This window comes from Sus scrofa, chromosome 18 (genome assembly GCF_054392235.1).
Source record: "Sus scrofa isolate SSC_HxYL_T2T_F1_AM1 chromosome 18, Sscrofa_HxYL_maternal_Yorkshire_Landrace_v2.0, whole genome shotgun sequence".
In the NCBI taxonomy this organism is placed as follows: domain Eukaryota; kingdom Metazoa; phylum Chordata; class Mammalia; order Artiodactyla; family Suidae; genus Sus; species Sus scrofa.
In genome coordinates this window covers 8,286,940-8,359,028 of record NC_139400.1, presented here as the reverse complement: position 1 = coordinate 8,359,028, position 72,089 = coordinate 8,286,940, and positions in this window count along the sequence as shown.

Below are 72,089 nucleotides of genomic sequence, written 5' to 3'. Positions count from 1 at the left end.
TGGATTTTGATTGAACGCAGTGCACTCCATGCATCGTGGCCCAATGGATCTTGATTGAACGCATTTTATTCCATGCAGTGAGGCCCAATGAAACCCAATTGAATGCAGTGGATTCCATGCAGCATGGTGCAATGGATGTCTATTGAATGCAGTGGTTTCCCTGCAATGTGGCACAATGGATCCCGATTGACTGCAGTGGATTCCATGCAGTGTCATTGAATGAAGTGGATTCCATGCAGCATGGTGCAATGCATCCCGATTGATGCAGTGGATTCCATGCAGTGTCATTGAATGCAGTGGATTCCATGCAGCATGGTAAAATGCATCCCGATTGAACGCAGTGCATTCCATGCAGCGGGGTTAAATGGATCCCGATTGAATGCAGTGGATTCCATACAGCGTGGCCCAATGGATCTCGATTGAATGCAGTGGATTCCATGCAGTGTGGTGCAGTGGATTCTGATTGATTGCAGTGAATTCCATGCATCGTGGCACAATGTATCCCACTTGAATGCAGTGGATTCCATGCAGCATGGCCCAATGGATCTCGATTGAATGCAGTGGATTCCATGCAGCGTGTTTGAATGCAGTGTATTCCATGCAGCGTGAAGAAATGGAACCCTATTGAATGCAGTGGATTCCATGCAGCATGATTGAATGCAGTGGATTCCAGGCAGCGAGGCCCAATGAATCCCGATTGAATGCAGTGGATATTATCCAGCATGGCCCAAAGCATCCCGATTGAATGCAGTGGATTCCATGCAGCGTGTTTGAATGCAGTGGATTCCATGCAGCATGGCCCAGTGGTTCCCGATTGAAAGCAGTGGTTGCAATGAAGCATGATTGAATGCAGTGGATTCCATGAAGTGTGGCCCTATGGTACCCGATTGAATGCACTGGTTGCAATGAAGCATGATTGAATGCAGTGGATTCCATGCAGCATGGAGAAATTGAACCCTATTAAATGCAGGGGATTTTATGCAGCATGATTGAATGCAGTGGATTCAATGCAGCATGATTGAATGCAGTAGATTCCATGCAGTGAGGCCCAATGCATCCCGATTAAATGCAGTGGATTTTATGCAGTAAGGCCCAAAGTATCCCAATTGAATGCAGTGGTTCCATGCGGCATCACTGAATGCAGTGGATTCGATGCAGCATGGTAAAATGCATCCCGATTGAACCCAGTGTATTCCATGCAGCGTGGCTTAATGGATCCCGATTGAATGCAGTGGATTCCATGCAGTGTGGTGCAATGGATTTTGATTGAACGCAGTGGATTCCATGCATCGTTGCACAATGGATCCCAATTGAATGCAGTGAATTCCATGCAGCGTGATTGAATGCAGTACATTCCATGCAGCATGGTAAATTGCATCCCGGTTGAATGCAGTGGATTCCATCCAGTTTGATTGAATGCAGTTGATTCCATGGAGCGTGGCCCAATGCATCCCGATTAAATGCAGTGGATTTTATGCAGTATGGCCCAAAGCATCCCGATTGAAGTTAGTGCATTCCATGCAGCATCACTGAATGCAGTGGATTCCATGCAGCATGGTAAAATGCATCCCGATTGATGCAGTGGATTCCATGCATTATGATTGAATGCAGTGAAAACCACGGAGCATGGTAAAATGCATCCCGATTGAACGCAGTGCATTCCATGCAGCGGGGTTAAATGGATCCCGATTGAATGCAGTGGATTCCATGCAGCGTGGCCCAATGGATCCCAATTGAATGCAGTGGATTCCATGCAGCGTGTTTGAATGCAGTGTATGCCATGCAGCGTGAAGAAATGGAACCCTATTGAATGCAGTGGATTTTATGCAGCATGATTGAATGCAGTGGATTCCATGCAGCATGATTGAATGCAGTGGATTCCAGGCAGCGAGGCCCAAAGAATCCCGATTGAATGCAGTGGATATTATCCAGCATGGCCCAAAGCATCCCGATTGAATGCAGTGGATTCCATGCAGCGTGTTTGAATGCAGTGGATTCCATGCAGCATGGCCCTATGGTTCCCGATTGAATGCAGTGGTTGCAATGAAGCATGATTGAATGCAGTGGATTCCATGAAGCGTGGCCCTATGGTACCCGATTGAATGCACTGGTTGCAAGGAAGCATGATTGAATGCAGTGGATTCCATGCAGCATGGAGAAATTGAACCCTATTAAATGCAGGGGATTTTATGCAGCATGATAGAATGCAGTGGATTCCATGCAGCATGATTGAATGCAGTAGATTCCATGCAGTGAGGCCCAATGCATCCCGATTAAATGCAGTGGATTTTATGCAGCGAGGCCCAAAGCATCCCGATTGAATGAAGTGGATTCCATGCAGCGTCACTGAATGCAGTGGATTCGATGCAGCATGGTTAAATGCATCCCGATTGAACGCAGTGTATTCCATGCAGCGTGGCTAAATGGATCCCGATTGAATGCAGTGGATTCGATGCAGCGTGGCCCAATGGATCTCGAGAGAATGCAGTGGATTCCATGCAGTGTGGTGCAATGGATTTTGATCGAACGCAGTGGATTCCATGCATCGTGGCACAATGTATCCCAATTGAATGCAGTGGATTCCATGCAGCATGGCCCAATGGATCTCGATTGAATGCAGTGGATTCCATGCAGTGTGTTTGAATGCAGTGTATTCCATGCAGCGTGAAGAAATGGAACCCTATTGAATGCAGTGGATTCCATGCAGCATGATTCAATGCAGTGGATTCCAGGCAGCGAGGCCCAATGAATCCCGATTGAATGCAGTGGATATTATCCAGCATGGCCCAAAGCATCCCGATTGAATGCAGTGGATTCCATGCAGCGTGTTTGAATGCAGTGGATTCCATGCAGCATGGCCCAGTGGTTCCCGATTGAAAGCAGTGGTTGCAATGAAGCATGATTGAATGCAGTGGATTCCATGAAGTGTGGCCCTATGGTACCCGATTGAATGCACTGGTTGCAATGAAGCATGATTGAATGCAGTGGATTCCATGCAGCATGGAGAAATTGAACCCTATTAAATGCAGGGGATTTTATGCAGCATGATTGAATGCAGTGGATTCAATGCAGCATGATTCAATGCAGTGGATTCCAGGCAGCGAGGCCCAATGAATCCCGATTGAATGCAGTGGATATTATCCAGCATGGCCCAAAGCATCCCGATTGAATGCAGTGGATTCCATGCAGCGTGTTTGAATGCAGTGGATTCCATGCAGCATGGCCCAGTGGTTCCCGATTGAATGCAGTGGTTGCAATGAAGCATGATTGCATGCAGTGGATTCCATGAAGTGTGGCCAAATGCATCCCGATTAAATGCAGTGGATTTTATGCAGCGAGGCCCAAAGCATCCCGATTGAATGCAGTGGATTCCATGCAGCGTCACTGAATGCAGTGGATTACATGCAGCATGGTAAAATGCATCCCGAGTGATGCAGTGGATTCCATGCAGTGTCATTGAATGCAGTGGATTCCATGCAGCATGGTAAAATGCATCCCGATTGATGCAGTGGATTCCATGCAGTGTCATTGAATGCAGTGGATTCCAGGCAGCATGGTAAAATGCATCCCGATTGAATGCAGTGTATTCCATACAGCGGGGTTAAATGGATCCCGATTGAATGCAGTGGATTCCATGCAGTGTGGCCCAATGGATCTCGATTGAATGCAGTGGATTCCATGCAGTGTGATGCAGTGTATTCTGATTGATGGCAGTGAATTCCATGCATCGTGGCACAATGGATCCCAATTGAATGCAGTGGATTCCATGCAGCGTGTTTGAATGCAGTGTATGCCATGCAGCGTGAAGAAATGGAACCCTATGGAATGCAGTGGATTCCATGCAGCATGATTGAATGCAGTGGATTCCAGGCAGCGAGGCCCAATGAATCCCGATTGAATGCAGTGGATATTATCCAGCATGGCCCAAAGCATCCCGATTGAATGCAGTGGATTCCATGCAGCGTGTTTGAATGCAGTGGATTCCATGCAGCATGGCCCAATGGTTCCCTATTGAATGCAGTGGTTGCAATGAAGCATGATTGAATGCAGTGGATTCCATGAAGCCTGGCCCTATGGTACCCGATTGAATGCACTGGTTGCAATGAAGCATGATTGAATGCAGTGGATTCCATGCAGCATGGAGAAATTGAACCCTATTAAATGCAGGGGATTTTATGCAGCATGATTGAATGCAGTGGATTCCATGCAGCGTCACTGAATGCAGTGGATTCGATGCAGCATGGTAAAATGCATCCCGATTGAACGCAGTGTATTCCATGCAGCGTGGCTTAATGGATCCCGATTGAATGCAGTGGATTCCATGCAGCGTGGCCCAATGGACCTCGAGAGAATGCAGTGGATTCCATGCAGTGTGGTGCAATGGATTTTGATTGAACGCAGTGCACTCCATGCATCGTGGCCCAATGGATCTTGATTGAACGCATTTTATTCCATGCAGTGAGGCCCAATGAAACCCAATTGAATGCAGTGGATTCCATGCAGCATGGTGCAATGGATGTCTATTGAATGCAGTGGTTTCCCTGCAATGTGGCACAATGGATCCCGATTGACTGCAGTGGATTCCATGCAGTGTCATTGAATGAAGTGGATTCCATGCAGCATGGTGCAATGCATCCCGATTGATGCAGTGGATTCCATGCAGTGTCATTGAATGCAGTGGATTCCATGCAGCATGGTAAAATGCATCCCGATTGAACGCAGTGCATTCCATGCAGCGGGGTTAAATGGATCCCGATTGAATGCAGTGGATTCCATGCAGCGTGGCCCAATGGATCTCGATTGAATGCAGTGGATTCCATGCAGTGTGGTGCAGTGGATTCTGATTGATTGCAGTGAATTCCATGCATCGTGGCACAATGTATCCCACTTGAATGCAGTGGATTCCATGCAGCATGGCCCAATGGATCTCGATTGAATGCAGTGGATTCCATGCAGCGTGTTTGAATGCAGTGTATTCCATGCAGCGTGAAGAAATGGAACCCTATTGAATGCAGTGGATTCCATGCAGCATGATTGAATGCAGTGGATTCCAGGCAGCGAGGCCCAATGAATCCCGATTGAATGCAGTGGATATTATCCAGCATGGCCCAAAGCATCCCGATTGAATGCAGTGGATTCCATGCAGCGTGTTTGAATGCAGTGGATTCCATGCAGCATGGCCCAGTGGTTCCCGATTGAAAGCAGTGGTTGCAATGAAGCATGATTGAATGCAGTGGATTCCATGAAGTGTGGCCCTATGGTACCCGATTGAATGCACTGGTTGCAATGAAGCATGATTGAATGCAGTGGATTCCATGCAGCATGGAGAAATTGAACCCTATTAAATGCAGGGGATTTTATGCAGCATGATTGAATGCAGTGGATTCAATGCAGCATGATTGAATGCAGTAGATTCCATGCAGTGAGGCCCAATGCATCCCGATTAAATGCAGTGGATTTTATGCAGTAAGGCCCAAAGTATCCCAATTGAATGCAGTGGTTCCATGCGGCATCACTGAATGCAGTGGATTCGATGCAGCATGGTAAAATGCATCCCGATTGAACCCAGTGTATTCCATGCAGCGTGGCTTAATGGATCCCGATTGAATGCAGTGGATTCCATGCAGTGTGGTGCAATGGATTTTGATTGAACGCAGTGGATTCCATGCATCGTTGCACAATGGATCCCAATTGAATGCAGTGAATTCCATGCAGCGTGATTGAATGCAGTACATTCCATGCAGCATGGTAAATTGCATCCCGGTTGAATGCAGTGGATTCCATCCAGTTTGATTGAATGCAGTTGATTCCATGGAGCGTGGCCCAATGCATCCCGATTAAATGCAGTGGATTTTATGCAGTATGGCCCAAAGCATCCCGATTGAAGTTAGTGCATTCCATGCAGCATCACTGAATGCAGTGGATTCCATGCAGCATGGTAAAATGCATCCCGATTGATGCAGTGGATTCCATGCATTATGATTGAATGCAGTGAAAACCACGGAGCATGGTAAAATGCATCCCGATTGAACGCAGTGCATTCCATGCAGCGGGGTTAAATGGATCCCGATTGAATGCAGTGGATTCCATGCAGCGTGGCCCAATGGATCCCAATTGAATGCAGTGGATTCCATGCAGCGTGTTTGAATGCAGTGTATGCCATGCAGCGTGAAGAAATGGAACCCTATTGAATGCAGTGGATTTTATGCAGCATGATTGAATGCAGTGGATTCCATGCAGCATGATTGAATGCAGTGGATTCCAGGCAGCGAGGCCCAAAGAATCCCGATTGAATGCAGTGGATATTATCCAGCATGGCCCAAAGCATCCCGATTGAATGCAGTGGATTCCATGCAGCGTGTTTGAATGCAGTGGATTCCATGCAGCATGGCCCTATGGTTCCCGATTGAATGCAGTGGTTGCAATGAAGCATGATTGAATGCAGTGGATTCCATGAAGCGTGGCCCTATGGTACCCGATTGAATGCACTGGTTGCAAGGAAGCATGATTGAATGCAGTGGATTCCATGCAGCATGGAGAAATTGAACCCTATTAAATGCAGGGGATTTTATGCAGCATGATAGAATGCAGTGGATTCCATGCAGCATGATTGAATGCAGTAGATTCCATGCAGTGAGGCCCAATGCATCCCGATTAAATGCAGTGGATTTTATGCAGCGAGGCCCAAAGCATCCCGATTGAATGAAGTGGATTCCATGCAGCGTCACTGAATGCAGTGGATTCGATGCAGCATGGTTAAATGCATCCCGATTGAACGCAGTGTATTCCATGCAGCGTGGCTAAATGGATCCCGATTGAATGCAGTGGATTCGATGCAGCGTGGCCCAATGGATCTCGAGAGAATGCAGTGGATTCCATGCAGTGTGGTGCAATGGATTTTGATCGAACGCAGTGGATTCCATGCATCGTTGCAAAATGGATCCCAATTGAATGCAGTGAATTCCATGCAGCGTGATTGAATGCAGTACATTCCATGCAGCATGGTAAAATGCATCCCGATTAAATGCAGTGGATTCCATCCAGCTTGATTGAATGCAGTTGATTCCATGGAGCGTGGCCCAATGCATCCCGATTGAATGCAGTGGATTCCATGCAGCGTCACTGAATGCAGTTGAGTCGATGCAGCATGGTTAAATGCATCCCGATTGAACGAAGACTATTCCATGCAGCGTGGCTAAATGGATCCCGATTGAATGCAGTGGATTCGATGCAGCATGGCTAAATGGATCCCGAGTGAATGCAGTGGATTCCATGCGGTGTCATTGAATGCAGTGGATTCCATGCAGCATGGTAAAATGCATCCCGATTGATGCAGTGTATTCCATGCAGCGGGGTTAAATGGATCCCGATTGAATGCAGTGGATTCCATGCAGCGTGGCCCAATGGATCTCGATTGAATGCAGTGGATTCCATGCAGCGTGTTTGAATGCAGTGTATGCCATGCAGCGTGAAGAAATGGAACCCTATTGAATGCAGTGGGTTTTATGCAGCATGATTGAATGCAGTGGATTCCAGGCAGCGAGGCCCAATGAATCCCGATTGAATGCAGTGGATATTATCCAGCATGGCCCAAAGCATCCCGATTGAATGCAGTGGATTCCATGCAGCGTGTTTGAATGCAGTGGATTCCATGCAGCATGGCCCAATGGTTCCCGATTGAATGCAGTGGTTGCAATGAAGCATGATTGAATGCAGTGGATTCCATGAAGCATGGCCCTATGGTACCCGATTGAATGCACTGGTTGCAATGAAGCATGATTGAATGCAGTGGATTCCATGCAGCATGGAGAAATTGAACCATATTAAATGCAGGGGATTTTATGCAGCATGATAGAATGCAGTGGCTTCCATGCAGCATGATTGAATGAAGTAGATTCCATGCAGTGAGGCCCAATGCATCCCGATTAAATGAGGTGGATTTTATGCAGCGACGCCCAAAGTATCCCGATTGAATGCAGTGGTTCCATGCGGCATCACTGAATGCAGTGGATTCGATGCAGCATGGTAAAATGCATCCCGATTGAACCCAGTGTATTCCATGCAGCGTGGCTTAATGGATACCGATTGAATGCAGTGGATTCCATGCAGTGTGGTGCAATGGATTTTGATTGAACGCAGTGGATTCCATGCATTTTGGCGCAATGGATCCCAATTGAATGCAGTGAATTCCATGCAGCGTGATTGAATGCAGTACATTCCATGCAGCATGGTAAAATGCATCCCGGTTAAATGCAGTGGATTCCATCCAGCTTGATTGAATGCAGTTGATTCCATGGAGCGTGGCCCAATGCATCCCGATTAAATGCAGTGGATTTTATGCAGCATGGCCCAAAGCATCCCGATTGAAGGTAGTGCATTCCATGCAGCATCACTGAATGCAGTGGATTCCATGCAGCATGGTAAAATGCATCCCGATTGAACGCAGTGTATTCCATGAAGCATGGCTAAATGGATCCCGATTGAACGCAGTGGATTCCATGCAGCGTGGCCCAATGGATCTCGATTGAACGCAGTGTATTCCATGCAGTGAGGCCCAATGAATCCCAATTGAATGCAGTGGATTCCATGCAGCATGGCGCAATGGATGTCGATTGAATGCAGTGGTTTCCCTGCAATGTGGCACAATGGATCCCGATTGACTGCAGTGGATTCCATGCAGCGTCACTGAATGCAGTGGATTCCATGAAGCATGGTAAAATCCATCCCGATTGATGCAGTGGATTCCATGCATTATGATTGAATGCAGTGAAGACCACGGAGCATGGTAAAATGCACCCCGATTGAACGCAGTGCATTCCATGCAGCGGGGATAAATGAATCCCGGTTGAATGCAGTGGATTCCATGCAGCGTGGCCCAATGGATCTCGATTGAATGCAGTGGATTCCATGCAGCGTGTTTGAATGCAGTGTATGCCATGCAGCGTGAAGAAATGGAACCCTATTGAATGCAGTGGATTTTATGCAGCATGATTGAATGCAGTGGATTCCATGCAGCATGATTGAATGCAGTGGATTCCAGGCAGCGAGGCCCAATGAATCCCGATTGAATGCAGTGGATATTATCCAGCATGGCCCAAAGCATCCCGATTGAATGCAGTGGATTTCATGCAGCGTGGTTGAATGCAGTGGATTCCATGCAGCATGGCCCAATGGTTCCCGATTGAATGCAGGGGTTGCAATGAAGCATGATTGAATGCAGTGGATTCCATGAAGCGTGGCCCTATGGTACCCGATTGAATGCACTGGTTGCAATGAAGCATGATTGAATGCAGTGGATTCCATGCAGCATGGAGAAATTGAACCCTATTAAATGCAGGGGATTTTATGCAGCATGATTGAATGCAGTGGATTCCATGCAGCATGATTGAATGCAGAAGATTCCATGCAGTGAGGCCCAATGCATCCCGATTAAATGCAGTGGATTATATGCAGTGAGGCCCAAAGCATCCCGATTGAATGCAGTGGATTCAATGCAGCGTCACTGAATGCAGTGAATTCCATGCAGCATGGTAAAATGCATCCAGATTAATGCAGTGGATTCCATGCAGTGTCATTGAATGCAGTGGATTCCATGCAGCATGATAAAATGCATCCCGATTGATGCAGTGGATTCCATGCAGCGGGGTTAAATGGATCCCGATTGAATGCAGTGGATTCCATGCAGCGTGGCCCAATGGATCTCGATTGAATGCAGTGGATTCCATGCAGCGTGTTTGAATGCAGTGTATGCCATGCAGCGTGAAGAAATGGAACCCTATTGAATGCAGTGGATTTTATGCAGCATGATTGAATGCAGTGGATTCCATGCAGCATGATTGAATGCAGTGGATTCCAGGCAGCGAGGCCCAAAGAATCCCGATTGAATGCAGTGGATATTATCCAGCATGGCCCAAAGCATCCCGATTGAATGCAGTGGATTCCATGCAGCGTGTTTGAATGCAGTGGATTCCATGCAGCATGGCCCAATGGTTCCCGATTGAATGCAGTGGTTGCAATGAAGCATGATTGAATGCAGTGGATTCCATGAAGCGTGGCCCTATGGTACCCGATTGAATGCACTGGTTGCAATGAAGCATGATTGAATGCAGTGGATTCCATGCAGCATGGAGAAATTGAACCCTATTAAATGCAGGGGATTTTATGCAGCTTGATTGAATGCAGTGGATTCCATGCAGCATGATTGAAGGCAGTAGATTCCATGCAGTGAGGCCCAATGCATCCCGATTAAATGCAGTGGATTTTATGCAGCGAGGCCCAAAGCATCCCGATTGAATGCAGTGGATTCCATGCAGCGTCACTGAATGCAGTGGATTCGATGCAGCATGGTTAAATGCATCCCGATTGAACGCAGTGTATTCCATGCAGCGTGGCTAAATGGATCCCGATTGAATGCAGTGGATTCGATGCAGCGTGGCCCAATGGATCTCGAGAGAATGCAGTGGATTCCATGCAGTGTGGTGCAATGGATTTTGATTGAACGCAGTGGATTCCATGCATCGTGGCGCAATGGATCCCAAATGAATGCAGTGAATTCCGTGCAGCGTGATTGAATGCAGTACATTCCATGCAGCGTGGTAAAATGCATCCCGATTAAATGCAGTGGATTCCATCCAGCTTGATTGAATGCAGATGATTCCATGGAGCGTGGCCCAATGCATCCCGATTAAATGCAGTGGATTTTATGCAGCATGGCCCAAAGCATCCCGATTGAAGGTAGTGCATTCCATGCAGCATCACTGAATGCAGTGGATTCCATGCAGCATGGTAAAATGCATCCCGATTGAACGCAGTGTATTCCATGAAGCATGGCTAAATGGATCCCGATTGAATGCTGTGGATTCCATGCAGCGTGGCCCAATGGATCTTGATTGAACGCAGTGTATTCCATGCAGTGAGGCCCAATGAATCCCAATTGAATGCAGCGGATTCCATGCAGCATGGCGCAATGGATGTCGATTGAATGCAGTGGTTTCACTGCAATGTGGCACAATGGATCCCAATTGAATGCAGTGGATTCCATGCAGCATGGTGCAATGGATGTCGATTGAATGCAGTGGCATCCCTGCAATGTGGCACAATGGATCCCGATTGACTGCAGTGGGTTCCATGCAGCGTCACTGAATGCAGTGGATTCCATGCAGCATGGTAAAATGCGTCCCGAGTGATGCAGTGGATTCCATGCAGTGTCATTGAATGCAGTGGATTCCATGCAGCATGGTAAAATGCATCCCGATTGATGCAGTGAATTCCATGCAGTGTCATTGAATGCAGTGGATTCCAGGCAGCATGGTAAAATGCATCCCGATTGAACGCAGTGTATTCCTTACAGCGGGGTTAAATGGATCCCGATTGAATGCAGTGGATTCCATGCAGCGTGGCCCAATGGATCTCGATTGAATGCAGTGGATTCCATGTAGTGTGGTGCAGTGTATTCTGATTGATTGCAGTGAATTCCATGCATCGTGGCACAATGGATCCCAATTGAATGCAGTGGATTCCATGCAGCGTGTTTGAATGCAGTGTATGCCATGCAGCGTGAAGAAATGGAACCCTATTGAATGCAGTGGATTTTATGCAGCATGATTGAATGCAGTGGATTCCATGCAGCATGATTGAATGCAGTGGATTCCAGGCAGCGAGGCCCAATGAATCCCGATTGAATGCAGTGGATATTATCCAGCATGGCCCAAAGCATCCCGATTGAATGCAGTGGATTCCATGCAGCGTGTTTGAATGCAGTGGATTCCATGCAGCATGGCCCAATGGTTCCCGATTGAATGCAGTGGTTGCAATGAAGCATGATTGAATGCAGTGGATTCCATGAAGCGTGGCCCTATGGTACCCGATTGAATGCACTGGTTGCAATGAAGCATGATTGAATGCAGTGGATTCCATGCAGCATGGAGAAATTGAACCCTATTAAATGCAGGGGATTTTATGCAGCATGATTGAATGCAGTGGATTCCATGCAGCATGATTGAATGCAGTAGATTCCATGCAGTGAGGCCCAATGCATCCCGATTGAATGCAGTGGATTCCATGCAGCGTCACTGAATGCAGTGGATTCGATGCAGCATGGTAAAATGCATCCTGATTGAACGCAGTGTATTCCATGCAGCGTGGCTAAATGGATCCCGATTGAATGCAGTGGATTCCATGCAGCGTGGCCCAATGTATCTCGAGAGAATGCAGTGGATTCCATGCAGTGTGGTGCAATGGATATTGATTGAACGCAGTGGACTCCATGCATCGTGGCCCAAAGGATCTTGATTGAACGCATTTTATTCCATGCAGTGAGGCCCAATGAATCCCAATTGAATGCAGCGGATTCCATGCAGCATGGCGCAATGGATGTCGATTGAATGCAGTGGTTTCACTGCAATGTGGCACAATGGATCCCAATTGAATGCAGTGGATTCCATGCAGCATGGTGCAATGGATGTCGATTGAATGCAGTGGCATCCCTGCAATGTGGCACAATGGATCCCGATTGACTGCAGTGGATTCCATGCAGCGTCACTGAATGCAGTGGATTCCATGCAGCATGGTAAAATGCGTCCCGAGTGATGCAGTGGATTCCATGCAGTGTCATTGAATGCAGTGGATTCCATGCAGCATGGTAAAATGCATCCCGATTGATGCAGTGGATTCCATGCAGTGTCATTGAATGCAGTGGATTCCATGCAGCATGGTAAAATGCATCCCGATTGAACGCAGTGTATTCCATACAGCGGGGTTAAATGGATCCCGATTGAATGCAGTGGATTCCATGCAGCGTGGCCGAATGGATCTCGATTGAATGCAGTGGATTCCATGCAGTGTGGTGCAGTGGATTCTGATTGAATGCAGTGAATTCCATGCATCGAGGCACAATGGATCCCAATTGAATGCAGTGGATTCCATGCAGCGTGTTTGAATGCAGTGTATGCCATGCAGCGTGAAGAAATGGAACCCTATTGAATGCAGTGGATTTTATGCAGCATGATTGAATGCAGTGGATTCCATGCAGCATGATTGAATGCAGTGGATTCCAGGCAGCGAGGCCCAATGAATCCCGATTGAATGCAGTGGATATTATCCAGCATGGCCCAAAGCATCCCGATTGAATGCAGTGGATTCCATGCAGCGTGTTTGAATGGAGCGGATTCCATGCAGCATGGCCCAATGGTTCCCGATTGAATGCAGTGGTTGCAATGAAGCATGATTGAATGCAGTGGATTCCATGAAGCGTGGCCCTATGGTACCCGATTGAATGCACTGGTTGCAATGAAGCATGATTGAATGCAGTGGATTCCATGCAGCATGGAGAAATTGAACCCTATTAAATGCAGGGGATTTTATGCAGCATGATTGAATGCAGTGGATTCCATGCAGCATGATTGAAGGCAGTAGATTCCATGCAGTGAGGCCCAATGCATCCCGATTAAATGCAGTGGATTTTATGCAGTAAGGCCCAAAGTATCCCGATTGAATGCAGTGGTTCCATGCGGCATCACTGAATGCAGTGGATTCGATGCAGCATGGTAAAATGCATCCCGATTGAACCCAGTGTATTCCATGCAGCGTGGCTTAATGGATCCCGATTGAATGCAGTGGATTCCATGCAGCGTGGTGCAATGGATTTTGATTGAACGCAGTGGATTCCATGCATTTTGTCGCAATGGATCCCAATTGAATGCAGTGAATTCCATGCAGCGTGATTGAATGCAGTACATTCCATGCAGCATGGTAAAATGCATCCCGATTGAACGCAGTGTATTCCATGAAGCATGGCTAAATAGATCCCGATTGAACGCAGTGGATTCCATGCAGCGTGGCCCAATGGATCTCGATTGAACGCAGTGTATTCCATGCAGTGAGGCCCAATGAATCCCAATTGAATGCAGTGGATTCCATGCAGCATGGCGCAATGGATGTCGATTGAATGCAGTGGTTTCCCTGCAATGTGGCACAATGTATCCCGATTGACTGCAGTGGATTCCATGCAGCGTCACTGAATGCAGTGGATTCCATGCAGCATGGTAAAATCCATCCCGATTGATGCAGTGGATTCCATGCATTATGATTGAATGCAGTGAAGACCACGGAGCATGGTAAAATGCACCCCGATTGAACGCAGTGCATTCCATGCAGCGGGGATAAATGAATCCCGGTTGAATGCAGTGGATTCCATGCAGCATGGCCCTATGGTTCCCGATTGAATGCAGGGGTTGCAATGAAGCATGATTGAATGCAGTGGATTCCATGAAGCGTGGCCCTATGGTACCCGATTGAATGCACTGGTTGCAATGAAGCATGATTGAATGCAGTGGATTCCATGCAGCATGGAGAAATTGAACCCTATTAAATGCAGGGGATTTTATGCAGCATGATTGAATGCAGTGGATTCCATGCAGCATGATTGAATGCAGTAGATTCCATGCAGTGAGGCCCAATGCATCCCGATTAAATGAGGTGGATTTTATGCAGCGACGCCCAAAGTATCCCGATTGAATGCAGTGGTTCAATGCGGCATCACTGAATGAAGTGGATTCGATGCAGCATGGTAAAATGCATCCCCATTGAACCCAGTGTATTCCATGCAGCGTGGCTTAATGGATCCCGATTGAATGCAGTGGATTCCATGCAGTGTGGTGCAATGGATTTTGATTGAACGCAGTGGATTCCATGCATTTTGGCGCAATGGATCCCAATTGAATGCAGTGAATTCCATGCAGCGTGATTGAATGCAGTACATTCCATGCAGCATGGTAAAATGCATCCCGGTTAAATGCAGTGGATTCCATCCAGCTTGATTGAATGCAGTTGATTCCATGGAGCGTGGCCCAATGCATCCCGATTAAATGCAGTGGATTTTATGCAGCATGGCCCAAAGCATCCCGATTGAAGGTAGTGCATTCCATGCAGCATCACTGAATGCAGTGGATTCCATGCAGCATGGTAAAATGCATCCCGATTGAACGCAGTGTATTCCATGAAGCATGGCTAAATGGATCCCGATTGAACGCAGTGGATTCCATGCAGCGTGGCCCAATGGATCTCGATTGAACGCAGTGTATTCCATGCAGTGAGGCCCAATGAATCCCAATTGAATGCAGTGGATTCCATGCAGCATGGCGCAATGGATGTCGATTGAATGCAGTGGTTTCCCTGCAATGTGGCACAATGGATCCCGATTGACTGCAGTGGATTCCATGCAGCGTCACTGAATGCAGTGGATTCCATGAAGCATGGTAAAATCCATCCCGATTGATGCAGTGGATTCCATGCATTATGATTGAATGCAGTGAAGACCACGGAGCATGGTAAAATGCACCCCGATTGAACGCAGTGCATTCCATGCAGCGGGGATAAATGAATCCCGGTTGAATGCAGTGGATTCCATGCAGCGTGGCCCAATGGATCTCGATTGAATGCAGTGGATTCCATGCAGCGTGTTTGAATGCAGTGTATGCCATGCAGCGTGAAGAAATGGAACCCTATTGAATGCAGTGGATTTTATGCAGCATGATTGAATGCAGTGGATTCCATGCAGCATGATTGAATGCAGTGGATTCCAGGCAGCGAGGCCCAATGAATCCCGATTGAATGCAGTGGATATTATCCAGCATGGCCCAAAGCATCCCGATTGAATGCAGTGGATTCCATGCAGCGTGTTTGAATGGAGCGGATTCCATGCAGCATGGCCCAATGGTTCCCGATTGAATGCAGTGGTTGCAATGAAGCATGATTGAATGCAGTGGATTCCATGAAGCGTGGCCCTATGGTACCCGATTGAATGCACTGGTTGCAATGAAGCATGATTGAATGCAGTGGATTCCATGCAGCATGGAGAAATTGAACCCTATTAAATGCAGGGGATTTTATGCAGCATGATTGAATGCAGTGGATTCCATGCAGCATGATTGAATGCAGTAGATTCCATGCAGTGAGGCCCAATGCATCCCGATTGAAAGCGTCGGATTCCATGCAGCGTCACTGAATGCAGTGGATTCGATGCAGCATGGTAAAATGCATCCTGATTGAACCCAGTGTATTCCATGCAGCGTGGCTTAATGGATCCCGATTGAATGCAGTGGATTCCATGCAGCGTGGCCCAATGGATCTCGAGAGAATGCAGTGGATTCCATGCAGTGTGGTGCAATGGATTTTGATTGAACGCAGTGGACTCCATGCATCGTGGCCCAATGGATCTTGATTGAACGCATTTTATTCCATGCAGTGAGGCCCAATGAATCCCAATTGAATGCAGTGGATTCCATGCAGCATGGTGCAATGGATGTCTATTGAATGCAGTGGTTTCCCTGCAATGTGGCACAATGGATCCCGATTGATGCAGTGGATTCCATGCAGTGTCATTGAATGCAGTGGATTCCATGCAGCATGGTAAAATGCATCCCGATTGATGCAGTGGATTCCATGCAGTGTCATTGAATGCAGTGGATTCCATGCAGCATGCTAAAATGCATCCCGATTGAACGCAGTGTATTCCATGCAGCGGGGTTAAATGGATCCCGATTGAATGCAGTGGATTCCATGCAGCATGGCCCAATGGATCTCGATTGAATGCAGTGGATTCCATGCAGTGTGGTGCAGTGGATTCTGATTGAATGCAGTGAATTCCATGCATCGTGGCACAATGGATCCCAATTGAATGCAGTGGATTCCATGCAGCGTGGCCCAATGGATCTCGATTGAATGCAGTGGATTCCATGCAGCGTGTGAATGCAGTATATGCCATGCAGCGTGACGAAATGGAACCCTATTGAATGCAGTGGATTTTATGCAGCATGATTGAATGCAGTGGATTCCATGCAGCATGATTGAATGCAGTGGATTCCAGGCAGCGAGGCCCAATGAATCCCGATTGAATGCAGTGGATATTATCCAGCATGGCCCAAAGCATCCCGATTGAATGCCGTGGATTCCATGCAGCGTGTGTGAATGCAGTGGATTCCATGCAGCATGGCCCAATGGTTCCCGATTGAATGCAGGGGTTGCAATGAAGCATGATTGAATGCAGTCGATTCCATGAAGCGTGGCCCTATGGTACCCGATTGAATGCACTGGTTGCAATGAAGCATGATTGAATGCAGTGGATTCCATGCAGCATGGAGAAATTGAACCCTATTAAATGCAGGGGATTTTATGCAGCATGATTGAATGCAGTGGATTCCATGCAGCATGATTGAATGCAGTGGATTCCAGGCAGCGAGGCCCAATGAATCCCGATTGAATGCAGTGGATATTATCCAGCATGGCCCAAAGCATCCCGATTGAATGCAGTGGATTCCATGCAGCGTGTTTGAATGCAGTGGATTCCATGCAGCATGGCCCAATGGTTCCCGATTGAATGCAGTGGTTGCAATGAAGCATGATTGAATGCAGTAGATTCCATGAAGCGTGGCCCTATGGTACCCGATTGAATGCACTGGTTGCAATGAAGCATGATTGAATGCAGTGGATTCCATGCAGCATGGAGAAATTGAACCATATTAAATGCAGGGGATTTTATGCAGCATGATAGAATGCAGTGGATTCCATGCAGCATGATTGAATGCAGTAGATTCCATGCAGTGAGGCCCAATGCATCCCGATTAAATGAGGTGGATTTTATGCAGCGACGCCCAAAGTATCCCGATTGAATGCAGTGGTTCCATGTGGCATCACTGAATGCAGTGGATTCGATGCAGCATGGTAAAATGCATCCCGATTGAACCCAGTGTATTCCATGCAGCGTGGCTTAATGGATCCCGATTGAATGCAGTGGATTCCATGCAGTGTGGTGCAATGGATTTTGATTGAACGCAGTGGATTCCATGCAGTTTGGTGCAATGGATCCCAATTGAATGCAGTGAATTCCATGCAGCGTGATTGAATGCAGTACATTCCATGCAGCATGGTAAAATGCATCCCGGTTAAATGCAGTGGATTCCATCCAGCTTGATTGAATGCAGTTGATTCCATGGAGCGTGGCCCAATGCATCCCGATTAAATGCAGTGGATTTTATGCAGCATGGCCCAAAGCATCCCGATTGAAGGTAGTGCATTCCATGCAGCATCACTGAATGCAGTGGATTCCATGCAGCATGGTAAAATGCATCCCGATTGAACGCAGTGTATTCCATGAAGCATGGCTAAATGGATCCCGATTGAACGCAGTGGATTCCATGCAGCGTGGCCCAATGGATCTCGATTGAACGCAGTGTATTCCATGCAGTGAGGCCCAATGAATCCCAATTGAATGCAGTGGATTCCATGCAGCATGGCGCAATGGATGTCGATTGAATGCAGTGGTTTCCCTGCAATGTGGCACAATGGATCCCGATTGACTGCAGTGGATTCCATGCAGCGTCACTGAATGCAGTGGATTCCATGAAGCATGGTAAAATCCATCCCGATTGATGCAGTGGATTCCATGCATTATGATTGAATGCAGTGAAGACCACGGAGCATGGTAAAATGCACCCCGATTGAACGCAGTGCATTCCATGCAGCGGGGATAAATGAATCCCGGTTGAATGCAGTGGATTCCATGCAGCGTGGCCCAATGGATCTCGATTGAATGCAGTGGATTCCATGCAGCGTGTTTGAATGCAGTGTATGCCATGCAGCGTGAAGAAATGGAACCCTATTGAATGCAGTGGATTTTATGCAGCATGATTGAATGCAGTGGATTCCATGCAGCGTGTTTGAATGCAGTGGATTCCATGCAGCATGGCCCAGTGGTTCCCGATTGAATGCAGTGGTTGCAATGAAGCATGATTGAATGCAGTGGATTCCATGAAGTGTGGCCCAATGCATCCCGATTAAATGCAGTGGATTTTATGCAGCGAGGCCCAAAGCATCCCGATTGAATGCAGTGGATTCCATGCAGCGTCACTGAATGCAGTGGATTACATGCAGCATGGTAAAATGCATCCCGAGTGATGCAGTGGATTCCATGCAGTGTCATTGAATGCAGTGGATTCCATGCAGCATGGTAAAATGCATCCCGATTGATGCAGTGGATTCCATGCAGTGTCATTGAATGCAGTGGATTCCAGGCAGCATGGTAAAATGCATCCCGATTGAATGCAGTGTATTCCATACAGCGGGGTTAAATGGATCCCGATTGAATGCAGTGGATTCCATGCAGTGTGGCCCAATGGATCTCGGTTGAATGCAGTGGATTCCATGCAGTGTGATGCAGTGTATTCTGATTGATGGCAGTGAATTCCATGCATCGTGGCACAATGGATCCCAATTGAATGCAGTGGATTCCATGCAGCGTGTTTGAATGCAGTGTATGCCATGCAGCGTGAAGAAATGGAACCCTATTGAATGCAGTGGATTCCATGCAGCATGATTGAATGCAGTGGATTCCAGGCAGCGAGGCCCAATGAATCCCGATTGAATGCAGTGGATATTATCCAGCATGGCCCAAAGCATCCCGATTGAATGCAGTGGATTCCATGCAGCGTGTTTGAATGCAGTGGATTCCATGCAGCATGGCCCAATGGTTCCCTATTGAATGCAGTGGTTGCAATGAAGCATGATTGAATGCAGTGGATTCCATGAAGCGTGGCCCTATGGTACCCGATTGAATGCACTGGTTGCAATGAAGCATGATTGAATGCAGTGGATTCCATGCAGCATGGAGAAATTGAACCCTATTAAATGCAGGGGATTTTATGCAGCATGATTGAATGCAGTGGATTCCATGCAGCGTCACTGAATGCAGTGGATTCGATGCAGCATGGTAAAATTCATCCTGATTGAACCCAGTGTATTCCATGCAGCGTGGCTTAATGGATCCCGATTGAATGCAGTGGATTCCATGCAGCGTTGCCCAATGGACCTCGAGAGAATGCAGTGGATTCCATGCAGTGTGGTGCAATGGATTTTGATTGAACGCAGTGCACTCCATGCATCGTGGCCCAATGGATCTTGATTGAACGCATTTTATTCCATGCAGTGAGGCCCAATGAAACCCAATTGAATGCAGTGGATTCCATGCAGCATGGTGCAATGGATGTCTATTGAATGCAGTGGTTTCCCTGCAATGTGGCACAATGGATCCCGATTGACTGCAGTGGATTCCATGCAGTGTCATTGAATGAAGTGGATTCCATGCAGCATGGTGCAATGCATCCCGATTGATGCAGTGGATTCCATGCAGTGTCATTGAATGCAGTGGATTCCATGCAGCATGGTAAAATGCATCCCGATTGAACGCAGTGCATTCCATGCAGCGGGGTTAAATGGATCCCGATTGAATGCAGTGGATTCCATGCAGCGTGGCCCAATGGATCTCGATTGAATGCAGTGGATTCCATGCAGTGTGGTGCAGTGGATTCTGATTGATTGCAGTGAATTCCATGCATCGTGGCACAATGTATCCCAATTGAATGCAGTGGATTCCATGCAGCATGGCCCAATGGATCTCGATTGAATGCAGTGGATTCCATGCAGCGTGTTTGAATGCAGTGTATTCCATGCAGCGTGAAGAAATGGAACCCTATTGAATGCAGTGGATTCCATGCAGCATGATTCAATGCAGTGGATTCCAGGCAGCGAGGCCCAATGAATCCCGATTGAATGCAGTGGATATTATCCAGCATGGCCCAAAGCATCCCGATTGAATGCCGTGGATTCCATGCAGCGTGTGTGAATGCAGTGGATTCCATGCAGCATGGCCCAATGGTTCCCGATTGAAAGCAGTGGTTGCAATGAAGCATGATTGAATGCAGTGGATTCCATGAGGTGTGGCCCTATGGTACCCGATTGAATGCACTGGTTGCAATGAAGCATGATTGAATGCAGTGGATTCCATGCAGCATGGAGAAATTGAACCCTATTAAATGCAGGGGATTTTATGCAGCATGATTGAATGCAGTGGATTCAATGCAGCATGATTCAATGCAGTGGATTCCAGGCAGCGAGGCCCAATGAATCCCGATTGAATGCAGTGGATATTATCCAGCATGGCCCAAAGCATCCCGATTGAATGCAGTGGATTCCATGCAGCGTGTTTGAATGCAGTGGATTCCATGCAGCATGGCCCAGTGGTTCCCGATTGAATGCAGTGGTTGCAATGAAGCATGATTGAATGCAGTGGATTCCATGAAGTGTGGCCCAATGCATCCCGATTAAATGCAGTGGATTTTATGCAGCGAGGCCCAAAGCATCCCGATTGAATGCAGTGGATTCCATGCAGCGTCACTGAATGCAGTGGATTACATGCAGCATGGTAAAATGCATCCCGAGTGATGCAGTGGATTCCATGCAGTGTCATTGAATGCAGTGGATTCCATGCAGCATGGTAAAATGCATCCCGATTGATGCAGTGGATTCCATGCAGTGTCATTGAATGCAGTGGATTCCAGGCAGCATGGTAAAATGCATCCCGATTGAATGCAGTTTATTCCATACAGCGGGGTTAAATGGATCCCGATTGAATGCAGTGGATTCCATGCAGTGTGGCCCAATGGATCTCGATTGAATGCAGTGGATTCCATGCAGTGTGATGCAGTGTATTCTGATTGATGGCAGTGAATTCCATGCATCGTGGCACAATGGATCCCAATTGAATGCAGTGGATTCCATGCAGCGTGTTTGAATGCAGTGTATGCCATGCAGCGTGAAGAAATGGAACCCTATGGAATGCAGTGGATTCCATGCAGCATGATTGAATGCAGTGGATTCCAGGCAGCGAGGCCCAATGAATCCCGATTGAATGCAGTGGATATTATCCAGCATGGCCCAAAGCATCCCGATTGAATGCAGTGGATTCCATGCAGCGTGTTTGAATGCAGTGGATTCCATGCAGCATGGCCCAATGGTTCCCTATTGAATGCAGTGGTTGCAATGAAGCATGATTGAATGCAGTGGATTCCATGAAGCGTGGCCCTATGGTACCCGATTGAATGCACTGGTTGCAATGAAGCATGATTGAATGCAGTGGATTCCATGCAGCATGGAGAAATTGAACCCTATTAAATGCAGGGGATTTTATGCAGCATGATTGAATGCAGTGGATTCCATGCAGCGTCACTGAATGCAGTGGATTCGATGCAGCATGGTCAAATGCATCCTGATTGAACCCAGTGTATTCCATGCAGCGTGGCTTAATGGATCCCGATTGAATGCAGTGGATTCCATGCAGCGTGGCCCAATGGACCTCGAGAGAATGCAGTGGATTCCATGCAGTGTGGTGCAATGGATTTTGATTGAACGCAGTGCACTCCATGCATCGTGGCCCAATGGATCTTGATTGAACGCATTTTATTCCATGCAGTGAGGCCCAATGAAACCCAATTGAATGCAGTGGATTCCATGCAGCATGGTGCAATGGATGTCTATTGAATGCAGTGGTTTCCCTGCAATGTGGCACAATGGATCCCGATTGACTGCAGTGGATTCCATGCAGTGTCATTGAATGAAGTGGATTCCATGCAGCATGGTGCAATGCATCCCGATTGATGCAGTGGATTCCATGCAGTGTCATTGAATGCAGTGGATTCCATGCAGCATGGTAAAATGCATCCCGATTGAACGCAGTGCATTCCATGCAGCGGGGTTAAATGGATCCCGATTGAATGCAGTGGATTCCATGCAGCGTGGCCCAATGGATCTCGATTGAATGCAGTGGATTCCATGCAGTGTGGTGCAGTGGATTCTGATTGATTGCAGTGAATTCCATGCATCGTGGCACAATGTATCCCAATTGAATGCAGTGGATTCCATGCAGCATGGCCCAATGGATCTCGATTGAATGCAGTGGATTCCATGCAGCGTGTTTGAATGCAGTGTATTCCATGCAGCGTGAAGAAATGGAACCCTATTGAATGCAGTGGATTCCATGCAGCATGATTCAATGCAGTGGATTCCAGGCAGCGAGGCCCAATGAATCCCGATTGAATGCAGTGGATATTATCCAGCATGGCCCAAAGCATCCCGATTGAATGCAGTGGATTCCATGCAGCGTGTTTGAATGCAGTGTATTCCATGCAGCGTGAAGAAATGGAACCCTATTGAATGCAGTGGTTCCATGCGGCATCACTGAATGCAGTGGATTCGATGCAGCATGGTAAAATGCATCCCGATTGAACCCAGTGTATTCCATGCAGCGTGGCTTAATGGATCCCGATTGAATGCAGTGGATTCCATGCAGTGTGGTGCAATGGATTTTGATTGAACGCAGTGGATTCCATGCATCGTTGCACAATGGATCCCGATTGAATGCAGTGAATTCCATGCAGCGTGATTGAATGCAGTACATTCCATGCAGCATGGTAAAATGCATCCCGGTTGAATGCAGTGGATTCCATCCAGTTTGATTGAATGCAGTTGATTCCATGGAGCGTGGCCCAATGCATCCCGATTAAATGCAGTGGATTTTATGCAGTATGGCCCAAAGCATCCCGATTGAAGTTAGTGCATTCCATGCAGCATCACTGAATGCAGTGGATTCCATGCAGCATGGTAAAATGCATCCCGATTGATGCAGTGGATTCCATGCATTATGATTGAATGCAGTGAAAACCACGGAGCATGGTAAAATGCATCCCGATTGAACGCAGTGCATTCCATGCAGCGGGGTTAAATGGATCCCGATTGAATGCAGTGGATTCCATGCAGCGTGGCCCAATGGATCCCAATTGAATGCAGTGGATTCCATGCAGCGTGTTTGAATGCAGTGTATGCCATGCAGCGTGAAGAAATGGAACCCTATTGAATGCAGTGGATTTTATGCAGCATGATTGAATGCAGTGGATTCCATGCAGCATGATTGAATGCAGTGGATTCCAGGCAGCGAGGCCCAATGAATCCCGATTGAATGCAGTGGATATTATCCAGCATGGCCCAAAGCATCCCGATTGAATGCAGTGGATTCCATGCAGCGTGTTTGAATGCAGTGGATTCCATGCAGCATGGCCCTATGGTTCCCGATTGAATGCAGTGGTTGCAATGAAGCATGATTGAATGCAGTGGATTCCATGAAGCGTGGCCCTATGGTACCCGATTGAATGCACTGGTTGCAATGAAGCATGATTGAATGCAGTGGATTCCATGCAGCATGGAGAAATTGAACCCTATTAAATGCAGGGGATTTTATGCAGCATGATTGAATGCAGTGGATTCCATGCAGCATGATTGAATGCAGTAGATTCCATGCAGTGAGGCCCAATGCATCCCGATTAAATGCAGTGGATATTATCCAGCATGGCCCAAAGCATCCCGATTGAATGCAGTGGATTCCATGCAGCGTCACTGAATGCAGTGGATTCGATGCAGCATGGTTAAATGCATCCCGATTGAACGCAGTGTATTCCATGCAGCGTGGCTAAATGGATCCCGATTGAATGCAGTGGATTCCATGCAGCGTGGCCCAATGGATCTCGAGAGAATGCAGTGGATTCCATGCAGTGTGGTGCAATGGATTTTGATTGAACGCAGTGGATTCCATGCATCGTTGCAAAATGGATCCCAATTGAATGCAGTGAATTCCATGCAGCGTGATTGAATGCAGTACATTCCATGCAGCATGGTAAAATGCATCCCGATTAAATGCAGTGGATTCCATCCAGCTTGATTGAATGCAGTTGATTCCATGGAGCGTGGCCCAATGCATCCCGATTGAATGCAGTGGATTCCATGCAGCGTCACTGAATGCAGTTGAGTCGATGCAGCATGGTTAAATGCATCCCGATTGAACGAAGACTATTCCATGCAGCGTGGCTAAATGGATCCCGATTGAATGCAGTGGATTCGATGCAGCATGGCTAAATGGATCCCGAGTGAATGCAGTGGATTCCATGCGGTGTCATTGAATGCAGTGGATTCCATGCAGCATGGTAAAATGCATCCCGATTGATGCAGTGTATTCCATGCAGCGGGGTTAAATGGATCCCGATTGAATGCAGTGGATTCCATGCAGCGTGGCCCAATGGATCTCGATTGAATGCAGTGGATTCCATGCAGCGTGTTTGAATGCAGTGTATGCCATGCAGCGTGAAGAAATGGAACCCTATTGAATGCAGTGGGTTTTATGCAGCATGATTGAATGCAGTGGATTCCAGGCAGCGAGGCCCAATGAATCCCGATTGAATGCAGTGGATATTATCCAGCATGGCCCAAAGCATCCCGATTGAATGCAGTGGATTCCATGCAGCGTGTTTGAATGCAGTGGATTCCATGCAGCATGGCCCAATGGTTCCCGATTGAATGCAGTGGTTGCAATGAAGCATGATTGAATGCAGTGGATTCCATGAAGCATGGCCCTATGGTACCCGATTGAATGCACTGGTTGCAATGAAGCATGATTGAATGCAGTTGATTCCATGCAGCATGGAGAAATTGAACCATATTAAATGCAGGGGATTTTATGCAGCATGATAGAATGCAGTGGCTTCCATGCAGCATGATTGAATGAAGTAGATTCCATGCAGTGATGCCCAATGCATCCCGATTAAATGAGGTGGATTTTATGCAGCGACGCCCAAAGTATCCCGATTGAATGCAGTGGTTCCATGCGGCATCACTGAATGCAGTGGATTCGATGCAGCATGGTAAAATGCATCCCGATTGAACCCAGTGTATTCCATGCAGCGTGGCTTAATGGATCCCGATTGAATGCAGTGGATTCCATGCAGTGTGGTGCAATGGATTTTGATTGAACGCAGTGGATTCCATGCATTTTGGCGCAATGGATCCCAATTGAATGCAGTGAATTCCATGCAGCGTGATTGAATGCAGTACATTCCATGCAGCATGGTAAAATGCATCCCGGTTAAATGCAGTGGATTCCATCCAGCTTGATTGAATGCAGTTGATTCCATGGAGCGTGGCCCAATGCATCCCGATTAAATGCAGTGGATTTTATGCAGCATGGCCCAAAGCATCCCGATTGAAGGTAGTGCATTCCATGCAGCATCACTGAATGCAGTGGATTCCATGCAGCATGGTAAAATGCATCCCGATTGAACGCAGTGTATTCCATGAAGCATGGCTAAATGGATCCCGATTGAACGCAGTGGATTCCATGCAGCGTGGCCCAATGGATCTCGATTGAACGCAGTGTATTCCATGCAGTGAGGCCCAATGAATCCCAATTGAATGCAGTGGATTCCATGCAGCATGGCGCAATGGATGTCGATTGAATGAAGTGGTTTCCCTGCAATGTGGCACAATGGATCCCGATTGACTGCAGTGGATTCCATGCAGCGTCACTGAATGCAGTGGATTCCATGAAGCATGGTAAAATCCATCCCGATTGATGCAGTGGATTCCATGCATTATGATTGAATGCAGTGAAGACCACGGAGCATGGTAAAATGCACCCCGATTGAACGCAGTGCATTCCATGCAGCGGGGATAAATGAATCCCGGTTGAATGCAGTGGATTCCATGCAGCGTGGCCCAATGGATCTCGATTGAATGCAGTGGATTCCATGCAGCGTGTTTGAATGCAGTGTATGCCATGCAGCGTGAAGAAATGGAACCCTATTGAATGCAGTGGATTTTATGCAGCATGATTGAATGCAGTGGATTCCATGCAGCATGATTGAATGCAGTGGATTCCAGGCAGCGAGGCCCAATGAATCCCGATTGAATGCAGTGGATATTATCCAGCATGGCCCAAAGCATCCCGATTGAATGCAGTGGATTTCATGCAGCGTGTTTGAATGCAGTGGATTCCATGCAGCATGGCCCAATGGTTCCCGATTGAATGCAGGGGTTGCAATGAAGCATGATTGAATGCAGTGGATTCCATGAAGCGTGGCCCTATGGTACCCGATTGAATGCACTGGTTGCAATGAAGCATGATTGAATGCAGTGGATTCCATGCAGCATGGAGAAATTGAACCCTATTAAATGCAGGGGATTTTATGCAGCATGATTGAATGCAGTGGATTCCATGCAGCATGATTGAATGCAGTAGATTCCATGCAGTGAGGCCCAATGCATCCCGATTAAATGCAGTGGATTATATGCAGTGAGGCCCAAAGCATCCCGATTGAATGCAGTGGATTCAATGCAGCGTCACTGAATGCAGTGAATTCCATGCAGCATGGTAAAATGCATCCAGATTAATGCAGTGGATTCCATGCAGTGTCATTGAATGCAGTGGATTCCATGCAGCATGATAAAATGCATCCCGATTGATGCAGTGGATTCCATGCAGCGGGGTTAAATGGATCCCGATTGAATGCAGTGGATTCCATGCAGCGTGGCCCAATGGATCTCGATTGAATGCAGTGGATTCCATGTAGTGTGGTGCAGTGGATTCTGATTGATTGCAGTGAATTCCATGCATCGTGGCACAATTGATCCCAATTGAATGCAGTGGATTCCATGCAGCGTGGCCCAATGGATCTCGATTGAATGCAGTGGATTCCATGCAGCGTGTTTGAATGCAGTGTATGCCATGCAGCGTGAAGAAATGGAACCCTATTGAATGCAGTGGATTTTATGCAGCATGATTGAATGCAGTGGATTCCATGCAGCATGATTGAATGCAGTGGATTCCAGGCAGCGAGGCCCAAAGAATCCCGATTGAATGCAGTGGATATTATCCAGCATGGCCCAAAGCATCCCGATTGAATGCAGTGGATTCCATGCAGCGTGTTTGAATGGAGCGGATTCCATGCAGCATGGCCCAATGGTTCCCGATTGAATGCAGTGGTTGCAATGAAGCATGATTGAATGCAGTGGATTCCATGAAGCGTGGCCCTATGGTACCCGATTGAATGCACTGGTTGCAATGAAGCATGATTGAATGCAGTGGATTCCATGCAGCATGGAGAAATTGAACCCTATTAAATGCAGGGGATTTTATGCAGCTTGATTGAATGCAGTGGATTCCATGCAGCATGATTGAATGCAGTAGATTCCATGCAGTGAGGCCCAATGCATCCCGATTAAATGCAGTGGATTTTATGCAGCGAGGCCCAAAGCATCCCGATTGAATGCAGTGGATTCCATGCAGCGTCACTGAATGCAGTGGATTCGATGCAGCATGGTTAAATGCATCCCAATTGAACGCAGTGTATTCCATGCAGCGTGGCTAAATGGATCCCGATTGAATGCAGTGGATTCGATGCAGCGTGGCCCAATGGATCTCGAGAGAATGCAGTGGATTCCATGCAGTGTGGTGCAATGGATTTTGATTGAACGCAGTGGATTCCATGCATCGTGGCGCAATGGATCCCAAATGAATGCAGTGAATTCCGTGCAGCGTGATTGAATGCAGTACATTCCATGCAGCGTGGTAAAATGCATCCCGATTAAATGCAGTGGATTCCATCCAGCTTGATTGAATGCAGATGATTCCATGGAGCGTGGCCCAATGCATCCCGATTAAATGCAGTGGATTTTATGCAGCATGGCCCAAAGCATCCCGATTGAAGGTAGTGCATTCCATGCAGCATCACTGAATGCAGTGGATTCCATGCAGCATGGTAAAATGCATCCCGATTGAACGCAGTGTATTCCATGAAGCATGGCTAAATGGATCCCGATTGAATGCTGTGGATTCCATGCAGCGTGGCCCAATGGATCTTGATTGAACGCAGTGTATTCCATGCAGTGAGGCCCAATGAATCCCAATTGAATGCAGCGGATTCCATGCAGCATGGCGCAATGGATGTCGATTGAATGCAGTGGTTTCACTGCAATGTGGCACAATGGATCCCAATTGAATGCAGTGGATTCCATGCAGCATGGTGCAATGGATGTCGATTGAATGCAGTGGCATCCCTGCAATGTGGCACAATGGATCCCGATTGACTGCAGTGGGTTCCATGCAGCGTCACTGAATGCAGTGGATTCCATGCAGCATGGTAAAATGCGTCCCGAGTGATGCAGTGGATTCCATGCAGTGTCATTGAATGCAGTGGATTCCATGCAGCATGGTAAAATGCATCCCGATTGATGCAGTGAATTCCATGCAGTGTCATTGAATGCAGTGGATTCCAGGCAGCATGGTAAAATGCATCCCGATTGAACGCAGTGTATTCCTTACAGCGGGGTTAAATGGATCCCGATTGAATGCAGTGGATTCCATGCAGCGTGGCCCAATGGACCTCGATTGAATGCAGTGGATTCCATGTAGTGTGGTGCAGTGTATTCTGATTGATTGCAGTGAATTCCATGCATCGTGGCACAATGGATCCCAATTGAATGCAGTGGATTCCATGCAGCGTGTTTGAATGCAGTGTATGCCATGCAGCGTGAAGAAATGGAACCCTATTGAATGCAGTGGATTTTATGCAGCATGATTGAATGCAGTGGATTCCATGCAGCATGATTGAATGCAGTGGATTCCAGGCAGCGAGGCCCAATGAATCCCGATTGAATGCAGTGGATATTATCCAGCATGGCCCAAAGCATCCCGATTGAATGCAGTGGATTCCATGCAGCGTGTTTGAATGCAGTGGATTCCATGCAGCATGGCCCAATGGTTCCCGATTGAATGCAGTGGTTGCAATGAAGCATGATTGAATGCAGTGGATTCCATGAAGCGTGGCCCTATGGTACCCGATTGAATGCACTGGTTGCAATGAAGCATGATTGAATGCAGTGGATTCCATGCAGCATGGAGAAATTGAACCCTATTAAATGCAGGGGATTTTATGCAGCATGATTGAATGCAGTGGATTCCATGCAGCATGATTGAATGCAGTAGATTCCATGCAGTGAGACCCAATGCATCCCGATTGAATGCAGTGGATTCCATGCAGCGTCACTGAATGCAGTGGATTCGATGCAGCATGGTAAAATGCATCCTGATTGAACGCAGTGTATTCCATGCAGCGTGGCTAAATGGATCCCGATTGAATGCAGTGGATTCCATGCAGCGTGGCCCAATGGATCTCGAGAGAATGCAGTGGATTCCATGCAGTGTGGTGCAATGGATATTGATTGAACGCAGTGGACTCCATGCATCGTGGCCCAAAGGATCTTGATTGAACGCATTTTATTCCATGCAGTGAGGCCCAATGAATCCCAATTGAATGCAGCGGATTCCATGCAGCATGGCGCAATGGATGTCGATTGAATGCAGTGGTTTCACTGCAATGTGGCACAATGGATCCCAATTGAATGCAGTGGATTCCATGCAGCATGGTGCAATGGATGTCGATTGAATGCAGTGGCATCCCTGCAATGTGGCACAATGGATCCCGATTGACTGCAGTGGATTCCATGCAGCGTCACTGAATGCAGTGGATTCCATGCAGCATGGTAAAATGCGTCCCGAGTGATGCAGTGGATTCCATGCAGTGTCATTGAATGCAGTGGATTCCATGCAGCATGGTAAAATGCATCCCGATTGATGCAGTGGATTCCATGCAGTGTCATTGAATGCAGTGGATTCCATGCAGCATGGTAAAATGCATCCCGATTGAACGCAGTGTATTCCATACAGCGGGGTTAAATGGATCCCGATTGAATGCAGTGGATTCCATGCAGCGTGGCCGAATGGATCTCGATTGAATGCAGTGGATTCCATGCAGTGTGGTGCAGTGGATTCTGATTGAATGCAGTGAATTCCATGCATCGAGGCACAATGGATCCCAATTGAATGCAGTGGATTCCATGCAGCGTGTTTGAATGCAGTGTATGCCATGCAGCGTGAAGAAATGGAACCCTATTGAATGCAGTGGATTTTATGCAGCATGATTGAATGCAGTGGATTCCATGCAGCATGATTGAATGCAGTGGATTCCAGGCAGCGAGGCCCAATGAATCCCGATTGAATGCAGTGGATATTATCCAGCATGGCCCAAAGCATCCCGATTGAATGCAGTGGATTCCATGCAGCGTGTTTGAATGGAGCGGATTCCATGCAGCATGGCCCAATGGTTCCCGATTGAATGCAGTGGTTGCAATGAAGCATGATTGAATGCAGTGGATTCCATGAAGCGTTGCCCTATGGTACCCGATTGAATGCACTGGTTGCAATGAAGCATGATTGAATGCAGTGGATTCCATGCAGCATGGAGAAATTGAACCCTATTAAATGCAGGGGATTTTATGCAGCATGATTGAATGCAGTGGATTCCATGCAGCATGATTGAAGGCAGTAGATTCCATGCAGTGAGGCCCAATGCATCCCGATTAAATGCAGTGGATTTTATGCAGTAAGGCCCAAAGTATCCCGATTGAATGCAGTGGTTCCATGCGGCATCACTGAATGCAGTGGATTCGATGCAGCATGGTAAAATGCATCCCGATTGAACCCAGTGTATTCCATGCAGCGTGGCTTAATGGATCCCGATTGAATGCAGTGGATTCCATGCAGCGTGGTGCAATGGATTTTGATTGAACGCAGTGGATTCCATGCATTTTGGCGCAATGGATCCCAATTGAATGCAGTGAATTCCATGCAGCGTGATTGAATGCAGTACATTCCATGCAGCATGGTAAAATGCATCCCGATTGAACGCAGTGTATTCCATGAAGCATGGCTAAATGGATCCCGATTGAACGCAGTGGATTCCATGCAGCGTGGCCCAATGGATCTCGATTGAACGCAGTGTATTCCATGCAGTGAGGCCCAATGAATCCCAATTGAATGCAGTGGATTCCATGCAGCATGGCGCAATGGATGTCGATTGAATGAAGTGGTTTCCCTGCAATGTGGCACAATGGATCCCGATTGACTGCAGTGGATTCCATGCAGCGTCACTGAATGCAGTGCATTCCATGCAGCATGGTAAAATCCATCCCGATTGATGCAGTGGATTCCATGCATTATGATTGAATGCAGTGAAGACCACGGAGCATGGTAAAATGCACCCCGATTGAACGCAGTGCATTCCATGCAGCGGGGATAAATGAATCCCGGTTGAATGCAGTGGATTCCATGCAGCGTGGCCCAATGGATCTCGATTGAATGCAGTGGATTCCATGCAGCGTGTTTGAATGCAGTGTATGCCATGCAGCGTGAAGAAATGGAACCCTATTGAATGCAGTGGATTTTATGCAGCATGATTGAATGCAGTGGATTCCATGCAGCATGATTGAATGCAGTGGATTCCAGGCAGCGAGGCCCAATGAATCCCGATTGAATGCAGTGGATATTATCCAGCATGGCCCAAAGCATCCCGATTGAATGCAGTGGATTCCATGCAGCGTGTTTGAATGCAGTGGATTCCATGCAGCATGGCCCTATGGTTCCCGATTGAATGCAGGGGTTGCAATGAAGCATGATTGAATGCAGTGGATTCCATGAAGCGTGGCCCTATGGTACCCGATTGAATGCACTGGTTGCAAGGAAGCATGATTGAATGCAGTGGATTCCATGCAGCATGGAGAAATTGAACCCTATTAAATGCAGGGGATTTTATGCAGCATGATTGAATGCAGTGGATTCCATGCAGCATGATTGAATGCAGTAGATTCCATGCAGTGAGGCCCAATGCATCCCGATTAAATGAGGTGGATTTTATGCAGCGACGCCCAAAGTATCCCGATTGAATGCAGTGGTTCAATGCGGCATCACTGAATGAAGTGGATTCGATGCAGCATGGTAAAATGCATCCCGATTGAACCCAGTGTATTCCATGCAGCGTGGCTTAATGGATACCGATTGAATGCAGTGGATTCCATGCAGTGTGGTGCAATGGATTTTGATTGAACGCAGTGGATTCCATGCATTTTGGCGCAATGGATCCCAATTGAATGCAGTGAATTCCATGCAGCGTGATTGAATGCAGTACATTCCATGCAGCATGGTAAAATGCATCCCGGTTAAATGCAGTGGATTCCATCCAGCTTGATTGAATGCAGTTGATTCCATGGAGCGTGGCCCAATGCATCCCGATTAAATGCAGTGGATTTTATGCAGCATGGCCCAAAGCATCCCGATTGAAGGTAGTGCATTCCATGCAGCATCACTGAATGCAGTGGATTCCATGCAGCATGGTAAAATGCATCCCGATTGAACGCAGTGTATTCCATGAAGCATGGCTAAATGGATCCCGATTGAACGCAGTGGATTCCATGCAGCGTGGCCCAATGGATCTCGATTGAACGCAGTGTATTCCATGCAGTGAGGCCCAATGAATCCCAATTGAATGCAGTGGATTCCATGCAGCATGGCGCAATGGATGTCGATTGAATGCAGTGGTTTCCCTGCAATGTGGCACAATGGATCCCGATTGACTGCAGTGGATTCCATGCAGCGTCACTGAATGCAGTGCATTCCATGCAGCATGGTAAAATCCATCCCGATTGATGCAGTGGATTCCATGCATTATGATTGAATGCAGTGAAGACCACGGAGCATGGTAAAATGCACCCCGATTGAACGCAGTGCATTCCATGCAGCGGGGATAAATGAATCCCGGTTGAATGCAGTGGATTCCATGCAGCGTGGCCCAATGGATCTCGATTGAATGCAGTGGATTCCATGCAGCGTGTTTGAATGCAGTGTATGCCATGCAGCGTGAAGAAATGGAACCCTATTGAATGCAGTGGATTTTATGCAGCATGATTGAATGCAGTGGATTCCATGCAGCATGATTGAATGCAGTGGATTCCAGGCAGCGAGGCCCAATGAATCCCGATTGAATGCAGTGGATATTATCCAGCATGGCCCAAAGCATCCCGATTGAATGCAGTGGATTCCATGCAGCGTGTTTGAATGCAGTGGATTCCATGCAGCATGGCCCTATGGTTCCCGATTGAATGCAGGGGTTGCAATGAAGCATGATTGAATGCAGTGGATTCCATGAAGCGTGGCCCTATGGTACCCGATTGAATGCACTGGTTGCAAGGAAGCATGATTGAATGCAGTGGATTCCATGCAGCATGGAGAAATTGAACCCTATTAAATGCAGGGGATTTTATGCAGCATGATTGAATGCAGTGGATTCCATGCAGCATGATTGAATGCAGTAGATTCCATGCAGTGAGGCCCAATGCATCCCGATTAAATGAAGTGGATTTTATGCAGCGAGGCCCAAAGCATCCCGATTGAATGCAGTGGATTCAATGCAGCGTTACTGAATGCAGTGGATTCGATGCAGCATGGTTAAATGCATCCCGATTGAACGCAGTGTATTCCATGCAGCGTGGCTAAATGGATCCTGATTGAATGCAGTGGATTCGATGCAGCGTGGCCCAATGGATCTCGAGAGAATGCAGTGGATTCCATGCAGTGTGGTGCAATGGATTTTAATTGAACGCAGTGGATTCCATGCATCGTGGTGCAATGGATCCCAATTGAATGAAGTGAATACCATGCAGCGTGATTGAATGCAGTATATTCCATGCAGCGTGGTAAAATGCATCCCGATTAAATGCAGTGGATTCCATCCAGCTTGATTGAATGCAGTTGATTCCATGGAGCGTGGCCCAATGCATCCCGATTAAATGCAGTGGATTTTATGCAGCATGGCCCAAAGCATCCCGATTGAAGGTAGTGAATTCCATGCAGCATCACTGAATGCAGTGGATTCCATGCAGCATGGTAAAATGCATCCCGATTGAACGCAGTGCACTATATGCAGCATGGCTAAATGGATCCCGAGTGAATGCAGTGGATTCCATGCAGTGTCATTGAATGCAGTGGATTCCATGCAGCATGGTAAAATGCATCCCGATTGATGCAGTGGATTCCATGCAGCGGGGTTAAATGGATCCCGATTGAATGCAGTGGATTCCATGCAGCGTGGCCCAATGGATCTCGATTGAATGCAGTGGATTCCATGCAGTGTGGTGCAGTGTATTCTGATTGATGGCAGTGAATTCCATGCATCGTGGCACATGGATCCCAATTGAATGCAGTGGATTCCATGCAGCATGGCCCAATGCCTCCCGATTAAATGCAGTGGATCTTATGCAGCATGGCCCAAAGCATCCCGATTGAAGGTAGTGCATTCCATGCAGTGTCATTGAATGCAGTGGATTCCATGCAGCATGGTAAAATGCATCCCGATTGAACGCAGTGTATTCCATGAATCATGGCTAAATGGATCCCGATTGAATGCAGTGGATTCCATGCAGCGTGGCCCAATGGATCTTGATTGAACGCAGTGTATTCCATGCAGTGAGGCCCAATGAATCCCAGTTGAATGCAGCGGATTCCATGCAGAATGGCGCAATGGATGTCGATTGAATGCAGTGGTTTCACTGCAATGTGGCAGAATGGATCCCAATTGAATGCAGTGGATTCCATGCAGCATGGTGCAATGGATGTCGATTGAATGCAGTGGATTCCATGCAGCGTGTTTGAATGCAGTGTATGCCATGCAGCGTGAAGAAATGGAACCCTATTGAATGCAGTGGATTTTATGCAGCATGATTGAATGCAGTGGATTCCATGCAGCATGATTGAATGCAGTGGATTCCAGGCAGCGAGGCCCAATGAATCCCGATTGAATGCAGTGGATATTATCCAGCATGGCCCAAAGCATCCCGATTGAATGCAGTGGATTCCATGCAGCGTGTTTGAATGGAGCGGATTCCATGCAGCATGGCCCAATGGTTCCCGATTGAATGCAGTGGTTGCAATGAAGCATGATTGAATGCAGTGGATTCCATGAAGCGTGGCCCTATGGTACCCGATTGAATGCACTGGTTGCAATGAAGCATGATTGAATGCAGTGGATTCCATGCAGCATGGAGAAATTGAACCCTATTAAATGCAGGGGATTTTATGCAGCATGATTGAATGCAGTGGATTCCATGCAGCATGATTGAATGCAGTAGATTCCATGCAGTGAGACCCAATGCATCCCGATTGAATGCAGTGGATTCCATGCAGCGTCACTGAATGCAGTGGATTCGATGCAGCATGGTAAAATGCATCCTGATTGAACCCAGTGTATTCCATGCAGCGTGGGTTAATGGATCCCGATTGAATGCAGTGGATTCCATGCAGCGTGGCCCAATGGATCTCGAGAGAATGCAGTGGATTCCATGCAGTGTGGTGCAATGGATTTTGATTGAACGCAGTGGACTCCATGCATCGTGGCCCAATGGATCTTGATTGAACGCATTTTATTCCATGCAGTGAGGCCCAATGAATCCCAATTGAATGCAGTGGATTCCATGCAGCATGGTGCAATGGATGTCTATTGAATGCAGTGGTTTCCCTGCAATGTGGCACAATGGATCCCGATTGATGCAGTGGATTCCATGCAGTGTCATTGAATGCAGTGGATTCCATGCAGCATGGTAAAATGCATCCCGATTGATGCAGTGGATTCCATGCAGTGTCATTGAATGCAGTGGATTCCATGCAGCATGCTAAAATGCATCCCGATTGAACGCAGTGTATTCCATGCAGCGGGGTTAAATGGATCCCGATTGAATGCAGTGGATTCCATGCAGCATGGCCCAATGGATCTCGATTGAATGCAGTGGATTCCATGCAGTGTGGTGCAGTGGATTCTGATTGAATGCAGTGAATTCCATGCATCGTGGCACAATGGATCCCAATTGAATGCAGTGGATTCCATGCAGCGTGGCCCAATGGATCTCGATTGAATGCAGTGGATTCCATGCAGCGTGTGAATGCAGTATATGCCATGCAGCGTGACGAAATGGAACCCTATTGAATGCAGTGGATTTTATGCAGCATGATTGAATGCAGTGGATTCCATGCAGCATGATTGAATGCAGTGGATTCCAGGCAGCGAGGCCCAATGAATCCCGATTGAATGCAGTGGATATTATCCAGCATGGCCCAAAGCATCCCGATTGAATGCCGTGGATTCCATGCAGCGTGTGTGAATGCAGTGGATTCCATGCAGCATGGCCCAATGGTTCCCGATTGAATGCAGGGGTTGCAATGAAGCATGATTGAATGCAGTCGATTCCATGAAGCGTGGCCCTATGGTACCCGATTGAATGCACTGGTTGCAATGAAGCATGATTGAATGCAGTGGATTCCATGCAGCATGGAGAAATTGAACCCTATTAAATGCAGGGGATTTTATGCAGCATGATTGAATGCAGTGGATTCCATGCAGCATGATTGAATGCAGTGGATTCCAGGCAGCGAGGCCCAATGAATCCCGATTGAATGCAGTGGATATTATCCAGCATGGCCCAAAGCATCCCGATTGAATGCAGTGGATTCCATGCAGCGTGTTTGAATGCAGTGGATTCCATGCAGCATGGCCCAATGGTTCCCGATTGAATGCAGTGGTTGCAATGAAGCATGATTGAATGCAGTGGATTCCATGAAGCATGGCCCTATGGTACCCGATTGAATGCACTGGTTGCAAGGAAGCATGATTGAATGCAGTGGATCCCATGCAGCATGGAGAAATTGAACCATATTAAATGCAGGGGATTTTATGCAGCATGATAGAATGCAGTGGATTCCATGCAGCATGATTGAATGCAGTAGATTCCATGCAGTGAGGCCCAATGCATCCCGATTAAATGAGGTGGATTTTATGCAGCGACGCCCAAAGTATCCCGATTGAATGCAGTGGTTCCATGTGGCATCACTGAATGCAGTGGATTCGATGCAGCATGGTAAAATGCATCCCCATTGAACCCAGTGTATTCCATGCAGCGTGGCTTAATGGATCCCGATTGAATGCAGTGGATTCCATGCAGTGTGGTGCAATGGATTTTGATTGAACGCAGTGGATTCCATGCATTTTGGCGCAATGGATCCCAATTGAATGCAGTGAATTCCATGCAGCGTGATTGAATGCAGTACATTCCATGCAGCATGGTAAAATGCATCCCGGTTAAATGCAGTGGATTCCATCCAGCTTGATTGAATGCAGTTGATTCCATGGAGCGTGGCCCAATGCATCCCGATTAAATGCAGTGGATTTTATGCAGCATGGCCCAAAGCATCCCGATTGAAGGTAGTGCATTCCATGCAGCATCACTGAATGCAGTGGATTCCATGCAGCATGGTAAAATGCATCCCGATTGAACGCAGTGTATTCCATGAAGCATGGCTAAATGGATCCCGATTGAACGCAGTGGATTCCATGCAGCGTGGCCCAATGGATCTCGATTGAACGCAGTGTATTCCATGCAGTGAGGCCCAATGAATCCCAATTGAATGCAGTGGATTCCATGCAGCATGGCGCAATGGATGTCGATTGAATGCAGTGGTTTCCCTGCAATGTGGCACAATGGATCCCGATTGACTGCAGTGGATTCCATGCAGCGTCACTGAATGCAGTGGATTCCATGAAGCATGGTAAAATCCATCCCGATTGATGCAGTGGATTCCATGCATTATGATTGAATGCAGTGAAGACCACGGAGCATGGTAAAATGCACCCCGATTGAACGCAGTGCATTCCATGCAGCGGGGATAAATGAATCCCGGTTGAATGCAGTGGATTCCATGCAGCGTGGCCCAATGGATCTCGATTGAATGCAGTGGATTCCATGCAGCGTGTTTGAATGCAGTGTATGCCATGCAGCGTGAAGAAATGGAACCCTATTGAATGCAGTGGATTTTATGCAGCATGATTGAATGCAGTGGATTCCATGCAGCATGATTGAATGCAGTGGATTCCAGGCAGCGAGGCCCAATGAATCCCGATTGAATGCAGTGGATATTATCCAGCATGGCCCAAAGCATCCCGATTGAATGCAGTGGATTTCATGCAGCGTGTTTGAATGCAGTGGATTCCATGCAGCATGGCCCAATGGTTCCCGATTGAATGCAGGGGTTGCAATGAAGCATGATTGAATGCAGTAGATTCCATGCAGTGAGACCCAATGCATCCCGATTGAATGCAGTGGATTCCATGCAGCGTCACTGAATGCAGTGGATTCGATGCAGCATGGTAAAATGCATCCTGATTGAACCCAGTGTATTCCATGCAGCGTGGGTTAATGGATCCCGATTGAATGCAGTGGATTCCATGCAGCGTGGCCCAATGGATCTCGAGAGAATGCAGTGGATTCCATGCAGTGTGGTGCAATGGATTTTGATTGAACGCAGTGGACTCCATGCATCGTGGCCCAATGGATCTTGATTGAACGCATTTTATTCCATGCAGTGAGGCCCAATGAATCCCAATTGAATGCAGTGGATTCCATGCAGCATGGTGCAATGGATGTCTATTGAATGCAGTGGTTTCCCTGCAATGTGGCACAATGGATCCCGATTGATGCAGTGGATTCCATGCAGTGTCATTGAATGCAGTGGATTCCATGCAGCATGGTAAAATGCATCCCGATTGATGCAGTGGATTCCATGCAGTGTCATTGAATGCAGTGGATTCCATGCAGCATGCTAAAATGCATCCCGATTGAACGCAGTGTATTCCATGCAGCGGGGTTAAATGGATCCCGATTGAATGCAGTGGATTCCATGCAGCATGGCCCAATGGATCTCGATTGAATGCAGTGGATTCCATGCAGTGTGGTGCAGTGGATTCTGATTGAATGCAGTGAATTCCATGCATCGTGGCACAATGGATCCCAATTGAATGCAGTGGATTCCATGCAGCGTGGCCCAATGGATCTCGATTGAATGCAGTGGATTCCATGCAGCGTGTGAATGCAGTATATGCCATGCAGCGTGACGAAATGGAACCCTATTGAATGCAGTGGATTTTATGCAGCATGATTGAATGCAGTGGATTCCATGCAGCATGATTGAATGCAGTGGATTCCAGGCAGCGAGGCCCAATGAATCCCGATTGAATGCAGTGGATATTATCCAGCATGGCCCAAAGCATCCCGATTGAATGCCGTGGATTCCATGCAGCGTGTGTGAATGCAGTGGATTCCATGCAGCATGGCCCAATGGTTCCCGATTGAATGCAGGGGTTGCAATGAAGCATGATTGAATGCAGTCGATTCCATGAAGCGTGGCCCTATGGTACCCGATTGAATGCACTGGTTGCAATGAAGCATGATTGAATGCAGTGGATTCCATGCAGCATGGAGAAATTGAACCCTATTAAATGCAGGGGATTTTATGCAGCATGATTGAATGCAGTGGATTCCATGCAGCATGATTGAATGCAGTGGATTCCAGGCAGCGAGGCCCAATGAATCCCGATTGAATGCAGTGGATATTATCCAGCATGGCCCAAAGCATCCCGATTGAATGCAGTGGATTCCATGCAGCGTGTTTGAATGCAGTGGATTCCATGCAGCATGGCCCAATGGTTCCCGATTGAATGCAGTGGTTGCAATGAAGCATGATTGAATGCAGTGGATTCCATGAAGCATGGCCCTATGGTACCCGATTGAATGCACTGGTTGCAAGGAAGCATGATTGAATGCAGTGGATCCCATGCAGCATGGAGAAATTGAACCATATTAAATGCAGGGGATTTTATGCAGCATGATAGAATGCAGTGGATTCCATGCAGCATGATTGAATGCAGTAGATTCCATGCAGTGAGGCCCAATGCATCCCGATTAAATGAGGTGGATTTTATGCAGCGACGCCCAAAGTATCCCGATTGAATGCAGTGGTTCCATGTGGCATCACTGAATGCAGTGGATTCGATGCAGCATGGTAAAATGCATCCCCATTGAACCCAGTGTATTCCATGCAGCGTGGCTTAATGGATCCCGATTGAACGCAGTGGATTCCATGCATTTTGGCGCAATGGATCCCAATTGAATGCAGTGAATTCCATGCAGCGTGATTGAATGCAGTACATTCCATGCAGCATGGTAAAATGCATCCCGGTTAAATGCAGTGGATTCCATCCAGCTTGATTGAATGCAGTTGATTCCATGGAGCGTGGCCCAATGCATCCCGATTAAATGCAGTGGATTTTATGCAGCATGGCCCAAAGCATCCCGATTGAAGGTAGTGCATTCCATGCAGCATCACTGAATGCAGTGGATTCCATGCAGCATGGTAAAATGCATCCCGATTGAACGCAGTGTATTCCATGAAGCATGGCTAAATGGATCCCGATTGAACGCAGTGGATTCCATGCAGCGTGGCCCAATGGATCTCGATTGAACGCAGTGTATTCCATGCAGTGAGGCCCAATGAATCCCAATTGAATGCAGTGGATTCCATGCAGCATGGCGCAATGGATGTCGATTGAATGCAGTGGTTTCCCTGCAATGTGGCACAATGGATCCCGATTGACTGCAGTGGATTCCATGCAGCGTCACTGAATGCAGTGGATTCCATGAAGCATGGTAAAATCCATCCCGATTGATGCAGTGGATTCCATGCATTATGATTGAATGCAGTGAAGACCACGGAGCATGGTAAAATGCACCCCGATTGAACGCAGTGCATTCCATGCAGCGGGGATAAATGAATCCCGGTTGAATGCAGTGGATTCCATGCAGCGTGGCCCAATGGATCTCGATTGAATGCAGTGGATTCCATGCAGCGTGTTTGAATGCAGTGTATGCCATGCAGCGTGAAGAAATGGAACCCTATTGAATGCAGTGGATTTTATGCAGCATGATTGAATGCAGTGGATTCCATGCAGCATGATTGAATGCAGTGGATTCCAGGCAGCGAGGCCCAATGAATCCCGATTGAATGCAGTGGATATTATCCAGCATGGCCCAAAGCATCCCGATTGAATGCAGTGGATTTCATGCAGCGTGTTTGAATGCAGTGGATTCCATGCAGCATGGCCCAATGGTTCCCGATTGAATGCAGGGGTTGCAATGAAGCATGATTGAATGCAGTGGATTCCATGAAGCGTGGCCCTATGGTACCCGATTGAATGCACTGGTTGCAATGAAGCATGATTGAATGCAGTGGATTCCATGCAGCATGGAGAAATTGAACCCTATTAAATGCAGGGGATTTTATGCAGCATGATTGAATGCAGTGGATTCCATGCAGCATGATTGAATGCAGTAGATTCCATGCAGTGAGGCCCAATGCATCCCGATTAAATGCAGTGGATTATATGCAGTGAGGCCCAAAGCATCCCGATTGAATGCAGTGGATTCAATGCAGCGTCACTGAATGCAGTGAATTCCATGCAGCATGGTAAAATGCATCCAGATTAATGCAGTGGATTCCATGCAGTGTCATGGAATGCAGTGGATTCCATGCAGCATGATAAAATGCATCCCGATTGATGCAGTGGATTCCATGCAGCGGGGTTAAATGGATCCCGATTGAATGCAGTGGATTCCATGCAGCGTGGCCCAATGGATCTCGATTGAATGCAGTGGATTCCATGTAGTGTGGTGCAGTGAATTCTGATTGATTGCAGTGAATTCCATGCATCGTGGCACAATGGATCCCAATTGAATGCAGTGGATTCCATGCAGCGTGGCCCAATGGATCTCGATTGAATGCAGTGGATTCCATGCAGCGTGTTTGAATGCAGTGTATGCCATGCAGCGTGAAGAAATGGAACCCTATTGAATGCAGTGGATTTTATGCAGCATGATTGAATGCAGTGGATTCCATGCAGCATGATTGAATGCAGTGGATTCCAGGCAGCGAGGCCCAATGAATCCCGATTGAATGCAGTGGATTCAATGCAGCGTTACTGAATGCAGTGGATTCGATGCAGCATGGTTAAATGCATCCCGATTGAACGCAGTGTATTCCATGCAGCGTGGCTAAATGGATCCTGATTGAATGCAGTGGATTCGATGCAGCGTGGCCCAATGGATCTCGAGAGAATGCAGTGGATTCCATGCAGTGTGGTGCAATGGATTTTAATTGAACGCAGTGGATTCCATGCATCGTGGTGCAATGGATCCCAATTGAATGAAGTGAATACCATGCAGCGTGATTGAATGCAGTATATTCCATGCAGCGTGGTAAAATGCATCCCGATTAAATGCAGTGGATTCCATCCAGCTTGATTGAATGCAGTTGATTCCATGGAGCGTGGCCCAATGCATCCCGATTAAATGCAGTGGATTTTATGCAGCATGGCCCAAAGCATCCCGATTGAAGGTAGTGAATTCCATGCAGCATCACTGAATGCAGTGGATTCCATGCAGCATGGTAAAATGCATCCCGATTGAACGCAGTGCACTATATGCAGCATGGCTAAATGGATCCCGAGTGAATGCAGTGGATTCCATGCAGTGTCATTGAATGCAGTGGATTCCATGCAGCATGGTAAAATGCATCCCGATTGATGCAGTGGATTCCATGCAGCGGGGTTAAATGGATCCCGATTGAATGCAGTGGATTCCATGCAGCGTGGCCCAATGGATCTCGATTGAATGCAGTGGATTCCATGCAGTGTGGTGCAGTGTATTCTGATTGATGGCAGTGAATTCCATGCATCGTGGCACATGGATCCCAATTGAATGCAGTGGATTCCATGCAGCATGGCCCAATGCCTCCCGATTAAATGCAGTGGATCTTATGCAGCATGGCCCAAAGCATCCCGATTGAAGGTAGTGCATTCCATGCAGTGTCATTGAATGCAGTGGATTCCATGCAGCATGGTAAAATGCATCCCGATTGAACGCAGTGTATTCCATGAATCATGGCTAAATGGATCCCGATTGAATGCAGTGGATTCCATGCAGCGTGGCCCAATGGATCTTGATTGAACGCAGTGTATTCCATGCAGTGAGGCCCAATGAATCCCAGTTGAATGCAGCGGATTCCATGCAGAATGGCGCAATGGATGTCGATTGAATGCAGTGGTTTCACTGCAATGTGGCAGAATGGATCCCAATTGAATGCAGTGGATTCCATGCAGCATGGTGCAATGGATGTCGATTGAATGCAGTGGATTCCATGCAGCGTGTTTGAATGCAGTGTATGCCATGCAGCGTGAAGAAATGGAACCCTATTGAATGCAGTGGATTTTATGCAGCATGATTGAATGCAGTGGATTCCATGCAGCATGATTGAATGCAGTGGATTCCAGGCAGCGAGGCCCAATGAATCCCGATTGAATGCAGTGGATATTATCCAGCATGGCCCAAAGCATCCCGATTGAATGCAGTGGATTCCATGCAGCGTGTTTGAATGGAGCGGATTCCATGCAGCATGGCCCAATGGTTCCCGATTGAATGCAGTGGTTGCAATGAAGCATGATTGAATGCAGTGGATTCCATGAAGCGTGGCCCTATGGTACCCGATTGAATGCACTGGTTGCAATGAAGCATGATTGAATGCAGTGGATTCCATGCAGCATGGAGAAATTGAACCCTATTAAATGCAGGGGATTTTATGCAGCATGATTGAATGCAGTGGATTCCATGCAGCATGATTGAATGCAGTAGATTCCATGCAGTGAGACCCAATGCATCCCGATTGAATGCAGTGGATTCCATGCAGCGTCACTGAATGCAGTGGATTCGATGCAGCATGGTAAAATGCATCCTGATTGAACCCAGTGTATTCCATGCAGCGTGGGTTAATGGATCCCGATTGAATGCAGTGGATTCCATGCAGCGTGGCCCAATGGATCTCGAGAGAATGCAGTGGATTCCATGCAGTGTGGTGCAATGGATTTTGATTGAACGCAGTGGACTCCATGCATCGTGGCCCAATGGATCTTGATTGAACGCATTTTATTCCATGCAGTGAGGCCCAATGAATCCCAATTGAATGCAGTGGATTCCATGCAGCATGGTGCAATGGATGTCTATTGAATGCAGTGGTTTCCCTGCAATGTGGCACAATGGATCCCGATTGATGCAGTGGATTCCATGCAGTGTCATTGAATGCAGTGGATTCCATGCAGCATGGTAAAATGCATCCCGATTGATGCAGTGGATTCCATGCAGTGTCATTGAATGCAGTGGATTCCATGCAGCATGCTAAAATGCATCCCGATTGAACGCAGTGTATTCCATGCAGCGGGGTTAAATGGATCCCGATTGAATGCAGTGGATTCCATGCAGCATGGCCCAATGGATCTCGATTGAATGCAGTGGATTCCATGCAGTGTGGTGCAGTGGATTCTGATTGAATGCAGTGAATTCCATGCATCGTGGCACAATGGATCCCAATTGAATGCAGTGGATTCCATGCAGCGTGGCCCAATGGATCTCGATTGAATGCAGTGGATTCCATGCAGCGTGTGAATGCAGTATATGCCATGCAGCGTGACGAAATGGAACCCTATTGAATGCAGTGGATTTTATGCAGCATGATTGAATGCAGTGGATTCCATGCAGCATGATTGAATGCAGTGGATTCCAGGCAGCGAGGCCCAATGAATCCCGATTGAATGCAGTGGATATTATCCAGCATGGCCCAAAGCATCCCGATTGAATGCCGTGGATTCCATGCAGCGTGTGTGAATGCAGTGGATTCCATGCAGCATGGCCCAATGGTTCCCGATTGAATGCAGGGGTTGCAATGAAGCATGATTGAATGCAGTCGATTCCATGAAGCGTGGCCCTATGGTACCCGATTGAATGCACTGGTTGCAATGAAGCATGATTGAATGCAGTGGATTCCATGCAGCATGGAGAAATTGAACCCTATTAAATGCAGGGGATTTTATGCAGCATGATTGAATGCAGTGGATTCCATGCAGCATGATTGAATGCAGTGGATTCCAGGCAGCGAGGCCCAATGAATCCCGATTGAATGCAGTGGATATTATCCAGCATGGCCCAAAGCATCCCGATTGAATGCAGTGGATTCCATGCAGCGTGTTTGAATGCAGTGGATTCCATGCAGCATGGCCCAATGGTTCCCGATTGAATGCAGTGGTTGCAATGAAGCATGATTGAATGCAGTGGATTCCATGAAGCATGGCCCTATGGTACCCGATTGAATGCACTGGTTGCAAGGAAGCATGATTGAATGCAGTGGATCCCATGCAGCATGGAGAAATTGAACCATATTAAATGCAGGGGATTTTATGCAGCATGATAGAATGCAGTGGATTCCATGCAGCATGATTGAATGCAGTAGATTCCATGCAGTGAGGCCCAATGCATCCCGATTAAATGAGGTGGATTTTATGCAGCGACGCCCAAAGTATCCCGATTGAATGCAGTGGTTCCATGTGGCATCACTGAATGCAGTGGATTCGATGCAGCATGGTAAAATGCATCCCCATTGAACCCAGTGTATTCCATGCAGCGTGGCTTAATGGATCCCGATTGAATGCAGTGGATTCCATGCAGTGTGGTGCAATGGATTTTGATTGAACGCAGTGGATTCCATGCATTTTGGCGCAATGGATCCCAATTGAATGCAGTGAATTCCATGCAGCGTGATTGAATGCAGTACATTCCATGCAGCATGGTAAAATGCATCCCGGTTAAATGCAGTGGATTCCATCCAGCTTGATTGAATGCAGTTGATTCCATGGAGCGTGGCCCAATGCATCCCGATTAAATGCAGTGGATTTTATGCAGCATGGCCCAAAGCATCCCGATTGAAGGTAGTGCATTCCATGCAGCATCACTGAATGCAGTGGATTCCATGCAGCATGGTAAAATGCATCCCGATTGAACGCAGTGTATTCCATGAAGCATGGCTAAATGGATCCCGATTGAACGCAGTGGATTCCATGCAGCGTGGCCCAATGGATCTCGATTGAACGCAGTGTATTCCATGCAGTGAGGCCCAATGAATCCCAATTGAATGCAGTGGATTCCATGCAGCATGGCGCAATGGATGTCGATTGAATGCAGTGGTTTCCCTGCAATGTGGCACAATGGATCCCGATTGACTGCAGTGGATTCCATGCAGCGTCACTGAATGCAGTGGATTCCATGAAGCATGGTAAAATCCATCCCGATTGATGCAGTGGATTCCATGCATTATGATTGAATGCAGTGAAGACCACGGAGCATGGTAAAATGCACCCCGATTGAACGCAGTGCATTCCATGCAGCGGGGATAAATGAATCCCGGTTGAATGCAGTGGATTCCATGCAGCGTGGCCCAATGGATCTCGATTGAATGCAGTGGATTCCATGCAGCGTGTTTGAATGCAGTGTATGCCATGCAGCGTGAAGAAATGGAACCCTATTGAATGCAGTGGATTTTATGCAGCATGATTGAATGCAGTGGATTCCATGCAGCATGATTGAATGCAGTGGATTCCAGGCAGCGAGGCCCAATGAATCCCGATTGAATGCAGTGGATATTATCCAGCATGGCCCAAAGCATCCCGATTGAATGCAGTGGATTTCATGCAGCGTGTTTGAATGCAGTGGATTCCATGCAGCATGGCCCAATGGTTCCCGATTGAATGCAGGGGTTGCAATGAAGCATGATTGAATGCAGTAGATTCCATGCAGTGAGACCCAATGCATCCCGATTGAATGCAGTGGATTCCATGCAGCGTCACTGAATGCAGTGGATTCGATGCAGCATGGTAAAATGCATCCTGATTGAACCCAGTGTATTCCATGCAGCGTGGCTTAATGGATCCCGATTGAATGCAGTGGATTCCATGCAGCGTGGCCCAATGGATCTCGAGAGAATGCAGTGGATTCCATGCAGTGTGGTGCAATGGATTTTGATTGAACGCAGTGGACTCCATGCATCGTGGCCCAATGGATCTTGATTGAACGCATTTTATTCCATGCAGTGAGGCCCAATGAATCCCAATTGAATGCAGTGGATTCCATGCAGCATGGTGCAATGGATGTCTATTGAATGCAGTGGTTTCCCTGCAATGTGGCACAATGGATCCCGATTGATGCAGTGGATTCCATGCAGTGTCATTGAATGCAGTGGATTCCATGCAGCATGGTAAAATGCATCCCGATTGATGCAGTGGATTCCATGCAGTGTCATTGAATGCAGTGGATTCCATGCAGCATGCTAAAATGCATCCCGATTGAACGCAGTGTATTCCATGCAGCGGGGTTAAATGGATCCCGATTGAATGCAGTGGATTCCATGCAGCATGGCCCAATGGATCTCGATTGAATGCAGTGGATTCCATGCAGTGTGGTGCAGTGGATTCTGATTGAATGCAGTGAATTCCATGCATCGTGGCACAATGGATCCCAATTGAATGCAGTGGATTCCATGCAGCGTGGCCCAATGGATCTCGATTGAATGCAGTGGATTCCATGCAGCGTGTGAATGCAGTATATGCCATGCAGCGTGACGAAATGGAACCCTATTGAATGCAGTGGATTTTATGCAGCATGATTGAATGCAGTGGATTCCATGCAGCATGATTGAATGCAGTGGATTCCAGGCAGCGAGGCCCAATGAATCCCGATTGAATGCAGTGGATATTATCCAGCATGGCCCAAAGCATCCCGATTGAATGCCGTGGATTCCATGCAGCGTGTGTGAATGCAGTGGATTCCATGCAGCATGGCCCAATGGTTCCCGATTGAATGCAGGGGTTGCAATGAAGCATGATTGAATGCAGTCGATTCCATGAAGCGTGGCCCTATGGTACCCGATTGAATGCACTGGTTGCAATGAAGCATGATTGAATGCAGTGGATTCCATGCAGCATGGAGAAATTGAACCCTATTAAATGCAGGGGATTTTATGCAGCATGATTGAATGCAGTGGATTCCATGCAGCATGATTGAATGCAGTGGATTCCAGGCAGCGAGGCCCAATGAATCCCGATTGAATGCAGTGGATATTATCCAGCATGGCCCAAAGCATCCCGATTGAATGCAGTGGATTCCATGCAGCGTGTTTGAATGCAGTGGATTCCATGCAGCATGGCCCAATGGTTCCCGATTGAATGCAGTGGTTGCAATGAAGCATGATTGAATGCAGTGGATTCCATGAAGCATGGCCCTATGGTACCCGATTGAATGCACTGGTTGCAAGGAAGCATGATTGAATGCAGTGGATCCCATGCAGCATGGAGAAATTGAACCATATTAAATGCAGGGGATTTTATGCAGCATGATAGAATGCAGTGGATTCCATGCAGCATGATTGAATGCAGTAGATTCCATGCAGTGAGGCCCAATGCATCCCGATTAAATGAGGTGGATTTTATGCAGCGACGCCCAAAGTATCCCGATTGAATGCAGTGGTTCCATGTGGCATCACTGAATGCAGTGGATTCGATGCAGCATGGTAAAATGCATCCCCATTGAACCCAGTGTATTCCATGCAGCGTGGCTTAATGGATCCCGATTGAACGCAGTGGATTCCATGCATTTTGGCGCAATGGATCCCAATTGAATGCAGTGAATTCCATGCAGCGTGATTGAATGCAGTACATTCCATGCAGCATGGTAAAATGCATCCCGGTTAAATGCAGTGGATTCCATCCAGCTTGATTGAATGCAGTTGATTCCATGGAGCGTGGCCCAATGCATCCCGATTAAATGCAGTGGATTTTATGCAGCATGGCCCAAAGCATCCCGATTGAAGGTAGTGCATTCCATGCAGCATCACTGAATGCAGTGGATTCCATGCAGCATGGTAAAATGCATCCCGATTGAACGCAGTGTATTCCATGAAGCATGGCTAAATGGATCCCGATTGAACGCAGTGGATTCCATGCAGCGTGGCCCAATGGATCTCGATTGAACGCAGTGTATTCCATGCAGTGAGGCCCAATGAATCCCAATTGAATGCAGTGGATTCCATGCAGCATGGCGCAATGGATGTCGATTGAATGCAGTGGTTTCCCTGCAATGTGGCACAATGGATCCCGATTGACTGCAGTGGATTCCATGCAGCGTCACTGAATGCAGTGGATTCCATGAAGCATGGTAAAATCCATCCCGATTGATGCAGTGGATTCCATGCATTATGATTGAATGCAGTGAAGACCACGGAGCATGGTAAAATGCACCCCGATTGAACGCAGTGCATTCCATGCAGCGGGGATAAATGAATCCCGGTTGAATGCAGTGGATTCCATGCAGCGTGGCCCAATGGATCTCGATTGAATGCAGTGGATTCCATGCAGCGTGTTTGAATGCAGTGTATGCCATGCAGCGTGAAGAAATGGAACCCTATTGAATGCAGTGGATTTTATGCAGCATGATTGAATGCAGTGGATTCCATGCAGCATGATTGAATGCAGTGGATTCCAGGCAGCGAGGCCCAATGAATCCCGATTGAATGCAGTGGATATTATCCAGCATGGCCCAAAGCATCCCGATTGAATGCAGTGGATTTCATGCAGCGTGTTTGAATGCAGTGGATTCCATGCAGCATGGCCCAATGGTTCCCGATTGAATGCAGGGGTTGCAATGAAGCATGATTGAATGCAGTGGATTCCATGAAGCGTGGCCCTATGGTACCCGATTGAATGCACTGGTTGCAATGAAGCATGATTGAATGCAGTGGATTCCATGCAGCATGGAGAAATTGAACCCTATTAAATGCAGGGGATTTTATGCAGCATGATTGAATGCAGTGGATTCCATGCAGCATGATTGAATGCAGTAGATTCCATGCAGTGAGGCCCAATGCATCCCGATTAAATGCAGTGGATTATATGCAGTGAGGCCCAAAGCATCCCGATTGAATGCAGTGGATTCAATGCAGCGTCACTGAATGCAGTGAATTCCATGCAGCATGGTAAAATGCATCCAGATTAATGCAGTGGATTCCATGCAGTGTCATGGAATGCAGTGGATTACATGCAGCATGATAAAATGCATCCCGATTGATGCAGTGGATTCCATGCAGCGGGGTTAAATGGATCCCGATTGAATGCAGTGGATTCCATGCAGCGTGGCCCAATGGATCTCGATTGAATGCAGTGGATTCCATGTAGTGTGGTGCAGTGAATTCTGATTGATTGCAGTGAATTCCATGCATCGTGGCACAATGGATCCCAATTGAATGCAGTGGATTCCATGCAGCGTGGCCCAATGGATCTCGATTGAATGCAGTGGATTCCATGCAGCGTGTTTGAATGCAGTGTATGCCATGCAGCGTGAAGAAATGGAACCCTATTGAATGCAGTGGATTTTATGCAGCATGATTGAATGCAGTGGATTCCATGCAGCATGATTGAATGCAGTGGATTCCAGGCAGCGAGGCCCAATGAATCCCGATTGAATGCAGTGGATATTATCCAGCATGGCCCAAAGCATCCCGATTGAATGCAGTGGATTCCATGCAGCGTGTTTGAATGCAGTGGATTCCATGCAGCATGGCCCAATGGTTCCCGATTGAATGCAGTGGTTGCAATGAAGCATGATTGAATGCAGTGGATTCCATGAAGCGTGGCCCTATGGTACCCGATTGAATGCACTGGTTGCAATGAAGCATGATTGAATGCAGTGGATTCCATGCAGCATGGAGAAGTTGAACCCTATTAAATGCAGGGGATTTTATGCAGCTTGATTGAATGCAGTGGATTCCATGCAGCATGATTGAAGGCAGTAGATTCCATGCAGTGAGGCCCAATGCATCCCGATTAAATGCAGTGGATTTTATGCAGCGAGGCCCAAAGCATCCCGATTGAATGCAGTGGATTCCATGCAGCGTCACTGAATGCAGTGGATTCGATGCAGCATGGTTAAATGCATCCCAATTGAACGCAGTGTATTCCATGCAGCGTGGCTAAATGGATCCCGATTGAATGCAGTGGATTCGATGCAGCGTGGCCCAATGGATCTCGAGAGAATGCAGTGGTTTCCATGCAGTGTGGTGCAATGGATTTTGATTGAACGCAGTGGATTCCATGCATCGTGGCGCAATGGATCCCAAATGAATGCAGTGAATTCCGTGCAGCGTGATTGAATGCAGTACATTCCATGCAGCGTGGTAAAATGCATCCCGATTAAATGCAGTGGATTCCATCCAGCTTGATTGAATGCAGTTGATTCCATGGAGCGTGGCCCAATGCATCCCGATTAAATGCAGTGGATTTTATGCAGCATGGCCCAAAGCATCCCGATTGAAGGTAGTGCATTCCATGCAGCATCACTGAATGCAGTGGATTCCATGCAGCATGGTAAAATGCATCCCGATTGAACGCAGTGTATTCCATGAAGCATGGCTAAATGGATCCCGATTGAATGCTGTGGATTCCATGCAGCGTGGCCCAATGGATCTTGATTGAACGCAGTGTATTCCATGCAGTGAGGCCCAATGAATCCCAATTGAATGCAGCGGATTCCATGCAGCATGGCGCAATGGATGTCGATTGAATGCAGTGGTTTCACTGCAATGTGGCACAATGGATCACAATTGACTGCAGTGGATTCCATGCAGCATGGTGCAATGGATGTCGATTGAATGCAGTGGCATCCCTGCAATGTGGCACAATGGATCCCGATTGACTGCAGTGGGTTCCATGCAGCGTCACTGAATGCAGTGGATTCCATGCAGCATGGTAAAATGCATCCCGATTGATGCAGTGAATTCCATGCAGTGTCATTGAATGCAGTGGATTCCAGGCAGCATGGTAAAATGCATCCCGATTGAACGCAGTGTATTCCTTACAGCGGGGTTAAATGGATCCCGATTGAATGCAGTGGATTCCATGCAGCGTGGCCCAATGGATCTCGATTGAATGCAGTGGATTCCATGCAGTGTGGTGCAGTGTATTCTGATTGATTGCAGTGAATTGCATGCATCGTGGCACAATGGATCCCAATTGAATGCAGTGGATTCATGCAGCGTGTTTGAATGCAGTGTATGCCATGCAGCGTGAAGAAATGGAACCCTATTGAATGCAGTGGATTTTATGCAGCATGATTGAATGCAGTGGATTCCATGCAGCATGATTGAATGCAGTGGATTCCAGGCAGCGAGGCCCAATGAATCCCGATTGAATGCAGTGGATATTATCCAGCATGGCCCAAAGCATCCCGATTGAATGCAGTGGATTCCATGCAGCGTGTTTGAATGCAGTGGATTCCATGCAGCATGGCCCTATGGTTCCCGATTGAATGCAGTGGTTGCAATGAAGCATGATTGAATGCAGTGGATTCCATGAAGCGTGGCCCTATGGTACCCGATTGAATGCACTGGTTGCAATGAAGCATGATTGAATGCAGTGGATTCCATGCAGCATGGAGAAATTGAACCCTATTAAATGCAGGGGATTTTATGCAGCATGATTGAATGCAGTGGATTCCATGCAGCATGATTGAATGCAGTAGATTCCATGCAGTGAGACCCAATGCATCCCGATTGAATGCAGTGGATTCCATGCAGCGTCACTGAATGCAGTGGATTCGATGCAGCATGGTAAAATGCATCCCGATTGAACGCAGTGTATTCCATGCAGCGTGGCTAAATTGATCCCGATTGAATGCAGTGGATTCCATGCAGCGTGGCCCAATGGATCTCGAGAGAATGCAGTGGATTCCATGCAGTGTGGTGCAATGGATATTGATTGAACGCAGTGGACTCCATGCATCGTGGCCCAAAGGATCTTGATTGAACGCATTTTATTCCATGCAGTGAGGCCCAATGAATCCCAATTGAATGCAGCGGATTCCATGCAGCATGGCGCAATGGATGTCGATTGAATGCAGTGGTTTCACTGCAATGTGGCACAATGGATCCCAATTGAATGCAGTGGATTCCATGCAGCATGGTGCAATGGATGTCGATTGAATGCAGTGGCATCCCTGCAATGTGGCACAATGGATCCCGATTGACTGCAGTGGATTCCATGCAGCGTCACTGAATGCAGTGGATTCCATGCAGCATGGTAAAATGCGTCCCGAGTGATGCAGTGGATTCCATGCAGTGTCATTGAATGCAGTGGATTCCATGCAGCATGGTAAAATGCATCCCGATTGATGCAGTGGATTCCATGCAGTGTCATTGAATGCAGTGGATTCCATGCAGCATGCTAAAATGCATCCCGATTGAACGCAGTGTATTCCATACAGCGGGGTTAAATGGATCCCGATTGAATGCAGTGGATTCCATGCAGCGTGGCCGAATGGATCTCGATTGAATGCAGTGGATTCCATGCAGTGTGGTGCAGTGGATTCTGATTGAATGCAGTGAATTCCATGCATCGAGGCACAATGGATCCCAATTGAATGCAGTGGATTCCATGCAGCGTGTTTGAATGCAGTGTATGCCATGCAGCGTGAAGAAATGGAACCCTATTGAATGCAGTGGATTTTATGCAGCATGATTGAATGCAGTGGATTCCATGCAGCATGATTGAATGCAGTGGATTCCAGGCAGCGAGGCCCAATGAATCCCGATTGAATGCAGTGGATATTATCCAGCATGGCCCAAAGCATCCCGATTGAATGCAGTGGATTCCATGCAGCGTGTTTGAATGGAGCGGATTCCATGCAGCATGGCCCAATGGTTCCCGATTGAATGCAGTGGTTGCAATGAAGCATGATTGAATGCAGTGGATTCCATGAAGCGTGGCCCTATGGTACCCGATTGAATGCACTGGTTGCAATGAAGCATGATTGAATGCAGTGGATTCCATGCAGCATGGAGAAATTGAACCCTATTAAATGCAGGGGATTTTATGCAGCATGATTGAATGCAGTGGATTCCATGCAGCATGATTGAATGCAGTAGATTCCATGCAGTGAGGCCCAATGCATCCCGATTAAATGAGGTGGATTTTATGCAGCGAGGCCCAAAGTATCCCGATTGAATGCAGTGGTTCCATGCGGCATCACTGAATGCAGTGGATTCGATGCAGCATGGTAAAATGCATCCCGATTGAACCCAGTGTATTCCATGCAGCGTGGCTTAATGGATCCCGATTGAATGCAGTGGATTCCATGCAGCGTGGTGCAATGGATTTTGATTGAACGCAGTGGATTCCATGCATTTTGGCGCAATGGATCCCAATTGAATGCAGTGAATTCCATGCAGCGTGATTGAATGCAGTACATTCCATGCAGCATGGTAAAATGCATCCCGGTTAAATGCAGTGGATTCCATCCAGCTTGATTGAATGCAGTTGATTCCATGGAGCGTGGCCCAATGCATCCCGATTAAATGCAGTGGATTTTATGCAGCATGGCCCAAAGCATCCCGATTGAAGGTAGTGCATTCCATGCAGCATCACTGAATGCAGTGGATTCCATGCAGCATGGTAAAATGCATCCCGATTGAACGCAGTGTATTCCATGAAGCATGGCTAAATGGATCCCGATTGAACGCAGTGGATTCCATGCAGCGTGGCCCAATGGATCTCGATTGAACGCAGTGTATTCCATGCAGTGAGGCCCAATGAATCCCAATTGAATGCAGTGGATTCCATGCAGCATGGCGCAATGGATGTCGATTGAATGAAGTGGTTTCCCTGCAATGTGGCACAATGGATCCCGATTGACTGCAGTGGATTCCATGCAGCGTCACTGAATGCAGTGCATTCCATGCAGCATGGTAAAATCCATCCCGATTGATGCAGTGGATTCCATGCATTATGATTGAATGCAGTGAAGACCACGGAGCATGGTAAAATGCACCCCGATTGAACGCAGTGCATTCCATGCAGCGGGGATAAATGAATCCCGGTTGAATGCAGTGGATTCCATGCAGCGTGGCCCAATGGATCTCGATTGAATGCAGTGGATTCCATGCAGCGTGTTTGAATGCAGTGTATGCCATGCAGCGTGAAGAAATGGAACCCTATTGAATGCAGTGGATTTTATGCAGCATGATTGAATGCAGTGGATTCCATGCAGCATGATTGAATGCAGTGGATTCCAGGCAGCGAGGCCCAATGAATCCCGATTGAATGCAGTGGATATTATGCAGCATGGCCCAAAGCATCCCGATTGAATGCAGTGGATTCCATGCAGCGTGTTTGAATGCAGTGGATTCCATGCAGCATGGCCCTATGGTTCCCGATTGAATGCAGGGGTTGCAATGAAGCATGATTGAATGCAGTGGATTCCATGAAGCGTGGCCCTATGGTACCCGATTGAATGCACTGGTTGCAAGGAAGCATGATTGAATGCAGTGGATTCCATGCAGCATGGAGAAATTGAACCCTATTAAATGCAGGGGATTTTATGCAGCATGATTGAATGCAGTGGATTCCATGCAGCATGATTGAATGCAGTAGATTCCATGCAGTGAGGCCCAATGCATCCCGATTAAATGAGGTGGATTTTATGCAGCGACGCCCAAAGTATCCCGATTGAATGCAGTGGTTCAATGCGGCATCACTGAATGAAGTGGATTCGATGCAGCATGGTAAAATGCATCCCGATTGAACCCAGTGTATTCCATGCAGCGTGGCTTAATGGATACCGATTGAATGCAGTGGATTCCATGCAGTGTGGTGCAATGGATTTTGATTGAACGCAGTGGATTCCATGCATTTTGGCGCAATGGATCCCAATTGAATGCAGTGAATTCCATGCAGCGTGATTGAATGCAGTACATTCCATGCAGCATGGTAAAATGCATCCCGGTTAAATGCAGTGGATTCCATCCAGCTTGATTGAATGCAGTTGATTCCATGGAGCGTGGCCCAATGCATCCCGATTAAATGCAGTGGATTTTATGCAGCATGGCCCAAAGCATCCCGATTGAAGGTAGTGCATTCCATGCAGCATCACTGAATGCAGTGGATTCCATGCAGCATGGTAAAATGCATCCCGATTGAACGCAGTGTATTCCATGAAGCATGGCTAAATGGATCCCGATTGAACGCAGTGGATTCCATGCAGCGTGGCCCAATGGATCTCGATGGAACGCAGTGTATTCCATGCAGTGAGGCCCAATGAATCCCAATTGAATGCAGTGGATTCCATGCAGCATGGCGCAATGGATGTCGATTGAATGAAGTGGTTTCCCTGCAATGTGGCACAATGGATCCCGATTGACTGCAGTGGATTCCATGCAGCGTCACTGAATGCAGTGCATTCCATGCAGCATGGTAAAATCCATCCCGATTGATGCAGTGGATTCCATGCATTATGATTGAATGCAGTGAAGACCACGGAGCATGGTAAAATGCACCCCGATTGAACGCAGTGCATTCCATGCAGCGGGGATAAATGAATCCCGGTTGAATGCAGTGGATTCCATGCAGCGTGGCCCAATGGATCTCGATTGAATGCAGTGGATTCCATGCAGCGTGTTTGAATGCAGTGTATGCCATGCAGCGTGAAGAAATGGAACCCTATTGAATGCAGTGGATTTTATGCAGCATGATTGAATGCAGTGGATTCCATGCAGCATGATTGAATGCAGTGGATTCCAGGCAGCGAGGCCCAATGAATCCCGATTGAATGCAGTGGATATTATCCAGCATGGCCCAAAGCATCCCGATTGAATGCAGTGGATTCCATGCAGCGTGTTTGAATGCAGTGGATTCCATGCAGCATGGCCCTATGGTTCCCGATTGAATGCAGGGGTTGCAATGAAGCATGATTGAATGCAGTGGATTCCATGAAGCGTGGCCCTATGGTACCCGATTGAATGCACTGGTTGCAAGGAAGCATGATTGATTGCAGTGGATTCCATGCAGCATGGAGAAATTGAACCCTATTAAATGCAGGGGATTTTATGCAGCATGATTGAATGCAGTGGATTCCATGCAGCATGATTGAATGCAGTAGATTCCATGCAGTGAGGCCCAATGCATCCCGATTAAATGAAGTGGATTTTATGCAGCGAGGCCCAAAGTATCCCGATTGAATGCAGTGGATTCAATGCAGCGTTACTGAATGCAGTGGATTCGATGCAGCATGGTTAAATGCATCCCGATTGAACGCAGTGTATTCCATGCAGCGTGGCTAAATGGATCCCGATTGAATGCAGTGGATTCGATGCAGCGTGGCCCAATGGATCTCGAGAGAATGCAGTGGATTCCATGCAGTGTGGTGCAATGGATTTTAATTGAACGCAGTGGATTCCATGCATCGTGGTGCAATGGATCCCAATTGAATGAAGTGAATACCATGCAGCGTGATTGAATGCAGTATATTCCATGCAGCGTGGTAAAATGCATCCCGATTAAATGCAGTGGATTCCATCCAGCTTGATTGAATGCAGTTGATTCCATGGAGCGTGGCCCAATGCATCCCGATTAAATGCAGTGGATTTTATGCAGCATGGCCCAAAGCATCCCGATTGAAGGTAGTGAATTCCATGCAGCATCACTGAATGCAGTGGATTCCATGCAGCATGGTAAAATGCATCCCGATTGAACGCAGTGCACTATATGCAGCATGGCTAAATGGATCCCGAGTGAATGCAGTGGATTCCATGCAGTGTCATTGAATGCAGTGGATTCCATGCAGCATGATAAAATGCATCCAGATTGATGCAGTGGATTCCATGCAGCGGGGTTAAATGGATCCCGATTGAATGCAGTGGATTCCATGCAGCGTGGCCCAATGGATCTCGATTGAATGCAGTGGATTCCATGCAGTGTGGTGCAGTGTATTCTGATTGATGGCAGTGAATTCCATGCATCGTGGCACATGGATCCCAATTGAATGCAGTGGATTCCATGCAGCATGGCCCAATGCCTCCCGATTAAATGCAGTGGATTTTATGCAGCATGGCCCAAAGCATCCCGATTGAAGGTAGTGCATTCCATGCAGTGTCATTGAATGCAGTGGATTCCATGCAGCATGGTAAAATGCATCCCGATTGAACGCAGTGTATTCCATGAATCATGGCTAAATGGATCCCGATTGAATACAGTGGATTCCATGCAGCGTGGCCCAATGGATCTTGATTGAACGCAGTGTATTCCATGCAGTGAGGCCCAATGAATCCCAATTGAATGCAGCGGATTCCATGCAGCATGGCGCAATGGATGTCGATTGAATGCAGTGGTTTCACTGCAATGTGGCAGAATGGATCCCAATTGAATGCAGTGGATTCCATGCAGCATGGTGCAATGGATGTCGATTGAATGCAGTGGATTCCATGCAGCGTGTTTGAATGCAGTGTATGCCATGCAGCGTGAAGAAATGGAACCCTATTGAATGCAGTGGATTTTATGCAGCATGATTGAATGCAGTGGATTCCATGCAGCATGATTGAATGCAGTGGATTCCAGGCAGCGAGGCCCAATGAATCCCGATTGAATGCAGTGGATATTATCCAGCATGGCCCAAAGCATCCCGATTGAATGCAGTGGATTCCATGCAGCGTGTTTGAATGGAGCGGATTCCATGCAGCATGGCCCAATGGTTCCCGATTGAATGCAGTGGTTGCAATGAAGCATGATTGAATGCAGTGGATTCCATGAAGCGTGGCCCTATGGTACCCGATTGAATGCACTGGTTGCAATGAAGCATGATTGAATGCAGTGGATTCCATGCAGCATGGAGAAATTGAACCCTATTAAATGCAGGGGATTTTATGCAGCATGATTGAATGCAGTGGATTCCATGCAGCATGATTGAATGCAGTAGATTCCATGCAGTGAGACCCAATGCATCCCGATTGAATGCAGTGGATTCCATGCAGCGTCACTGAATGCAGTGGATTCGATGCAGCATGGTAAAATGCATCCTGATTGAACCCAGTGTATTCCATGCAGCGTGGCTTAATGGATCCCGATTGAATGCAGTGGATTCCATGCAGCGTGGCCCAATGGATCTCGAGAGAATGCAGTGGATTCCATGCAGTGTGGTGCAATGGATTTTGATTGAACGCAGTGGACTCCATGCATCGTGGCCCAATGGATCTTGATTGAACGAATTTTATTCCATGCAGTGAGGCCCAATGAATCCCAATTGAATGCAGTGGATTCCATGCAGCATGGTCCAATGGATGTCTATTGAATGCAGTGGTTTCCCTGCAATGTGGCACAATGGATCCCGATTGATGCAGTGGATTCCATGCAGTGTCATTGAATGCAGTGGATTCCATGAAGCATGGTAAAATGCATCCCGATTGATGCAGTGGATTCAATGCAGTGTCATTGAATGCAGTGTATTCCATGCAGCATGCTAAAATGCATCCCGATTGAACGCAGTGTATTCCATGCAGCGGGGTTAAATGGATCCCGATTGAATGCAGTGGATTCCATGCAGCATGGCCCAATGGATCTCGATTGAATGCAGTGGATTCCATGCAGTGTGGTGCAGTGGATTCTGATTGAATGCAGTGAATTCCATGCATCGTGGCACAATGGATCCCAATTGAATGCAGTGGATTCCATGCAGCGTGGCCCAATGGATTTCGATTGAATGCAGTGGATTCCATGCAGCGTGGCCCAATGGATCTCGATTGAATGCAGTGGATTCCATGCAGCGTGTGAATGCAGTATATGCCATGCAGCGTGACGAAATGGAACCCTATTGAATGCAGTGGATTTTATGCAGCATGATTGAATGCAGTGGATTCCATGCAGCATGATTGAATGCAGTGGATTCCAGGCAGTGAGGCCCAATGAATCCCGATTGAATGCAGTGGATATTATCCAGCATGGCCCAAAGCATCCCGATTGAATGCCGTGGATTCCATGCAGCGTGTGTGAATGCAGTGGATTCCATGCAGCATGGCCCAATGGTTCCCGATTGAATGCAGTGGTTGCAATGAAGCATGATTGAATGCAGTGGATTCCATGAAGCGTGGCCCTATGGTACCCGATTGAATGCACTGGTTGCAAGGAAGCATGATTGAATGCAGTGGATTCCATGCAGCATGGAGAAATTGAACCCTATTAAATGCAGGGGATTTTATGCAGCATGATTGAATGCAGTGGATTCCATGCAGCATGATTGAATGCAGTAGATTCCATGCAGTGAGGCCCAATGCATCCCGATTAAATGAGGTGGATTTTATGCAGCGACGCCCAAAGTATCCCGATTGAATGCAGTGGTTCCATGCGGCATCACTGAATGCAGTGGATTCGATGCAGCATGGTAAAATGCATCCCGATTGAACCCAGTGTATTCCATGCAGCGTGGCTTAATGGATCCCGATTGAATGCAGTGGATTCCATGCAGCGTGGTGCAATGGATTTTGATTGAACGCAGTGGATTCCATGCATTTTGGCGCAATGGATCCCAATTGAATGCAGTGAATTCCATGCAGCGTGATTGAATGCAGTACATTCCATGCAGCATGGTAAAATGCATCCCGGTTAAATGCAGTGGTTTCCATCCAGCTTGATTGAATGCAGTTGATTCCATGGAGCGTGGCCCAATGCATCCCGATTAAATGCAGTGGATTTTATGCAGCATGGCCCAAAGCATCCCGATTGAAGGTAGTGCATTCCATGCAGCATCACTGAATGCAGTGGATTCCATGCAGCATGGTAAAATGCATCCCGATTGAACGCAGTGTATTCCATGAAGCATGGCTAAATGGATCCCGATTGAATGCAGTGGATTCCATGCAGCGTGGCCCAATGGATCTCGATTGAACGCAGTGTATTCCATGCAGTGAGGCCCAATGAATCCCAATTGAATGCAGTGGATTCCATGCAGCATGGCGCAATGGATGTCGATTGAATGAAGTGGTTTCCCTGCAATGTGGCACAATGGATCCCGATTGACTGCAGTGGATTCCATGCAGCGTCACTGAATGCAGTGCATTCCATGCAGCATGGTAAAATCCATCCCGATTGATGCAGTGGATTCCATGCATTATGATTGAATGCAGTGAAGACCACGGAGCATGGTAAAATGCACCCCGATTGAACGCAGTGCATTCCATGCAGCGGGGATAAATGAATCCCGGTTGAATGCAGTGGATTCCATGCAGCGTGGCCCAATGGATCTCGATTGAATGCAGTGGATTCCATGCAGCGTGTTTGAATGCAGTGTATGCCATGCAGCGTGAAGAAATGGAACCCTATTGAATGCAGTGGATTTTATGCAGCATGATTGAATGCAGTGGATTCCATGCAGCATGATTGAATGCAGTGGATTCCAGGCAGCGAGGCCCAATGAATCCCGATTGAATGCAGTGGATATTATCCAGCATGGCCCAAAGCATCCCGATTGAATGCAGTGGATTCCATGCAGCGTGTTTGAATGCAGTGGATTCCATGCAGCATGGCCCTATGGTTCGCGATTGAATGCAGGGGTTGCAATGAAGCATGATTGAATGCAGTGGATTCCATGAAGCGTGGCCCTATGGTACCCGATTGAATGCACTGGTTGCAAGGAAGCATGATTGAATGCAGTGGATTCCATGCAGCATGGAGAAATTGAACCCTATTAAATGCAGGGGATTTTATGCAGCATGATTGAATGCAGTGGATTCCATGCAGCATGATTGAATGCAGTAGATTCCATGCAGTGAGGCCCAATGCATCCCGATTAAATGAGGTGGATTTTATGCAGCGACGCCCAAAGTATCCTGATTGAATGCAGTGGTTCAATGCGGCATCACTGAATGAAGTGGATTCGATGCAGCATGGTAAAATGCATCCCGATTGAACCCAGTGTATTCCATGCAGCGTGGCTTAATGGATACCGATTGAATGCAGTGGATTCCATGCAGTGTGGTGCAATGGATTTTGATTGAACGCAGTGGATTCCATGCATTTTGGCGCAATGGATCCCAATTGAATGCAGTGAATTCCATGCAGCGTGATTGAATGCAGTACATTCCATGCAGCATGGTAAAATGCATCCCGGTTAAATGCAGTGGATTCCATCCAGCTTGATTGAATGCAGTTGATTCCATGGAGCGTGGCCCAATGCATCCCGATTAAATGCAGTGGATTTTATGCAGCATGGCCCAAAGCATCCCGATTGAAGGTAGTGCATTCCATGCAGCATCACTGAATGCAGTGGATTCCATGCAGCATGGTAAAATGCATCCCGATTGAACGCAGTGTATTCCATGAAGCATGGCTAAATGGATCCCGATTGAACGCAGTGGATTCCATGCAGCGTGGCCCAATGGATCTCGATTGAACGCAGTGTATTCCATGCAGTGAGGCCCAATGAATCCCAATTGAATGCAGTGGATTCCATGCAGCATGGCGCAATGGATGTCGATTGAATGAAGTGGTTTCCCTGCAATGTGGCACAATGGATCCCGATTGACTGCAGTGGATTCCATGCAGCGTCACTGAATGCAGTGCATTCCATGCAGCATGGTAAAATCCATCCCGATTGATGCAGTGGATTCCATGCATTATGATTGAATGCAGTGAAGACCACGGAGCATGGTAAAATGCACCCCGATTGAACGCAGTGCATTCCATGCAGCGGGGATAAATGAATCCCGGTTGAATGCAGTGGATTCCATGCAGCGTGGCCCAATGGATCTCGATTGAATGCAGTGGATTCCATGCAGCGTGTTTGAATGCAGTGTATGCCATGCAGCGTGAAGAAATGGAACCCTATTGAATGCAGTGGATTTTATGCAGCATGATTGAATGCAGTGGATTCCATGCAGCATGATTGAATGCAGTGGATTCCAGGCAGCGAGGCCCAATGAATCCCGATTGAATGCAGTGGATATTATCCAGCATGGCCCAAAGCATCCCGATTGAATGCAGTGGATTCCATGCAGCGTGTTTGAATGCAGTGGATTCCATGCAGCATGGCCCTATGGTTCCCGATTGAATGCAGGGGTTGCAATGAAGCATGATTGAATGCAGTGGATTCCATGAAGCGTGGCCCTATGGTACCCGATTGAATGCACTGGTTGCAAGGAAGCATGATTGAATGCAGTGGATTCCATGCAGCATGGAGAAATTGAACCCTATTAAATGCAGGGGATTTTATGCAGCATGATTGAATGCAGTGGATTCCATGCAGCATGATTGAATGCAGTAGATTCCATGCAGTGAGGCCCAATGCATCCCGATTAAATGAAGTGGATTTTATGCAGCGAGGCCCAAAGCATCCCGATTGAATGCAGTGGATTCAATGCAGCGTTACTGAATGCAGTGGATTCGATGCAGCATGGTTAAATGCATCCCGATTGAACGCAGTGTATTCCATGCAGCGTGGCTAAATGGATCCCGATTGAATGCAGTGGATTCGATGCAGCGTGGCCCAATGGATCTCGAGAGAATGCAGTGGATTCCATGCAGTGTGGTGCAATGGATTTTAATTGAACGCAGTGGATTCCATGCATCGTGGTGCAATGGATCCCAATTGAATGAAGTGAATACCATGCAGCGTGATTGAATGCAGTATATTCCATGCAGCGTGGTAAAATGCATCCCGATTAAATGCAGTGGATTCCATCCAGCTTGATTGAATGCAGTTGATTCCATGGAGCGTGGCCCAATGCATCCCGATTAAATGCAGTGGTTTTTATGCAGCATGGCCCAAAGCATCCCGATTGAAGGTAGTGAATTCCATGCAGCATCACTGAATGCAGTGGATTCCATGCAGCATGGTAAAATGCATCCCGATTGAACGCAGTGCACTCTATGCAGCATGGCTAAATGGATCCCGAGTGAATGCAGTGGATTCCATGCAGTGTCATTGAATGCAGTGGATTCCATGCAGCATGATAAAATGCATCCCGATTGATGCAGTGGATTCCATGCAGCGGGGTTAAATGGATCCCGATTGAATGCAGTGGATTCCATGCAGCGTGGCCCAATGGATCTCGATTGAATGCAGTGGATTCCATGCAGTGTGGTGCAGTGTATTCTGATTGATGGCAGTGAATTCCATGCATCGTGGCACATGGATCCCAATTGAATGCAGTGGATTCCATGCAGCATGGCCCAATGCCTCCCGATTAAATGCAGTGGATTTTATGCAGCATGGCCCAAAGCATCCCGATTGAAGGTAGTGCATTCCATGCAGTGTCATTGAATGCAGTGGATTCCATGCAGCATGGTAAAATGCATCCCGATTGAACGCAGTGTATTCCATGAATCATGGCTAAATGGATCCCGATTGAATGCAGTGGATTCCATGCAGCGTGGCCCAATGGATCTTGATTGAACGCAGTGTATTCCATGCAGTGAGGCCCAATGAATCCCAATTGAATGCAGCGGATTCCATGCAGCATGGCGCAATGGATGTCGATTGAATGCAGTGGTTTCACTGCAATGTGGCAGAATGGATCCCAATTGAATGCAGTGGATTCCATGCAGCATGGTGCAATGGATGTCGATTGAATGCAGTGGATTCCATGCAGCGTGTTTGAATGCAGTGTATGCCATGCAGCGTGAAGAAATGGAACCCTATTGAATGCAGTGGATTTTATGCAGCATGATTGAATGCAGTGGATTCCATGCAGCATGATTGAATGCAGTGGATTCCAGGCAGCGAGGCCCAATGAATCCCGATTGAATGCAGTGGATATTATCCAGCATGGCCCAAAGCATCCCGATTGAATGCAGTGGATTCCATGCAGCGTGTTTGAATGGAGCGGATTCCATGCAGCATGGCCCAATGGTTCCCGATTGAATGCAGTGGTTGCAATGAAGCATGATTGAATGCAGTGGATTCCATGAAGCGTGGCCCTATGGTACCCGATTGAATGCACTGGTTGCAAGGAAGCATGATTGATTGCAGTGGATTCCATGCAGCATGGAGAAATTGAACCCTATTAAATGCAGGGGATTTTATGCAGCATGATTGAATGCAGTGGATTCCATGCAGCATGATTGAATGCAGTAGATTCCATGCAGTGAGACCCAATGCATCCCGATTGAATGCAGTGGATTCCATGCAGCGTCACTGAATGCAGTGGATTCGATGCAGCATGGTAAAATGCATCCTGATTGAACCCAGTGTATTCCATGCAGCGTGGCTTAATGGATCCCGATTGAATGCAGTGGATTCCATGCAGCGTGGCCCAATGGATCTCGAGAGAATGCAGTGGATTCCATGCAGTGTGGTGCAATGGATTTTGATTGAACGCAGTGGACTCCATGCATCGTGGCCCAATGGATCTTGATTGAACGCATTTTATTCCATGCAGTGAGGCCCAATGAATCCCAATTGAATGCAGTGGATTCCATGCAGCATGGTGCAATGGATGTCTATTGAATGCAGTGGTTTCCCTGCAATGTGGCACAATGGATCCCGATTGATGCAGTGGATTCCATGCAGTGTCATTGAATGCAGTGGATTCCATGCAGCATGGTAAAATGCATCCCGATTGATGCAGTGGATTCAATGCAGTGTCATTGAATGCAGTGGATTCCATGCAGCATGCTAAAATGCATCCCGATTGAACGCAGTGTATTCCATTCAGCGGGGTTAAATGGATCCCGATTGAATGCAGTGGATTCCATGCAGCATGGCCCAATGGATCTCGATTGAATGCAGTGGATTCCATGCAGTGTGGTGCAGTGGATTCTGATTGAATGCAGTGAATTCCATGCATCGTGGCACAATGGATCCCAATTGAATGCAGTGGATTCCATGCAGCGTGGCCCAATGGATCTCGATTGAATGCAGTGGATTCCATGCAGCGTGGCCCAATGGATCTCGATTGAATGCAGTGGATTCCATGCAGCATGATTGAATGCAGTGGATTCCAGGCAGTGAGGCCCAATGAATCCTGATTGAATGCAGTGGATATTATCCAGCATGGCCCAAAGCATCCCGATTGAATGCCGTGGATTCCATGCAGCGTGTGTGAATGCAGTGGATTCCATGCAGCATGGCCCAATGGTTCCCGATTGAATGCAGGGGTTGCAATGAAGCATGATTGAATGCAGTCGATTCCATGAAGCGTGGCCCTATGGTACCCGATTGAATGCACTGGTTGCAATGAAGCATGATTGAATGCAGTGGATTCCATGCAGCATGGAGACGTTGAACCCTATTAAATGCAGGGGATTTTATGCAGCATGATTGAATGCAGTGGATTCCATGCAGCATGATTGAAGGCAGTAGATTCCATGCAGTGAGGCCCAATGCATTCCGATTAAATGCAGTGGATTTTATGCAGCGAGGCCCAGAGCATCCCGATTGAATGCAGTGGATTCCATGCAGCGTCACTGAATGCAGTGGATTCGATGCAGCATGGTTAAATGGATCCTGATTGAATGCAGTGGATTCGATGCAGCGTGGCCCAATGGATCTCGAGAGAATGCAGTGTATTCCATGCAGTGTGGTGCAATGGATTTTGATTGAACGCAGTGGATTCCATGCATCGTGGCGCAATGGATCCCAATTGAATGCAGTGAATTCTGTGCAGCGTGATTGAATGCAGTACATTCCATGCAGCGTGGTAAAATGCATCCCGATTAAATGCAGTGGATTCCATCCAGCTTGGCTAAATCGATCCCGATTGAATGCAGTGGATTCCATGCAGCGTGGCCCAATGGATCTTGATTGAACGCAGTGTATTCCATGCAGTGAGGCCCAATGAATCCCAATTGAATGCAGCGGATTCCATGCAGCATGGCGCAATGGATGTCGATTGAATGCAGTGGTTTCACTGCAATGTGGCACAATGGATCCCAATTGAATGCAGTGGATTCCATGCAGCATGGTGCAATGGATGTCGATTGAATGCAGTGGCATCCCTGCAATGTGGCACAATGGATCCCGATTGACTGCAGTGGATTCCATGCAGCGTCACTGAATGCAGTGGATTCCATGCAGCATGGTAAAATGCGTCCCGAGTGATGCAGTGGATTCCATGCAGTGTCATTGAATGCAGTGGATTCCATGCAGCATGGTAAAATGCATCCCGATTGATGCAGTGGATTCCATGCAGTGTCATTGAATGCAGTGGATTCCATGCAGCATGGTAAAATGCATCCCGATTAAACGCAGTGTATTCCATACAGCGGGGTTAAATGGATCCCGATTGAATGCAGTGGATTCCATGCAGCGTGGCCCAATGGATCTCGATTGAATGCAGTGGATTCCATGCAGTGTGGTGCAGTGTATTCTGATTGATTGCAGTGAATTCCATGCATCGTAGCACAATGGATCCCAATTGAATGCAGTGGATTCCATGCAGCGTGTTTGAATGCAGTGTATGCCATGCAGCGTGAAGAAATGGAACCCTATTGAATGCAGTGGATTTTATGCAGCATGATTGAATGCAGTGGATTCCATGCAGCATGATTGAATGCAGTGGATTCCAGGCAGCGAGGCCCAATGAATCCCGATTGAATGCAGTGGATATTATCCAGCATGGCCCAAAGCATCCCGATTGAATGCAGTGGATTCCATGCAGCGTGTTTGAATGGAGCGGATTCCATGCAGCATGGCCCAATGGTTCCCGATTGAATGCAGTGGTTGCAATGAAGCATGATTGAATGCAGTGGATTCCATGAAGCGTGGCCCTATGGTACCCGATTGAATGCACTGGTTGCAAGGAAGCATGATTGAATGCAGTGGATTCCATGCAGCATGGAGAAGTTGAACCCTATTAAATGCAGGGGATTTTATGCAGCATGATTGAATGCAGTGGATTCCATGCAGCATGATTGAATGCAGTAGATTCCATGCAGTGAGGCCCAATGCATCCCGATTAAATGCAGTGGATTTTATGCAGTAAGGCCCAAAGTATCCCAATTGAATGCAGTGGTTCCATGCGGCATCACTGAATGCAGTGGATTCGATGCAGCATGGTAAAATGCATCCCGATTGAACGCAGTGCATTCCATGCAGCGGGGTTAAATGGATCCCGATTGAATGCAGTGGATTCCATGCAGCGTGGCCCAATGGATCCCAATTGAATGCAGTGGATTCCATGCAGCGTGGCCCAATGGATCTCGATTGAATGCAGTGGATTTCATGCAGTGTGGTGCAGTGGATTCTGATAGAATGCAGTGAATTCCATGCATCGTGGCACAATGGATCCCAATTGAATGCAGTGGATTCCATGCAGCGTGGCCCAATGGATCTCGATTGAATGCAGTGGATTCCATGCAGCGTGGCCCAATGGATCTCGATTGAATGCAGTGGATTCCATGCAGCGTGTGTGAATGCAGTATATGCCATGCAGCGTGACGAAATGGAACCCTATTGAATGCAGTGGATTTTATGCAGCATGATTGAATGCAGTGGATTCCATGCAGCATGATTGAATGCAGTAGATTCCATGCAGTGAGGCCCAATGCATCCCGATTAAATGAGGTGGATTTTATGCAGCGACGCCCAAAGTATCCCGATTGAATGCAGTGGTTCCATGCGGCATCACTGAATGCAGTGGATTCGATGCAGCATGGTAAAATGCATCCCGATTGAACCCAGTGTATTCCATGCAGCGTGGCTTAATGGATCCCGATTGAATGCAGTGGATTCCATGCAGCGTGGTGCAATGGATTTTGATTGAACGCAGTGGATTCCATGCATTTTGGCGCAATGGATCCCAATTGAATGCAGTGAATTCCATGCAGCGTGATTGAATGCAGTACATTCCATGCAGCATGGTAAAATGCATCCCGGTTAAATGCAGTGGATTCCATCCAGCTTGATTGAATGCAGTTGATTCCATGGAGCGTGGCCCAATGCATCCCGATTAAATGCAGTGGATTTTATGCAGCATGGCCCAAAGCATCCCGATTGAAGGTAGTGCATTCCATGCAGCATCACTGAATGCAGTGGATTCCATGCAGCATGGTAAAATGCATCCCGATTGAACGCAGTGTATTCCATGAAGCATGGCTAAATGGATCCCGATTGAACGCAGTGGATTCCATGCAGCGTGGCCCAATGGATCTCGATTGAACGCAGTGTATTCCATGCAGTGAGGCCCAATGAATCCCAATTGAATGCAGTGGATTCCATGCAGCATGGCGCAATGGATGTCGATTGAATGAAGTGGTTTCCCTGCAATGTGGCACAATGGATCCCGATTGACTGCAGTGGATTCCATGCAGCGTCACTGAATGCAGTGCATTCCATGCAGCATGGTAAAATCCATCCCGATTGATGCAGTGGATTCCATGCATTATGATTGAATGCAGTGAAGACCACGGAGCATGGTAAAATGCACCCCGATTGAACGCAGTGCATTCCATGCAGCGGGGATAAATGAATCCCGGTTGAATGCAGTGGATTCCATGCAGCGTGGCCCAATGGATCTCGATTGAATGCAGTGGATTCCATGCAGCGTGTTTGAATGCAGTGTATGCCATGCAGCGTGAAGAAATGGAACCCTATTGAATGCAGTGGATTTTATGCAGCATGATTGAATGCAGTGGATTCCATGCAGCATGATTGAATGCAGTGGATTCCAGGCAGCGAGGCCCAATGAATCCCGATTGAATGCAGTGGATATTATCCAGCATGGCCCAAAGCATCCCGATTGAATGCAGTGGATTCCATGCAGCGTGTTTGAATGCAGTGGATTCCATGCAGCATGGCCCTATGGTTCCCGATTGAATGCAGGGGTTGCAATGAAGCATGATTGAATGCAGTGGATTCCATGAAGCGTGGCCCTATGGTACCCGATTGAATGCACTGGTTGCAAGGAAGCATGATTGAATGCAGTGGATTCCATGCAGCATGGAGAAATTGAACCCTATTAAATGCAGGGGATTTTATGCAGCATGATTGAATGCAGTGGATTCCATGCAGCATGATTGAATGCAGTAGATTCCATGCAGTGAGGCCCAATGCATCCCGATTAAATGAAGTGGATTTTATGCAGCGAGGCCCAAAGCATCCCGATTGAATGCAGTGGATTCAATGCAGCGTTACTGAATGCAGTGGATTCGATGCAGCATGGTTAAATGCATCCCGATTGAACGCAGTGTATTCCATGCAGCGTGGCTAAATGGATCCCGATTGAATGCAGTGGATTCGATGCAGCGTGGCCCAATGGATCTCGAGAGAATGCAGTGGATTCCATGCAGTGTGGTGCAATGGATTTTAATTGAACGCAGTGGATTCCATGCATCGTGGTGCAATGGATCCCAATTGAATGAAGTGAATACCATGCAGCGTGATTGAATGCAGTATATTCCATGCAGCGTGGTAAAATGCATCCCGATTAAATGCAGTGGATTCCATCCAGCTTGATTGAATGCAGTTGATTCCATGGAGCGTGGCCCAATGCATCCCGATTAAATGCAGTGGTTTTTATGCAGCATGGCCCAAAGCATCTCGATTGAAGGTAGTGAATTCCATGCAGCATCACTGAATGCAGTGGATTCCATGCAGCATGGTAAAATGCATCCCGATTGAACGCAGTGCACTATATGCAGCATGGCTAAATGGATCCCGAGTGAATGCAGTGGATTCCATGCAGTGTCATTGAATGCAGTGGATTCCATGCAGCATGATAAAATGCATCCCGATTGATGCAGTGGATTCCATGCAGCGGGGTTAAATGGATCCCGATTGAATGCAGTGGATTCCATGCAGCGTGGCCCAATGGATCTCGATTGAATGCAGTGGATTCCATGCAGTGTGGTGCAGTGTATTCTGATTGATGGCAGTGAATTCCATGCATCGTGGCACATGGATCCCAATTGAATGCAGTGGATTCCATGCAGCATGGCCCAATGCCTCCCGATTAAATGCAGTGGATTTTATGCAGCATGGCCCAAAGCATCCCGATTGAAGGTAGTGCATTCCATGCAGTGTCATTGAATGCAGTGGATTCCATGCAGCATGGTAAAATGCATCCCGATTGAACGCAGTGTATTCCATGAATCATGGCTAAATGGATCCCGATTGAATGCAGTGGATTCCATGCAGCGTGGCCCAATGGATCTTGATTGAACGCAGTGTATTCCATGCAGTGAGGCCCAATGAATCCCAATTGAATGCAGCGGATTCCATGCAGCATGGCGCAATGGATGTCGATTGAATGCAGTGGTTTCACTGCAATGTGGCAGAATGGATCCCAATTGAATGCAGTGGATTCCATGCAGCATGGTGCAATGGATGTCGATTGAATGCAGTGGATTCCATGCAGCGTGTTTGAATGCAGTGTATGCCATGCAGCGTGAAGAAATGGAACCCTATTGAATGCAGTGGATTTTATGCAGCATGATTGAATGCAGTGGATTCCATGCAGCATGATTGAATGCAGTGGATTCCAGGCAGGGAGGCCCAATGAATCCCGATTGAATGCAGTGGATATTATCCAGCATGGCCCAAAGCATCCCGATTGAATGCAGTGGATTCCATGCAGCGTGTTTGAATGGAGCGGATTCCATGCAGCATGGCCCAATGGTTCCCGATTGAATGCAGGGGTTGCAATGAAGCATGATTGAATGCAGTGGATTCCATGAAGCGTGGCCCTATGGTACCCGATTGAATGCACTGGTTGCAAGGAAGCATGATTGATTGCAGTGGATTCCATGCAGCATGGAGAAATTGAACCCTATTAAATGCAGGGGATTTTATGCAGCATGATTGAATGCAGTGGATTCCATGCAGCATGATTGAATGCAGTAGATTCCATGCAGTGAGACCCAATGCATCCCGATTGAATGCAGTGGATTCCATGCAGCGTCACTGAATGCAGTGGATTCGATGCAGCATGGTAAAATGCA